The sequence below is a fragment of the Carassius carassius genome, chromosome 8, assembly GCF_963082965.1.
Source record: "Carassius carassius chromosome 8, fCarCar2.1, whole genome shotgun sequence".
Taxonomy (NCBI): domain Eukaryota; kingdom Metazoa; phylum Chordata; class Actinopteri; order Cypriniformes; family Cyprinidae; genus Carassius; species Carassius carassius.
In genome coordinates this window covers 3,769,749-3,841,837 of record NC_081762.1, presented here as the reverse complement: position 1 = coordinate 3,841,837, position 72,089 = coordinate 3,769,749, and positions in this window count along the sequence as shown.

Below are 72,089 nucleotides of genomic sequence, written 5' to 3'. Positions count from 1 at the left end.
AAACCACACTGTATAAAACCTTGGTTCAAACAAATACAGATTTGTGAAAACAGAAACAAAAACACAAAATTAAATGGCCTATATATATATATATATATATATATATATATATATATATATATATATATATATATATATATATATATATATATATATATATATATATATATACTAAAATATGTCTCAAAATATATGTATGTACATATATTCTCTATTCTTATACATTTCTGGAAATATACATTTAAAATAAATCTTCCAAAACATGCAAAAAATGGCTGAAAAATATATTTGCAAAAATGCTTCAAAATATGTTTACCCAAAGAAAGACTGTAAATGTATTTTTCTTGTCCCTGAAATACATTTAGAAATATATTTTGAAACATGAAGGTTGAAACTAAATAGGTTTTCTATTTCAAATATATATTTCATTGAGCTTCACTGTTTACCATATATTTCAAATGTTTTGTGATTTATTTATTTATGGGATTGCATACACAGACAATGTATTACTATATAGAACTATATATATATATATATATATATATATATATATATATATATATGTATATATATATATATATATATATATATATATATATATATATATATATATATATATATATATATTCTACTACTAACAAAAATGACAAAACCAAATAAAATGATATAATATTTTTCTATATTTTTTCCAGCATCAAATAATCTGAGCTGCTCCACACTCATTTTATACCGTGGTTCTGTCCTCTTAATGTATGTCAGACTCATTTGTGTCTGTTTTTATTTCCCCTGAGGAATTTTATGTTCACTGAAACACAACTGAGACTTCCAGAGCTCTGAAAGAGCAACCTAGGAGCAAATAATCATCTCCTGTGGGTGATGACGGTGCACAGACACTGATTAGTCTGTTTCACAGCATTTCCTCATTTCATTGGTCTTGTACGGTTTAAAGCTTTCAGAAGTGCTCAGATCACCTGTAGACGACTCAACAATCATCCTCGCTTCCTTTGGGAGCTCTCGGTTGAGGCTGTGTCCGGTCTTTATTGAAGTCCTGCTGGCGAGACTCAAACGAATCAAACACAGAGCTCGTCTGCTGTGGGACAAGCCACTGCTCGCTCTCAGACGCTCACTAAAGCGCCTGACGTGAGGAACGTCTGAGAGGAGCCAAGTGTGCCATCTGTTGAGATGTGCTGCGTCATCGGGAAAAATAATTAAAGAATCAGGCAGAAACATGTGACTGGAAAAGGCTTTTCTGTTTGCTCGTCGCCTGTCTTCAAACCAGCCTGACGACTGGCACAGACTTACCGGGACAAACTCACCCGAGATCAATAGAGAGGAAAGAACAGGGTCTGGGGAGGACAGGGGCATGTGTCATTCAGCTTCATGACATTATCGGATTTAAATGCATTTTTTATTTGTAGTTTCCTCCGCTTGACCTTAAAGATGCATCTTTATTATGGGAATGGTTTATCAAAATCTTCCGGCAAAATGAAAAATGATGGAGCACATCACAGCAGGAATAAAATGATAGAATGATAGATGGATAGATAGATAGCAATTGCAATTGCAATGATATTTCACAATAATACTGATTTTAGTGAATGATCAAATAAATGTTGAGCAGCAGAGACTTCTTGTAAAGACTAAGGAAAAGCGATCAGAGATGTTTTGGTGGTGTATGGGAAAACATTTCCAGGGCGGCTTTGTGAGAGCTTTGTTTCCTTTGTGACTGATTGACTGATCGAGTTTTACAGAGAGACACTGGATATTATGTAACTGTGTCTTGATGGATAGCACTCATGTTAGTAAGGTTATCTCAAGGTGAGACTAAACCATGAAGGAAACTGAAAATCTGACACAACCAGCAGACTAAAGAAAAACACACACACAACAAAACTGTATTTAGATGATCATGATTTAGCAGTGCAGGCTTAGCTCTGCATGTGTTTTTAGCTGTATGCAGCTTTATTCATCAGCGAAGACATGAAGATCCAACACCTGACACTCCTTTAATTATCCTGAGATCTTTTTCACAGGAGCAGTCAGCTTTGGCAGATATCAGTATCAGATTTGTATGTCTGTTTGACAGAAGCATTTCAAGGACTTACCATCAACATTGCAAACTGACAGTTTTACTGCGATCGTAATGCTGGTCTGTTCTTCAAGTGTTCCAGGCTCATTAATGAGTCTGTGATTGATATATTTATAGCTGGACGTCCTTGAGCATGCTGCCGGGTGGTGTTGAAGAAATGATTAAAAATTCACACGTAACAAAGAAGCAGATCTCCCGAGGCTGTTAATAAATGCAGCACAGACTGAGAAACACTTTCACTGTCCTGGAGCAAGATTTTATAGTATTTATGAAGCATGTTTACATCATTTATGTCTATAGAAGTGAAAGAATGTGTCATTATCCAATACATCATCATGCATGTATCAGAGTATCTTTACAAATACAACACCACACACCGTTTTTATGCATCAGAGACACAGTGGAAAATTAAATTATTTATGCTAAATAATTTTAATATAAAAAGTATTCAAATATATTTAAAAGTATTATTTTAATATGATTTAATCATTTTGCTACAGCATGTAATCAGTTTGATTGGCAGGTACTGTTTGGAGCGCATCACATGTGTCAGACAACTGGAACAAGCACAAACACTGAAGATGACCACATGTGGTTTGTTCTGCAAAAACAACACTGCTGCAAACATCTTAAGGTGTAGTGAGAAGGAAAGTGTGTGAGAGAAACTGGTGCTCTTTCAGCATTTTCCCAACCAATCGATTCAACAGTCCCTGATGAGGGCGATCAGGCACATCGTGCTCATTGCTGCAGAGATGCACACACACACACACACACACACACACACACACACACACACACACACACACACACACACACACACACAGCTCTGATGCATGTTCACAGGCATGGTTTACATTATCGTGTGCAATCCTTTTAAAATGTGCAACCTGCAGAAAATGTATTTCATCTGCAGAAGGTGCAGAATATGTTTGTGGTATCTGATCCTGAACGAAACCCCTTTCAGATGTTTTGGAGATTTGGTTGAAAATGACCTTCGGAGCCAAAAACACTTCTACTAAAGATGGATTATGAGGAGCCATGAAAGTCAATAAGCAGCAGTAAAGAGCAGAAGTGTGTCAACAACTGTACATGCATCAATGACCTTTGACCTGACCTCCCTGACTCAAAGATGAGCAGATGGTTAGGAAGATGGACGGACAGACGGACAGTTAGATAGATAGATAGATAGATAGATAGATAGATAGATAGATAGATAGATAGATAGATAGATAGATAGATAGATAGATAGATAGAGACAGCTGATGTCCTCAAGGGTCTCAGAACATAGTCTCCTTCAATTACAGTCTGGCCGAGTGCTGTACAATGAACGAGTGCATTAGGATCAACTCAGAATGGACTCTCCTCTGTCTGTTCATCCTGTGCTTTCTGCAACTTGAACCTGACGCATTAGAGCAGACTGTCAGCTTTCCACTGACGTTAGCTCAAATAGCTCAAATAACTCCGCTGTCTGAGGCAAGTCCATCGATCCCCGGGCTTCTCGTCCATTATCCACCCTCCAGCCACGCACTGACATCCTCACTTATTTCATGTTGTTGTGTCTTATCTGAATCATTTGTAAAGAGAGTAATAAAATCACATTGTGCGCTAATATGTGGAGCGTTCTGCTATTAAAAATAGTACAATAAAAGATGAGGGAATCTAATCCAGCTCTCCTATGGAGCACTGAGCGTGTGTGAGAGAGAGCAGCATCTCGAGTGAGGTTCAGGGGGACTGTAATAGTGTCATGTGTCATTAGAGGGAGAGTCAGGTTTAATTATGGCAGGAAAGATAAAAGCAGTCAAGCAGCTCTTGGGAGGGTTTCCACCAGTCTGTCTAGAGTTTATCACAGGTTCAAAGTATCTCTGTATCTCTCTCTCTCAAAGAAAATTACACTTTAACATCATTTTCCGGTGCACCACCATAACATCCTTCTGGCTGTATTTACACTACAAGCACTAATGTCTAAAGCCCATAATTTAACACACATCCCATTTTTTGTCCCTGGTTGCATGTTGGACTACTTAAAGATGAGAAATGTAATTTTAGAGAGAGACAGACAGACAGACAGACAGACAGACAGAGACAGAAAGACAGATAGACAGAACCTGTCTGAAAACAGTCCGTTTTTTTTTTAATACACGTACTTCACTACAGAAAACAAGCTCAAAGATTCTATTTGACATATTAGGTTTTTCATGGTAGAATTCAAACACCGTGTGTATGACATGAGGGCGAGAATATGACGACAGAAGTGTGTTTCTCTCTTTAAGATCCTCTCTACTAATGGAATTACTGGACAGACTCTGCAACTCTCAGCTCATAAACAGACAGGAGATCCAGTTTCTTAGCATCTGTCATTCACTCGCTGGGCTTTTAGCAGAACACCATTTTTAATATCCTCTCCACGCACCTTACATGTGTGAGAGACGTTAAGCTGAACCCTGTCAGCCCCACACACACACACACACACACAGCTGCTGCGGCGGCTTAATCAGAACATTTACAGTCAAGTGGCTCAAGCTAATTCACCTTAATAGCATGTCAAGAGCATTTTTACATGAAATATTCCCCAATTCTGCAGGCGTTCCACAGCGTGTTAATACGGCTGTCCTGCCTGCAGAGCGAGATTGAACACGGTCTTTATCAAGGCACAAAGGCTCTTTAGGCTGACGAATAGATACTCGCAGCGCTTCTGCACAATTTCCCTCTGTTAATTGTGTTATTCAAAGGAAAGAAGAGTAATGACCGAATCTCTGCGCTCCTCCGACTCATTTCTCTGCTGGCTTGTTGTGGGATCGGTTTTCTCTAGTCTCTGCTGTGCTTTCTTTCCTTCTCTTTCTCTCTATTAAACGTAAACTGTGTAATTTTTGTGCCACTATATCAGCAAACAGAATTATAAAACTACTGATTGTTTTCAAGGAGCTTCTTCATGTTTACTCCACAGATACAGTACGCCTACATCACACTCATGCTATTGCCGCAACAAAACTAGACTACAATCAAATTAGGTTGCTTGGGTGTTAAATACATTGTATTTTATATATGCATGTAAAATACTTTACTGCTATACACATCGATATTTATTTGTGCTCATAAATTTGATAAAAAATGGCTGGTAACAAGAAGACTTCTACGGAAGTTTGTTTTCACCAAAAAAGGGGTAAAAATAATGTTACATGCAACGTTTTGTGAGTTATTAGTTATGTAGAACTGTCGAGATGAGACAGAAGAAATCATTGTATAGAATAAGATTCCAATTATAAAAACCAATTGCAAAATAAACACAGGCAGTTGTGAGAAAATAAAAACTGTGAGAAAACATTGCAATTACTTTAATTCATTCATTCATTCATGTATTCATACATTCATTCATTCTGGGGGGAGGAGGGTGCAAGATATAAAGATATAAACTCCGAAATGGAAAACAAAAATAAATAAAATAAATCTAAATTGTTAGATGTAAGCTGAGAAATTATTCTAGGGATTTGAGAAAAAACTGACAAACTGCAAGATGTAAACTCTGTGTAGTAAAAGCACGATTATGACTTTATAACTTGCAAATGAGAAACAAACTCACAATTCTGATTTTAAAAAAAAATCAGAATTGTGAGATAAAAAGTTGCAATTACATTTTTGATTTTGTGGATTCTGTGGCGGAAACAAGCTTCCATAGATTTCTGAGCTGGTCAGATTCAAGGACGGATCTGAGATTTCTCAGTAAACAGATCCGGCTCGGAGCAGGTCAGATGTCAAGATCAGATTTCAACAGGTCAATTTCAGCAGGTTAGTTACAGTAAGTGCAGAAAGAGGAAGTGTCATGTTAACAGACAGGAAGAGAGGATGCTACAAAACATCTGAACTCTGCATTAATTTTTGTGTATTCTGTTTTGTGGACACACACACAAACACTGGCTGAAGCTCTATTATAAGTTGTTACTCAGAGAGGCCTGAGCCCATAAATCGCCCTGACTAGTGAAGACATCTCTCTTTCTCGCTCTCTCAGCAGGAGATCCTTTTAAGATTTACTGTGTCCCAGAATGAGAGAGAGGCTCGCCCGAAATAGTGATTCACAGCTGATAGTGCATGTTCACTTTAAAGAGTTAGTTCAACCAAAAATATATAATCTGTCATCATTTACTCACTTTCTCATTGTTCTTTGGTGAAAATGGTTGTTTGTTTCCATGCAAATAGTATGGATGGGATCAGAAAGACTCAAAAATGATGCAACATGCCATGGAAGTATCATAACAGTAATCTATATGACTCACACGCTATTTACAAATATTTTGAAGTCAAATGATGCTTTGTGTGATGAAAATACTGAAATTTCACGATTTACTCACTGATCTTCTTTTCCACTGAGCTATTAACCTCAATCTGTTGAGCTGTGATTGGTTCATTAAATCAGAAGTTTTGAATAGGCTCAGTCTGATTCATGAACTCATTTAGACTGGTTTTTTTTTTCTTCATTTCCATTTCAAGATTTTCATCAGAGCATTATATGACTCATATAGACCAAGTCTTGATACTTTTATGGTGCATATTCTTGTAATTCAAGAACATTTTAGATAACAACAGTTAGATCATTTTCACTGTAAGTCAGAGTATTTTACCATATAGTATTTGTTTGTTCATAGCTGATATGTTTTTGATTTTTTAAATTGCTTGGCAACAGATACAAATGCTCAGAAATCTATGAGCCATTCAGTTCTCAAGAACGTTATTAAAATACAGTGTCTATACGGCAGAGCAAATATCTGAAATGTAATAAAAACCCTAGAGCTGCAGGGCTCATTGTTAGAAGTGAGAAACCATGGTTGTGAACCAAAAAATGATTTCTTTGGTCAATTGAAATGTGTCACTTTAACAATGATGATTGTCTATATCACATACACAAAGACATGTTTAATAGTGCTTACTGGAACTCTATAATCAGACAAACTACAGCAAGATAATCAGACAAACATTGCAGACATTAAAAAAGTCATACAAATCAGACAGTCTTGAACATTATTATAGAACATGATCATAAGTCAGTCTAAACCCCTATTATAAAACCTACAACACTGTATTCAGTCTAGAACTATACATGTAGAAGACCTAGAACACTATAATAAAAAACTAGATTAGACAACATTATCAGATAGACTAAACTACAACATCATAATCAGAAGGACTAAACTATAGTATTAGACAAACTATAACATTATCAGACAGACTAAAATACAACATTGTAATCACACAGGCTAAACTATACTATCAGGAAAGCTATAACATTATCAGACAGACTAGACTGCAACATTATATTCAGAGAGACTAAACTAGTATCAGACAATCTATAACATTATTAGACATTAAACTCTAGGATTAAACAAACTATAACATTATCAGACAGGAAAAAAAACTACAACATTATAATCAGAAAGAATAAAATCCAATACTAGACAGACTACAACATTATTAGACAAACAATAATATAATCATTTAAAAACCCTAAAATCTGACAAACTAAAGTTATGCAAACCAGAACATTGCAATTCTAAATCAGACACAAAAGAAGCCGATAACAACACATCTTAAAACCCTATAATACGGATTCATCAGAATCCTATTATCAGACACTACCAAACCCTATAATCAGACACTGGGACCTCAGGATGTGAAACAGGCATCATCTCTCTCAGACACACCTGCAGCAGAGCAACACAGGTCAAAGAGCCAGAGATGTTTTATATAAAGTGCTTTTATAACCTTTAAAATATCTGATTCTTTGCCAATGCTCTCAGAGCAGCAGAAGCCAGATGAACAGAGAGGACAGTACATGCAATTAAATTAAAGAGAAAAAGAATTATTGATCCACAGAGTTTGCAGTGCGAGACACAGCAGGACAATGTGTCGTTCATTTGTCTCGAAACCACACCGCAACATGCAAGATGAGAGCTTTCCTGAGGGCCAATTTACTCTCATCTGCTCCTGTATGTGTGTGTGTAAGTATGTGGGTTGTGCTGACAGTTAATATCCTTCTTTTAAGAATATGGTTCTGCGGTACCTGGAATCGATTACAGGAGGACGACGACAGGCGACGCTCCTCACAGGAAACTGCTGCATTCCCTGGGGCCTCTTACACTCACTGCCTGAAAAGTGCTGAGCACATGGAGCCGCACTGAAACAGAGCATCTCCTCAACTATCTCTCTACCGTCTCCAGGATGGAGCAGGTCGTGCAAACCGGACCTCAGAGAGATGAAAACGACAACAATGAAAGGATTCAAATTACATCCGCATCCTTTATCTTCCTCCAGCTGACAGCGTTGAGTTTGCAGCATTTGCACTGATTCCTGAAAACTAATTAGGAAAAACATAATGCTTTCATGAGTCATTCATCATGAGCGCTATTGTGCTGGGGAAGCTGCTTTGAAACTGTAATGTGTCAAGCTACAAGCTTCTCGCAGACTGAAGCAGTTAAACAGGTCAAGCTAGCGTTTGAGTAATTAGTTATCAACTCTACAAGCTGCTGACAAAACATTAAAGCTGTTTAAAGGGGAAATATGCATTGAGAAAGAGTTTAATACGTGCTGCTGCAAATATTTTGCTACAAAAAAAATCCTTCACATTAAGCATTTTTGAATGTATAAATCAGACTTTGCAATGCTACATAAGAGAAAAGAGCTTATGAAAGCATTTCTTTACCTGTAAAGCTACAGATACAAACATTAAAGTTAAAAGTTCAGTCTAAACAGAAAAACCAATCACAGCGCCCCATTCCACGCACTCTAGACAGTAAAAACCAATCACAGCGCCCCATTCCATGCACTCTAGACAGTAAAAACCAATCACAGCGCCCCATTCCACGCACTCTAGACAGTAAAAACCAATCACAGCGCCCCATTCCATGCAGTCTAGACAGTAAAAACCAATCACAGCGCCCCATTCCATGCACTCTAGAATGTAAAAACCAATCACAGCGCACCATTCCACACACTCTAGACAGTAAAAACCAATCACAGCGCACCATTCCACACACTCTAGACAATAAAAACCAATCACAGCGCACCATTCCACACACTCTAGACAGTAAAAACCAATCACAGCGCACCATTCCACACACTCTAGACAGTAATGGCGGTGCTCTAAATATACCCGGCATCCTAGTTTTCCTCATCTACTTTGTACTTTGGGATCAACAAACAAGGGCTGCAAGATAAATAACATGTGATTGTCATGCGCATCTCATCAGTAATAGTACCAATAAATCTCCATCACGTGCTTTCAGATGGAAATTATTCAGATACATTTAATACACAGAGCCTTGGATCACTGACAAGCTACGCTATATCACTCTCATTAGATGAAGCACATTCGATTATGAACATAGCTTGTCATTGTTAGTATTTTGTTTATACAGCACTTAGCACTAGTCAACTAAATGAGTGTAACATGTCAAAGATGAATGCACTTTTGGAAGTTGAATGTAAGGAAAATGTCATTTTAGAATTTCTGTAGTCTACTGTGATGTTGTTTATGTTCTTATTCATGATGAAATTTTATTTTATTTCTGTAATTAATTTATAGCATTAACAAGATGACCCATTGAATTCATTTTTGGAAGTGATGACTGATGAATGTATTTTTAGTCCAGTGCCTGTATATAAGATTAGTATTGTCCAAGTTCAGAGGCTGTCATATGTGGATCAACTTACTATGTTGTGTATTTTCATCAGTTTCAATATGAAAAATAACTTCCATATTGATTCAATGGCTTTATTGCACTTTTAGAAAAATTGCATTTTGAGTGTTATATATATATACAGTACAGACCAAAAGTTTGGACACACCTCATTCAAAGAGTTTTCTTTATTTTCATGACTATTAAAATTGTAGATTCACACTGAAGGCATCAAAACTATGAATTAACATGTGGAATTATATATGGAATTATATACATAACAAAAAAGTGTGAAACAACTGAAAATATGTCATATTGTAGGTTCTTCAAAGTAGCCACCTTTTGCTTTGATTACTGCTTTGCACACTCTTGGCATTCTCTTGATGAGCTTCAAGAGGTAGTCACCTGAAATGGTCTTCCAACAGTCTTGAAGGAGTTCCCCGAGAGATGCTTAGCACTTGTTGGCCCTTTTGCCTTCTGTCTGCGGTCCAGCTCACCCCTAAACCATCTGGATTGGGTTCAGGTCCGGTGACTGTGGAGGCCAGGTCATCTGGCGCAGCACCCCATCACTCTCCTTCTTGCTCAAATAGCCTTTGATGCCTTCAGTGTGACATAGTCATGAAAATAAAGAAAACTCTTTGAACGAGAAGTTGTGTCCAAACTTTTGGTCTGTACTGTATATATATATAAATCTTTGAACATCAAAACCTGAATTTTTTATGTTATTATAACCTAAAGATGCAATGTGAAAGTATGAAGTGAAAAGTGTAAGTCGTGACATTTGTCAAGTATGGTAACCTATACTCTGAATTGGTGCTCTGCATGTAACCCATCCAAGTGCACACACACAGCAGTGAGTAGGGAACACACACACACCATGAACACACAACCGGAGCAGTGGGCAGCTATTTGCTCCAGCCCCCGGGGAGCAATTGGGGGTTCAGTGCCTTGCTCAAAGGCACTTCAGTCATGTGTATTCAGGGTAGACAAGAGCACTGTTCATTTACTCCCCCCACCTACAAGGTGGCCAAATGGTTAGAGAATCGGACGTGTAACCCTAAGGTTGCAGGTTCAAGTCTCAGTGCCGGCAGGAGATGTAGGTGGGAGGAGGTGGGGGTTGTGGACAGTGCTCTCTTCTCAATTGCTCCCCGGGTGCTGAAGCAAATAGCTGCCCACTGCTCCGGGTATTATATATATAGTTGTAACCTTTTGTAACACAGTTTTAGTTAGACTCTCCCCTACACAGTTTTATGGTTAAAAAAAAAAAAAAAAAAAAAAGGCAGAAAACAGTTATTCAGGAAAATAAAACCCTTGAGGCACATTAGGCCCACCCAGAATCCAATCCGACAGAAACTCATCAGATTTCCACAGGGTTCAAACCATTCACAAACTCACATACTGTACATCCCACACTCCCTATGTGTTTATTCCATCTTTTTGGTTACTCTGAATATGTTTTCATCTTCAGTTATGATTAGCCCTCTCAGCTACACATTTTATATGCATTCTGAAACATCATGCTTCAACGTTTGACAAGTAACCAACTAAAAGTATTAATGCTACTAACATTATATTTTCCAGAAGTGTGACTGCAGCTGCTTAAAAAGAGTGCAGCTGTTCCAATAATAAACTACTTTTTCCTGTAAGAATATAATGTTGCATCACTGTTTTTATATCACACTGTATTACACAAAGTCTTAGAGTACAGCAAATGTTTTCTCTGCACTCTCTGTCATTGTTTTATGCTACAAATACTGCTCTTAAATCATGGAATTATATATTATATTGCATTGTTATACTATTGAAACTATACTATTAAAACCAAGTTTCTAGCATTTGTAAAACTGCATTTTTCCATCTCAAAAATATATCTTAATTACGGCCTATGCTCTCAATGTCAAATGCAGAAATGTAAATCCATGCATTTATGACCTCAAGGTTAGATTATTGTAATGCTTTATTGGGTGGTTGTTCTGCACGCTTAGTAAACAAACTACAGCTAGTCCAAAATGCAGCAGCAAGAGTTCTTACTAGAACCAGGAAGTATGACCATATTAGCCCGGTCCTGTCAACACTGCACTGGCTCCCTATCAAACATCGTATAGATTTTAAAATATTGCTTATCACTTATGAAGCCCTGAATGTTTTAGCACCTCAGCATTTGAATGAGCTCCTTTTACATTATAAAGCTCTACGTCCGCTACGTTCTCAAAACTCAGGCAATTTGATAATACCTAGAATATCAAAATCAACTGCGGGCGGCAGATCCTTTGCCTATTTGGCGCCTAAACTCTGGAATAACCTACCTAACATTGTTCGGGAGGCAGACACACTCTTGCAGTTTAAATCTAGATTAAAGACCCATCTCTTTAACCTGGCATACACATAACATACTAATATGCTTTTAATATCCAAATCCGTTAAAGGATTTTTAGGCTGCATTAATTAGGTAAACCGGAACCGGAAACACTTCCCATAACACCCTATGTACTTGCTACATCACTAGAAGAATGGCATCTACGCTAATATTTGTCTGTTACTCTCTTATTCCGAGGTCACCGTAGCCACCAGATCCAGTCTGTGTCCAGATCAGAGGGTCACTGCAGTCACCCGGATCCAGTACGTATCCAGACCAGATGGTGGATCAGCACCTAGAAAGGACCTCTAATGCCCTGAAAGACAGCGGAGACCAGGACAACTAGAGCCCCAGATACAGATCCCCTGTAAAGACCTTGTCTCAGTGGACCACCAGGACAAGACCACAGAAAACAGGAGTTTCGGTTCCTTGCCGCTGTCGCCTCTGGCTTGCTTAGTTGGGGACACTTCATCTACAGCGATATCGTTGACTTGATTGCAAATAAATGCACAGACACTATTTAACTGAACAGAGATGACATCACTGAATTCAGTGATGAACTGCCTTTAACTATCATTTTGCATTATTGACACTGTTTTCCTAATGAATGTTGTTCAGTTGCTTTGACGCAATGTATTTTGTTTAAACCGCTATATAAATAAAGGTGACTTGACTTGACTCTTGTTTTTGCTGTATTTTGGATCAAACAAATAAAGACTTGGTGAGCAGAAGGGAATTCTTTTAAATCATTAAAACTTTTACTGTTCAAAAAGGTTTGACTGGTAGTGTACATTTGATAATATATAAATATATGACCTTCAATGCTCTTATTGTACTTCTATTTTTAGCTACTTTATTGTTATAGTTTTTCAATATGGTTGCTTGAATGTTGTTTAACTACTTTAAATTGAGTAGCTTGACGAACTACATTTCTACATTTATAAAATATAAAAATGTGCATTTCTTAATGACCTTTAAACTTTTGAGTGTTTAATTTGTCAATTACTCTATTTTATTAAAATATATTAAAATATCAACTCGAGGGAACAAATGAAAAACGAACGAGTCTTAATAAAAGCTCGTAACTCTTCTACTCTCTCGTCTTCATTGATCACATTGAGGATGGTCTCCTAGATTAATTAGACTCAGATGAACTGATTGGAGGTTTGTTTTCACATGTAGGCCGATAGATATATCTTCATTAAACCTCATTTTCTAAGTCAATTAAAGTGACTCACGAGACACTCACAGATGTCACCAGCGTTTTTAATTCCTATGAATATCCACTTATCTATTAACCAGAGCGAGCTCATCTTGACAAATGCGTCTCTAGTCGCTAAACTGATAAATAAGCAGAAATCAGCTCGAGTAAAAATGATTATCATTGAAATCAGACGATGAAGATCCTCTCAGTCCGCAGGTGGTTTCATTTCTCCCTCTGTGACAAGGGCGACATCAATTACAGGAATCACGGCAAATTTATTCCCTCACCGTGCCTTCACTCGCTGAGTCGCTATTGATTAGAAACAAAATGGAGACATTCAATTATGGGTAATTGGGTTTGATTAACATATGCAGTACACGGTTTGCGCTCCACAGGGACGAGTCGTCTACAATCAGACACTTGTGACCCGAGCGGTGCATTGATCAAACACGGCACTAGTGCAGGATGTGCTCACGGTTCACCTGAAGAATACACTGCGACCAGGTCGAAGAACTCAAGATGGATGTGAACCTGTGATTGAACTGGACACTAATGTAAGGATTTTAAAGCTTCACAGTCTAAGCTTCACATAAAAACAGGGGTTTTCAAACTTCAAGGTTCCCTAAATGTGACCCTGGAGCACAAAACCAGTCTTATATATACTGGGTATATCTGTAGCAATAGCCAAAAAAAAAAAAAAAAAAAAAAATTATATATATATATATATATATATATATATATATATATATATATTATGCCAAAAATCATTAGGATATTAATAAAAGACCATGTTCCATGAATATATGTTGCAAATGTCCTACTGTAAATATATCAAAACTTCATTTTTGATTAGTAATATACATTGCTAAGAAATATATTTGGACAACTTTAAAGATGATTTTCTCAGTATTTAGATTTTTTTGCTCCCTCAGATTCCAGATTTTCAAATAGTTGTATCTTGCCATTGTCTGACCCTAATAAACCATAAATCAATAGAAAGCTTATTTATTCAGCTTTCAGATGATGTATAAATCTCAATTTCAAAAAATGTACACTAAAATTTGTTTTAATAAAAAAAATAGTAAAAATTATATATATATATATATATATATATATATAGTAATTTTGTTTTATGTGTTAGTCACTTTTATAAGTTTTGTAATATAAATGTCTATAAAGTTTTTATTATTTTTTTATTTCAGTTTTACTTATTAAGAGACATTGATAAATATTGACTTGGCAAAAAAAAAGTACAATCCTTTTTTTTCCCTTTTTTTTTACAAAATTAGATCAGTAATGTCATGATAATTTTATACATGAAAGTAATATATAGACTACCATTCAAAACTCTGGAAAAGAAATTAATATTTAATTCCGCAAGGATGCATTCAACTTTACTTTTACATTTATTCACTTAGCTGACACTTTTATCCAAAGTGACTTACAATTGCCACATATGTCAGAGGTCGCACGCCTCTGGAGCAACTAGGGGTTAAGTGTCTTGCTCAGGGACACATTGGTGTCTCACAGTGGATTCGAACCCGGGTCTCTCACACCAAAGACATGTGTCTTATCCACTGCGCTAGCACCACCCCTACTTAAAAATAAAACATTTATAATGTAACAAAAGATTACACAACTGCTTATGTAATTTTGTGTTTGAATATTTTACAAATAAACTTCTGTTTGAACTGTTTCTAAAAATCTTCTGCAATGAGTCCTGAATTAATTATTATTATTTTCTTGGACACAAATACACTGTAAAAGTTTTTTTTTTTTCTTGTTTTCCAGTACACATCTAAACTTTCTTAAATCAAGAGAAGCAACATTACCTAACATATCAAGTTTGGTTTCTGAAAAATGATCTAAGTACTTAATTTATGCTTAAAATAAAAATACTTTTTCAAAATTTGAATGCGCGATATTCCTTCAGATAAATCTTGAAGAAAGAATGTTTATATCAGTGTTATTTTTTTAATAATTTAAATACTTTAATAGTTTCTACAAATTTTTTATATATTTTTTGTTTAATCTCTATATAGCTTTTATTCAAATTTATTTCAGTTTTAGTTTTAGTTAAACCAAGTAAAAAAATAATTATAGAAATATTGGTTTGGTAACTAGCTGATGTTAATTAACCAATTAATGTTTATTATATTTTAAGTAGCTGGTTTTTGATGGTTTTAGTTTAGTTCACTATAATAAAAAAACCAAAAAAAAAAAACCAAGACAAACGCATTAAATAAGAAACTTTTTCATTCGGTATTGTGCTTGAGTCTCCACAAGTTAAATCCTCTGTCTCGTCTCTTTCTGGTCCAGTTTCTCTCTCAGTAAGGCTGCTCCAGTCAGCAGATGATGGCACAGATGCTGAGAGCAGGTGTATGTATATTTCAGCAGCTCAGCGGCTGGACATGAAGCCACTTACACGAGGACGCCGCACTCAGGAGACACTCACACACACACACACACACACACACACACACAGTCAGTAGACTCTGGCATACAGATGCTGGCTGTTGACTCTCATTTGTCAGACGGGTTTCGCCTGGAGCCCATGAAAGGTCAGCATGCATGTTCACATGTGTTCCTATGTATGTCTGCTGGGAGAAAAGTCAGAAGCACTACAGTCATCCTACAGTCACTGTTTTATGGAGGAGGGAATTGAAACTCTATCACTGCACATCCCAATACATTACATTCAACAGACACTTTATCTATAGTACACCCTACACAGTAACACATTTAAACCAAACATAATCTAAATTCAGCTGGATAATGACAACTGAGTTCTTTAAATTGGCTTTATATAGTAGCTGAACTGCATTAGTTTACATCTGATGAACTTTCCAACATTGACAAATTATTGAACTGAACTGAATCAACATTCAACTGAACTCTGAATGATGACACTATTGACACTATATATGTAGAGCGGAGATTTAACTTTGAAACATTGGCACTGTTACAGTATTTTAATGCTTTGAGGCAATCTGCATATACAGTAGTGCAGTATAAATAAACATTATTGTAATTAATTTCTTCAGATATTTTTCAGCATATAACATACTGGTGGGAGAATCACGTGTTGCTCAATAACCCTTTACTGGGAGCCTTTATATATTTAATGCATTACACAATCATTTTAATGCATTAATTATGCCTTTAATGCACATTATAATGCATTGTATGATTTCATTAATAAATGTAACCACATATATAATGCTTTATAATAGGCTAATTCTATATTTATTATTCCACCTTGAGAAAATGTAATGCATTAAAAACATTCAACAAACAAGCATTTCAGATGGAACAAGGAATCTGGACATAATGGGTTTTAATTTTGGTTACAATTATTTATGAAAATATATAATGCATTATAATTGTACATTATTAATAACTTTATAATGCATTATAAACTACAGGTCAAAAGTTCAGATTTATACAAACTCTTTTGCTCACCAAGGCTACATTTGATTAAAAATACAGTAAAAACAGTAAAATTGTGAAATATTGTTACAATTTAAATGAACTGTTTCTATGTGAATATATGTTGAAGTATAATTTATTCCTGTGATCAAAGGTGTATTTTCAGCAGCATTACAGTCTTCAGTGTCACATGATCTTCAGAAACCATTATAATATGCTGATTATCATCAATGTTTGTTGAAACCATGACACATTTTCAGTTTTTAGGATCCTTTGATTAATTAAAACTTTAAAAGAACAGCGTTAATTAAAAAATACAAAACCTTTGTTACATTATAAATGTTATTGCCACTTTTAATCAATTTAATGCATCTTTGCTGAAGTTTCAATAAAAAAAAAAATCTCTTTCAACCCAAACTTTTGAAAAGTAGTGTATCATGGTCTACACAGAAACACTAAGCATAATAATGTTTCTCAACCACCAAATCATATATTTTTTTAATCAAACGAATGTAGCTTTGGTGATATTAAAATAAAGCCCCGATCTACATTTTTCTCCTCCACTGAATATCCTGTGGCGCTTTACAGAAGTGAAATAGGTTGTGAATGATGTTTCATGTTGAATTTAAGTTGAGAAAGAGTCATGTTCTCCAGCGGTGACATCACTGTAAACCGCAGCACAGACAGACTCCAAGGACAGCTTCCTTTCTCAGTCTCTGTCTCTTTAATTCAGCTTTATTCTCTGATCTGAGTGATTAGGCATTGTAATAGGGCTGAGCAGGAGTGCTCCTCTGTGAAATATTAAAGAAGGAATCTGTGCTACGCCTGATGAATCCTGCAGTTGTGCTGTAATGAGCGCTGGAGAGCCACCATCTCTCAGGAAACGCTTAAGATTTGATGAGATTGTGAGAGCCGACTGTAAAACACAGTCAAACTTCTGTAAGCTCTGCCTGCAGCTGCACGCCAGCTGTTGCATTATTCACACTGAAATAACACACGCTTTACATCTACCTGTACACTGTTTGCTTCAGTCAATCCTGCAGCAGTATGAGGAAACCAGCCCAAGTGGCACAGATCGCTCAGCATGGCATATTACTACATTTACTACTTGCACAGAATGTATTACAGTTTTCTCAGTTCATTAACGTGTATTGGCCCTATATAAATAAACTTATTAAACAGTCTACTACACTGCTGTCACATGACCTCACTACCTTGCATATTTAATTCAGCCAATGCTCAGTTTCAGTTACCTCAGAAATAAAAGTTATCTTGCATTTTTAAGCAATTTTTATTGTGCGTTTAAATTTTTTTTATATATATATATATATATATATATATATATATTTGCAGTACAATCAAATAAGTCAAGATTTTTTACTGATGTTCATTAAGATTCATTATATATGTAGTATACAAGTAGTACATTGCATTACAAAATAACCCTTTTTAATGCATTTTTACATTAAATTTTATGTAGAATATCTTAATTTTATTCTGATCAAATAATGAGTTATGATTATTTTAATAGATTAAAAAAAGCAAGATTGTTTCGGTTCACTTGTCACAATTATGTATTAAATGTATTGTTTTATAGCTGACAATTTTATCTTGCATTGCCCCAAATAAATAAATAAATCAAATGTTGTTCAGTTTATCAAAAAAAAAGAAAAGGAGTTATCTGATATTTGTAAATCAAATTTAGCATATATATATATATACAGTATATATATATATATATATATATATATATATATATATATATATACTGAACCGAAACAATATATATATATACTGAACCGAAACAATCTTGCTTTTTTTAAGAAAAGGAGTTATCTGATATTTGTAAATCAAATTTAGCATATATATATATATATATATATATATATATATATATATATATACTGTATATATATATATATATATACTGTATATATATATATATATATATATATATATATATATATATACTGTATATATATATATACTGTATATATATATATATATATATATATATATATATATATATTTTTTTTTTTTTTTTTTATCAGGGCTGATAACAATGTGCAATAAATTATAAAAAATACTGTTCATTTCATGCACAGTATACAATACTGCAAAAATAGTGGTATGTTACTCCAAAGATTCCCAGTGACTCTTCACGTCATCATATGGTTTACAGTCTGCATCTGTTAGAAACACACAGCAGAAGAGCAGTGATGCGGCACGCTTGACAGTCTGATGCTTCATGTTCTCACACAACAGAATATGAAGACGAGAGACAAGTCCACTTGAGTGTTTCATGTTTCGGCTTGGGTCGAAACAATAACTGAGAGACGAACCCTAGAGAGGAAGGATTCATACAGCTGCATGCTGAACACATTCATCAAATACATGCATGCAGACGTGCAGAAACACACACACACACACAAACATTGGCCTGGCCTCTGAGAATCTGTCGTGCACAAGGACAGGTCATCTGAGAGAGAAGACAACAGTTAAGGACCAAGACAGGTTAGGAAACTAGAAAACCACTTTTTTTCAGCAGGCAGATTTTAAAGACCAAACTCACGCCGAGTAAAATCTACACTCTCTCCAGGAACCGCTTCAGGTGATCTTTCTTACAAACAACCGTGTCGAAGCCTCATCTGTGAGCGTGTTCATGTTTATACACTTTAAACCGTGCAAGACCATTCCTCTCAGAAAATCATGTCAAATGTTGCTCTTAGAAAATGTTTAGGAACAAAATAGACTTAAAAGAGACAATTGTTGAGTGAACGACTTAAAACTTATCAAGAACATGTTCAGGTCATATACTATCCCATAATCAAATAAGAATTAGACAAAAAAAAAAAAAAAAAAATATATATATATATATATATATATATTTAGTCCAGGGAAATTAACCATAACAGTAAAAACAATAATGTTTTTCAATTAGCAGAAATAAATAGTATTGTATATAAATATGAAATTTATTTGGAAGAAATTGGATTTTTCCTATTGCTACATAATAACAAATTAATGTATTTATTCATGTATTTATTAATGCATTTATTTATGCATCCTATGCATACTAATTTAAAAGGTTTTTTGTTTTTATGTTAATGATAAATATAAATAACTACATAAATGAATAGGAAACATATTGGATGATTCCGTTTTCCAAATATATAATTACAATACATTATTAATTTATGCATGCATACTAATTTTTAAAAAGCTCTGTTGTTTTCACTGTAATAATTAAAGTGAAAATTATTAATAAAATAATGCTAAAATAATAAATGAAGCCAAATTAAACATTAATCATCTCAATCAAAACAACACAGTTTGTTTAAATTAGCATACATAAGTTAATATACATTTGAAATATACATTATATTTAATTATATATAGAAAACTGAAACAATCCAATATGTTCCAAACAGTTAGTTAGTCAGTCAGTCAGACATTAATACATTTTTAATATAATTGTAGGAGATGGAACATGTTTCATGAGATGTGACACATACACAATTACTGTGAAGAGAATAACTTTAAACTGAGATCTTTGACTTTCGCACATTTCAAATCTGAGCTAAATCCAAAAACATACCGGAGAACTCTTCTGCAACTCATAATATGAGATTCAGGAGAAACATCTGGAGAGTGGAGGAAAGTCTCCATTCATTCTCAGTGCTGTCTCAGCAACACAAGCTCAGCTGACTCTGACAAAGGCACTGCTGCACAATGCATCATGGGAGTGCGCGGTCGCAGCGCAGATGACCCAGAATATTTTCTGCTGACATTCCTTGGAGGCGAGGAAACTTGTGTGCAAGCTAAAACTGGGTTACATAACATCATCCTAATATAGTCATGCAGGTAAGGCTTCCGAATGACTTATAAACAGCACAGACCTGCTCATTTCTCAAAAACACAATCTCTGCAATAAAGAAAAAATTCTCCCTCCAGAAATTGGCCTGTTAGCGCTTATTCAGATGTGGCTGTATGGTGTGAAAATGCCCGTTTCTTTCAAGGAATCACATTTAAGGTGAAGTATGTTTCCTCGGTGTTAAAACACTTGTATCCAGGTTTAATATGAAGGTCTGTTGTCTTCAAGAAAGAAAGAAGTGATTATTTTTGCACTTGTGTGGACATCGCTGTTGCAAAAAAAATAAAACAAAAAATAAATCCTATCCTAAAAAATGTCCTAACATTTAGCAGTCCAATCAAATGAAGTTATTAACACCACAGCGTGCATCTCGAAAAACAATTCTGCTGATTTGCAAAAACTGGCCTAATATTGCCTATTGGTATGGTGCAGAGTTCAAAAATATTATTTTTGCACTTGCATTGTCACTACTGGTGCAAAAAAAAAAATGTATATGACTTTTTCTTTCAAATGAATACAATCAGGTTATATTAAAAATATCTTCATGGAACATGATCTTAACTTCATATCCTAATGATTTTTGACATAAAAGAAAAATCTATATTTTTGACCCATACAATGTATTGTTGGCTATTGCTACCGACATACCTATGTGACTTATGACTGCTTTTATGCTCCAGGTTCACATATATTTTGCATACATACTGCTGCAAAAGTACGTGTAGCATTTTACGAGAACACACAACTGCTTGTGTGCGAGAAATAAAGATTAGATGATGTTAAAGATAGCAGCTAATGTGTGAGTGGTGAGAAACGTGTGCAGATGTGCAGACACGCAGACCACGGGTCCCACAAGTGCATTCAAACAGGCCAGCAGAACTGTTGAAAGAGCAATAAATGTTTCAAGAGCAAGAGCTTTTAAAAACTCACCCAACAGCACTGGAACTTAACTTAATAATTATTTAAAAGCTTGTGTACATGAGTGTGTTGCCACCATTTAGAGTCTGTGTGTGTGTGTGTGTGTTTGAGAAAGAGAGATTGCTATGTAATTGAATAGGACAGATACATGCACAGAAGAACAATTCCCCTCCTCCAATCCCATCAGCCCTGAGCATCATTACACACATGCCGTGTTCGGTAGGGAAAGACGGCTGCTGTAATTTCCATTCAGTGAGACGGGAAAAGGCACTGAAGCTGTGAAACCGCTTAATCAAAGCTTTCATGGATTTTCTAATGCTGTTGCATGCATTGCAATTTGCTTTGGTATTGATTATTTTAGAATAGTGGACAAATTGAATGTTTTACGATTAACACAAACAGCCAGAGAACATGCAGAGCCCTCATTTATAAAATGCATATATGATAACTAATTTTCACTAATTGGAACCAATAAGAATTCATGAAGGCAAAGTCTGACATAAAATGTTCTTTACATGTACTCCAACTGAAGATCATGTGTAAAAATGTTTTGGGGTCTTATCGGTAATTAATCCAACAGTTTATTAAAATGTAAAGATAAATAGACAAATATATATATGGTTTACATTTATATAAGATTATATTAGTTAACAAAAAAAATATATATATACATTAAATGAATAAAATAAAATTGCAAAACACTGCAAAATGAAAAAAACTTTCAATTAAAATGAAAATATAACAAATATAAAAAATGTCTATTATGAAAAATTCTAAAAATAAAAACGAACTCAGCATATTAATAAAAACTATAATGGTATCTCAATGGCACTAAAATAATACCCCAAATATACAATTATATATACAACAGCTGTTAATTAATATTATTTACCATTGTTTTGTTGTTGTTTTTTTGCAATTAGATGTAATACTGTACTTTTTGTGTATGCATGATAATAATAATTGCTATTAAGTTTTATAGCAAATATTTGCAATAAGATATTGTTTTAATATTTTTAATATTTAAAATAGTTTTAATATTTTTGTTTTAAATTACTTTTAATATATTTGGCTATTAATTGAATGAAAGAAAAATCCAATCTAAAATGTACAAAACTAAATTAGTAGGTATTGTCACATATTTACACAATATTTCTACTATTTTCTGCTTTTGTGTTAATTTTGGATAAATTTCTTTTAATTTAGTTATGCGTTTTTGTCATTTTATTAGTTTTTTGTTGTTTGTAAGGTCTACTGTATATAGTTTTTTTTTAATCATATCTCTTTACAAAGAAATAAGTAAAATAACATATCAAATACATATGATATTTGTGAAAAATATATGCATGTATGTTAAAAACGGGGCCATGTGTGAACTGCTGATGTGTGTGGATTATATTGGGGTTGATGTAGTTTTATACGACATGCGTGTGCGCTGCAGACTCAGAATGAGGCCGATCCTCATGTGTCAAGTGCAATTATGGGAAGGTTCCAGCAACGGGAAGCAGTGGGGTGGGAAAAGCTGCTATTGAGCGCTGCTTTGAAGCTGTGAAACTGCAGCATGGTGCTTAATCAAAGGTCTCATGGTGTTTGTTTATGTTCTTGTGCTGGTGAACACATTACAAAGACCATTAATTGCTTGGGCAGCCGCCCAACACTCACCGGTAGGGACACGCAAACATTCAGCACATCACCATCCTCGAGACAGTTAGAGCGCTGCCATGGGCCTGGCCCTAGGGATCAACAGCCTGTCCAGCTCCTCACGTCACGCATGTTAATGCATTTACAACACATCAACATGCGATCTGCTGATCAGCTCCTCAGTGCCATACCTCATCAAGTGGCTTTAAGACCCGCTTTACTTTTGGATTTCTGAATGAAACATTATATTCAGTGATACATGCAAAATGTAGGCTTGGGTTTTATTATCATCTGACTGCATTTTCCTCCTGAATGTCCTCGTTTTCATGGTTATGTCATGACAGGGATTTCAAAATAACATAAAATGTTCAGATGTTTTCCTACTGATGCCCTCTCTACAGTCCTCATACATTATATGCAGAAGTATTTGCATTGCTTTGGTGTTCTCTGAAGATCCCGCCTTCTTGCAAGCCACGATTGCTTGATTATGTGCAATGCCTGCATGCTATTGGTCAAACAACTTTTCAGTAATTTACATTCGGCAAGTATGAAAACAATTTGAAAACAAAGGCAAAAGCCGAATATTTGAATCAATTTAGAAATCCTGGGCAGGACATGAGTGGGAAAAGAACTTTTTTACTAGAGGTGTATTAAAGAAAACAGGGTTTACCTTGAATCCATGTAGATTTTCAGTGCGTATGGAAATGCATATGAATATGAATTTTACAGCTGTTTCCAAGATGATATCTGTACTTACATTTAACATATACAGTGACATACTACTGCTTGAAACAGCTGTTGCATAATGCAGACTGTTTAACAAAAACAGCATGCAGTAAACTGAAGCATGTACTGCAATGCATTGTTTGAACTATTTCCTAGCACGTCTTTAAAATGAAGCTTTACTGCACTAAAATGATTTTTATTATTAAAAAACAGTCATGCACTTTATGTCTTTTCAGTAAACATATAAATGACAGAAGTGTGAAACATTTCTGCTATTTCACCCCACATCATTTCTCTGCTTTTATGACAGCTGCTTTGAAATAGTGGAACGAGCGAGGTTATCGCTTCCCTAAAATGGACCCTTTTCTCCCAACTTCTGGGTGGCAGCGAGCTGGGGAAGATAATTTGTTATTATTAGTGAAAGCAGAATTGTGTTTTTGCGCTGTTTTCATGTCACACCAAACACAGAATTGCCTTTGGGGCTGAAGCTGCAATAAAGATAAATTAGAAATAGATTGCAGAAACTGTTTCCATCCATAACAGTGACTTTGTTTTATTTCATTTCGTTGGAACACTCACTAGGTTACGTTCCCTCCTCCGCACTTTTGGGCTGGAGGTTCTTCCTCTCGGTACATTGTCACGCTTGCTGCGTGAGCCCTGTGGGCTTCATCAAGAGGCGCTCTGCAGAAACGCTGCATTTCGCATTAATCAGCGCAGCCTCTCGCAGGTACTGCTACACCAATTAAGCCCAGGACACGGAAGCTGCTGGAGGGTTTGCCCTCCGGTCGGGGGACTCTAGCATTACTACGTGCAGCGAGAGTGTGCTCTCGGCCAATCAGACGGCGGCTCCAGGCACAGGGGGTTCCTCTACAGTCACCTGACCGTGGTGTAGGACGCAAGAGGACACTGGGAAGGACGGTGCGTTTGCGCTCGTCTGGGGAATGGGATAAAAATACTGAGCTGACAAGCCAATTAATCAGCTTTCAGGGCACTGCGGTGTAGAGCATCCTCCAAAGGGCGCCAGGACACTGTCTCTTTAAGAAGAAACTGCGCTGATGGTGATTGGTTTTGCTTTTTGCAAATTAGGAGGCATAGAAATGCACTTTTAGAGTTTGAACTGCAGCTTATTTCCCTACAATGTGAATTTCAACTCTAGTAAGGGCCTCCAACTAAAATGGGACACCTGAGCATGAGGCCGTGCATTAAAACATAGCTATTTGTTACCAACACACCATTTTTTTGGCAACATACAAGAAATGTATGAAAGCTTATTTTCCACCATGGAATAAAAATCTATTGGCAATTGTGACAGACATTTTTCTCACAATTGCAAGTTTTTTTTTTCTCAGAATAATGAGTTTGTTATGCTATCAATAATAAACTGTAGGACTGTGGGATACTGTAGGATATATACTCACAATTCCAAACTGAGGGTTTTTAACTCACAATTGTGAGATATACACAATTCTGTGTTTTAATGAGTGTAATGAAAATTTACATTTATCAATTTAAAATGTATTGAATAATAGCAATATCCACTTTTTGACTTACAATTCAGCTTTTTTTTTCTATTTCAAGTTTTCCTTTCTCTTTGGAGTGTTGAAAGCTGTTTGTGAATAGATAAGATCCCTAAAGTTGCAAATACTAAAGTCTCAAATCCAAAGAGATATTCTTTATCAAAGTTTAGACTCATCCACGCCCTCCTAAAACACCTGATTTAAACACACCCCCACATGTCTACATCATGATGTGGGAAGATTTGCATAACACCGCCCAAATGTTCATGCAAAGAAAGAAGGCGTAACTTTTATTCTCGCTATTGCTGCTGCAACCATGTTGTGGAAACTCTGTTTCATTGTGAAGGCGAAAATACTTTGTTTGGCCTTCCAAAAGAGGACATGACTAGAAATCAGTTGTATTTACAACACTGTTCCTGAACAGTTCAACCAAAATATTCAGATGTGTGCAGCACATTTTATGGAGGACTGATATCTGATCCTGGGAGAGAAGATTACAATGTCGTCTTTTCTGATTTGCAGTCTGTAAGTATGTTTACATATTTAGAGGATTTGCCGCTGATTCAAAAGCAAGTTTTGCGCAGTGTAGAGTAGCGCTTGTTGTTTGTCATTTCTCAGATCACAAATGCAGACATGGTTTTATGTTTACGCTGCGCGATACAATGCAATGCATAAAAAGACAGTACAAGTCATTATAATCAGTGATTATGTCCCCACTGGATGCAACAAATGCCTTGTTTGTAATATGTTTTATTGGTTTTGTCTTGTCATCCCGGTGTGATCTGACTGGGACACACACCACAGTATGACAAGGGGCATAACATTTCCATCACATGCTTTTGGCATTCAGCTAATCACAATGCACTGGATAGCTGGCCAACGAGAGGACACCTTGCTTTTCAGAACAATGAGAATTTCAGAAAGGCGGGACATAAAGGAGCAACAATAATGTACGGTATGTGGAAAATAATGTTTTTTTTTTTTACCTTAAACCGCATAAACACATTTCATTACACCAAATACACAACAATGTTCTTTTTAGCAACATCATATGACCCCTTTAATACCTCGGAATTGTACAATATAAACTCCTAATTCAGAGAAAAAAAGACTGAATTGTTATTTTATTACCCACAATTGTGAGATATATACGTGCAATTCTGAGTTTTTGGTCATTTTGACTTTTTACAGTAACTCACAATTTAGACTCTGTTCTTGTGAGTTTACATCTCACAATTAATCCTACAATAAATTCGTAATTCTTAGAAAAAAATAATCTCGAGATATACATTTAGCAAATTCTGCACATTTACATTAAAACTACTTTGTCTCAGAATACTGAAATTACATCACTCCTTCAATAACTCACAATTGTGAGATATACACTTGCAACTTTGGAGAGAAAAAAAATCATAATTGTAATATGTAAATTTGCAACAACTAACTCACAATTATGAGCAACAAATGTGCAAATTAGAGTTTACATCTCGCAATATCTCACAACTTTAAATATCACAAAGGCCAAACTGCATGTTTAAAACTTACAATTGTGAGATATAAATTTCCAAAAGAACATTTATATCTTTAAATTCTAAATTTAAATTCTTTTTTACTTAAAATTCTAAATGTGTAGATATGCAATTAATAACTTGCAATTGTGCGATAACAATTCTGAGAAAGAATTCTAAACCGCGAGTGAATAATGGACAATTTCTAGATATAAATTACAATTCTGAATTTACATCTCTCAAATCAGAGAGTTCTGAGTTTACAGATGTGAGATATAAATTTGCAATTCAGAGGAAAATAGTAAGAATAGCAAGATATAAACATGAAATTGCAAAAAATATATTTAAATCCATGGCAGGAAAAAGCTTGCAAAGAAATGTATGTGAATAGCTATGAATATAGATGTGCGGACAGATGTTACTAGTACAGTAGCATTATGAAATATACCGTCCTTCATTTCTGATGACATGAGAGACTGAAGAAGACTTGACAACCTCTCTGGTAAGTGAATATAATGAGCAACTGATGCTTGCTGGTTTTTATGGTGCATATCATCTCTAGAAAGTGAACGACTGAGTGCACTGAAGCGATTCTGACAACGGGACTCCCCTAGAATGAATCCCTCAGCAGTGCACTTACTGCAGAACAGGACGGAGCTGCTCGAGCTGTAAGACACTCAAAGTAATTCAACTACAGTCAAGCTGTCCTTTTGTAAAAGCAGTGAACTACAATACAGACTACTGACAGAGCAAACAGAGCAGGATTTATAACAAAACAACTGCGATAACGAACAGCATTCAGCCAGAACTATACATACTCAGTCCCTGTTCACACTAGTGAATTTGACATGAAAACTATCCTCATATACACTGGCATTGTCATTGCATTTCAGAAGTCTCCATTCATATTACACAACCAGAAACCCATTTCATATGTCAAATCATGCACACTTGGCATGCACATAAAATTGTTAACAGTTATGGTTGACATGGTCATCTATGGTACGCAGAGCGAATGTGAACAGCCATGCAATCCTTATCAGAAGTCCGATTTATATATATATATATATATATATATATAAAAATTATTTGTGTTAATATTAATATAAAAACGAATTGTAGTAAAAATACAATTAATATTAAACATTAGGGTATGGAATATAAATATTACAATAAAATAATTAACATTTCCCTTTTATATGTGGAAGCAGAATAAAAAAAAATATACAATTAATATATATATATATATATATAAATACATGTTGTTGTTTTTTTTTTTTTTGCAAATGTCACTATTAAAAGATTGTGCCACCTTTTGCAGCAACAACTGCAGTCAAGTGCTTGTGATAACTGAGTCTCACACATTGCTGTGGAGGAGTTTTGGCCCACTCTTCTTTGTAGAATTGTTTTAGTTCAGCCACATTGAAGGGTTTTCGAGCATGAATTAACTGCTTAAGGTCATGCTATAGCATCTCATTCAGTTTTAAGTCTGGACTTTGACTTGGCCACTCCGAAATCTTTCTTTTTGTTTTTCTTGAGTCATTCAGAGGTGGACTTGCTGCTGTGTTTGGGACCATTGTCCTGCCATTGTTCAATTCAACATCAATAATGGCAAGTGTTGCTCTTTAAACATGCTTCACTTTGTCAGACAGATTCTATTTAAGTGATTTATTGATTCAACAGGTCTGGGAGTGGCTAGTGAAAGTTAACTTCGCTTTCTAAAATAACGTGTTTAATCACAGTTCTTTCATGATTTAACAGCAATTAATTTTTCACGTAGGGCCATGTAGGTTTGGACAGCTTTCTTCCCTTAATAAATTGAAAACTGCATTTTGTATCTACTTGCATTATTTTTGTATAATATAAAAATTTGCTTGATGATCTGATTCTTTTACATGTGACAAATTTGCAAAAAAAAATACAAAATAAACACGGAAAGTGGGCAAAAACCTTGTCACGGCACTGTATATGTAAGTATACATATAGTAAAACAATTAATATTTTCATTTTTTAAATAAAATACATGAACTAATAAATATATTATAGCAAAATTATATAATACCCTCTGTGTCTATTCAAATATATTTACATGAAACATTTATATAATATAATGAATACATTATTTTAGAGTAAAATATATTATTTCCTAAATAAACAAATAACATCATTATCTCTCTTTACGTCTGAAATTCTAAATGAAAATTTCTACAATATAATTAATATATTAAACAATTAATATTTCCTAAATAAATATTAAACTATTGTTTTGAGAAAAGCTACTGCTGAAGTACTGAAAAATGTGCAAGCAATAGCAACAAAATAGCAAACCTACCAAGTCATAGTTAACCATTTAAATCATAACTACCAGGTCAGCATTTATTCTTGTCCAATTTAAAATGAAAGTTACAAAGTCAAACTAAAGGTTTGTAAGGCATAAGTCAGTGGGCTGGATTCTCATATACTTATTATCTCCTCAAAAGCACTTAAAACCATTTGATGTGTGGATTAAGACACAGCCTTAGACTCCCATCCATCCATCCATCCATCCGTTTCTGTCCCTCCCTCCTTCATATTCTCATCCGAGCAGCTCTTCGCTGTCAGAGAGGGCAGCTGATGTTGGAAATCTTAAGCAATGCTCAAGTACTGGCTCAAATTAATCACCTGTTTCACATTCAGGGGGAATTTTAAGAAGGGAGGGGAAAAGCTGAAAAATCCAACACTGCTGCATGCATTTCCATCGCGGCGTCTCCCGTCAGCGGCGCTCCCGTCAGCGGCGCTCCCCGAACAAGCCCCTGAAATAAATGAAAGCGGTTCCACTCTGCTGACTGTTGGAGCCTCTATTCCCAGGCTTGATTTAGTGCCACTTTTTTCCTAATGGACTGTTTGTGAGACTGGCTTCAGAAGCGGAGCGGACCCGCACAAACCCACCAATCACCAAACACAGCAACAGGAAAGGTTCTGCTGACCTCTGAGACGCTTCACCACATCAGCTAAACACACAACTTTTGTTAGCGCTCACCGCAGGGGAATGTTATTAGCATGAAATGACACGTATGATTACTGCTCTTTTCTTTTAGCTCGCTGCTGCTGGCTCTCTCTCAAACTAACAATTACTATGACTTCTACCAGAGCAGTAGTGCGGTGGAGTGGTTAAATCTCAGGGTCGGGAGCCAGAAGGTTGTTGGTTGGATTCCTACAAGCAGAATATGGTCATGCGTCCTTGAACTTTTACAACAAGTAATTTCTGTCTATTTTTTTCTTTTTAGGAGGAACAATTGTGACAGCTGAAGGTTGTTTTTTCTCATACGATTCTTCAATTCTGAGAATATTTCAGATTTTAAACAAAAATAAAACTTCTTCAAACGTGTTCCATCTGTTAAAACATTAATCACATGTCCTGGAACGAAGATCTGATCATGGCCTTGATCAACCTTCAAAAGGATTCTGGTGTAATGTGTGATGGTGTGGACGCTTGTGATGGTAATGTCATTTCTCACTTTTTTGAAGAAAAAGTCAAAATCCTTGGACATGCACAACAGGGTGTCCAGTGGAGAATTAATGTTGAAAAAAATCAAAAGCAAATAAATCTGACCAAATTTTTACCAGCATGTTAACGGAAAAGAAAATTCATTAAAATTGTTTAAATTGCATGTATTTTTTGTTTGGTTGTTGTTGTTTTTTGTAAAAAAACACATGCATCCATGCTTGAATAGCATTTGGTTTTGAAATTATTCATCCATGCTTGAATTTCATCTTTTAAAATCCATCTTTTAAATATATCCATGTTTAAACTGCCTTTCAAAAAAACACAAATTTTATTTTGAAAAAGGCTGAAAATTGCAGAAAAAAAAACTGTTCTTAAATTGCATTTTTAAAAGGCACAAATTTGTACTCAAGTTTAAAAAAAAAGTGCTAAAATTGCTTTTTTTTTTTGCAATGGTCGATGGTTTTTATTATTCATTTTTTTTTTGGCTTGATTGTGTTTATGTGGTGCATAATGCTTTGTTTAAAAAATATACATGTATTTCACATAATTTACCTGGATTCTACACTGCCCTGTCCCTTCTCCTATAAACACTCTGATGATTTCCTGTTTTTCAGAAGCCCCTCCCTCAAAAATACGAGATGGGCTCAGATTGGTTAGCTGGCCCAGTGTGTCTGTAAGTCCCACCCCTCACCTCAACAGCATGTAAACAATGGCGTTGTCAATATTGCTTATCAATTTTAGTCCAATTGAGACAGAGGATCTTACTGAATAGGATCGCACAGAACCTTAATGGTATGTTTTTTGTTTGTTGTTGTCTCATAATTTTAGATACGCTGTTATTTGTGAATGCTACTGCTTATGTTTGATTTTTAATCTACGGTTTTATCCTGATTAGCGATTTAATACTGCTTGGTGACCACGTGCACGTCCATGTTTAACACTTCTCATACAGTAGCAATGTGAAAAATATCTGTCTATACTCATAACGTGTATTGGAACAGTTCATTGTTGAAGCTGAGCTGACAAGCTGATGATCTGAATGAGAGAAAGAGAGACGCAGAGCGTGTGCAGAGCAGGGGGACGTGACGAGCAGAATTAAGAACCGCTGCTTTTAAAACACTGATTTATGAATCCATTAGAATCATTAGAAGACAGAATCGTGATTCATATGTGAATAGATTTATTCTTGTTCCCCTAGTTTTGACAGCATAGCAACAACTCTTCCTCTTTTTTAAAGCAGCGCAACATGGTCATCAGGGTTTGTGACGTCACTAACCCGGGAAGTAACTTTATAGTCTCAATGAGCCGTTTTTGTAGGCATTAAACTGCCGTCATTTTAAAAGATATTATCTCCATTTGCATTGAACTTTCTGCGTTGTAACCTTGCAGACAGTGCCTAAAATTAACACACGCCAAGCACCAAATGCGAGTAAAAATAGGCATTGGCGAGTTTATGTAAGAGTGTCAGTCACCACACCTTGGCCTCCTTCAAATTTTCTATTCAATAATCCGGTCCTCAAATGAAGCTAATTGAAACGGAGTATGCATCTCAACATTTTTTAGAGACAACAAAAATAATAATAATAAAAAAAAGTAAAGTAAAGGACAAATTGTAAGTAAAGTAAGTAAAGTAAAGGACAAATTAAAAAAGACTGTAAATAGGTTTAGTCATTGTAGTAGTAACAACTGCCAGGTTTTGCAAAAATTGTTTCATGGCCGATAAAAATACATTTAGGCCGGTAAATTTGATCACATTACTGGCCATTGGCAGGTTTGGCAAAAAAGTTTGTTTTAGGCCCTATTTGCAGATATTGTTTATGCTCAAACAGCAACATTACACACTAACTAAAGTTTAAAAAAGTTAAATCACAATCAACCAACCCTTTCTTAATGTATTAAAGGACAAATCCATGCTTAATTAGCATGCTTTTAAAAAGTCATAAAACCTTACTTAAATTGGGAGGGGGGGCGGGTGCATGCAAAAGTTGAATTTTTAAAAGCACAGATGCTTAATTAAATTGCACAAAAAAAGCTGTTCTAAAGTGACATATTAAAAAATAAATAAATAAACTGATCTGCATGCTCGGCATGCTTACACAGTCTTCCAAACGAATAAATGTAAATGTAAAATAAAAAGATGTCAGAAAAGTTCCCCCATTGCAGAACCACCCATTTGTGTTCTAGTGTTTCACTTGGCATATGTGTTATTGCCTCAAAAGTGTCCTTTGGTAATTGCCATTAACACAACAAATACTCTTTTTTGTAAGTCTTTTTGGCTGGAAAGGGGCTGCCAAAAACACAAACGTTAATGTAAATAACAAAATTCATTTAGCATCTAGCTGGAGCATGTACCGTGGTTCTCACTGTGTACTCTGGTAAGCCGCTCCAGTCTGGACGGCTGCCAGTGCTGCTTAATTGCACAGGGGTTGTTTTGAGTAATTAGGCAATCGGAATATCCACTAGTTTTAAATAAGGCAAAGAACTACTCTCAGCCGGCAGCCAGCGCTCTGACAGAGGAGACAGAGTCCTGCGAGAGCCACTTTAAAGGCCTGTCACGAGAACTGTTTGTCTTGAGCGATGTGCATCTCACAGCCTCGTGTTATCAGCTGACACATGATGCTATTCAAACATCTCACTTTCTGCAAGCTTACACAGTTTAGTCTCCTCTGTGGATCAAATATTTCCAGATATGCATTCCTGAGGGACACGATGCCATCTTTCCATACGTCCGTCTATATACTCAAGAGATTCCCTATAATGAACTGCGCCTGCTGATAGTGTCTTTTAAATGAAATCCAGTTGAAACCAGGTGATAAATAGAACAAAGTTAACACTGGCAGTCAAACAATGCTGACTTTCTTAAAAGAAATAAGTCATAGTAAAAAAATGTACATAGAAAGGAGTTGTTTTTGCACAGACAAGTTCTTAATTTAAACATTTCAGCTAAATTTAACGCATACAACTGTTTAGCAAATTCATCACTGAATCTGGCAGTTACTGAAGACGGAGACTATCGTTTTCTCACAATAAAGCTTATAAGACCCAGAATCTTTTTTTTTTTTTTTTTTTTTTACAAAATGCTTATAAAAACCTTGTATCATAAACTTTTTTCCCCAAAGTTAAGCATATAAAACCCACAATCTGCACTATTATTTTCCGATAATAAAGCTTATAAAACCCAGAACTGGAATTATTTTTTTCCACAAAGTTTCTAAAACCCAGAAATGGAATCACATTTTCTACAAAGAGCTCATTAAACCTGGAATTGGAGTCACTTTCTTTCCAAAATAATGCTTTGCAAAAACTAAAATTGGAATAAATTTTCCCCATAAACTTTCTAAGACCTATAATTGGAATGACTTTTTTCGCCAATAAAAAGCTTCTAAAACCCGGAATCGGAATTACTTTTTTCCACAAAGCTTCTAAAAACTGGAATCAGAATTATATTATTCCACGATAAAGTTTCTAAAAACTAAAATCAGAATCACTTTTCCCCATAAACTTTCTAAAACCTGGAATTAGAATCCTTTTTTTTTTCCCACAACAAAACTTCTAATACACAGAACCGGATACCATTTTTACCAGCTTTCAAAACCTGGAATCGGAATCAGTTTTTGTTGTTTGTTTGTTGTTTACAATAAAGCTTCCAAAATCCACAATCTAAAACCTTTGGAAACCTCTGGATACTTTTTCTCCACAATATTAATTATAACAAAAATTAGAAAAAATTAGAAAATTATCATTTTAAATTATAAAAACATTTATTTTCACAATAAATCAGAATCTGGATCACAACTTCCCTTCCCCCATCTCATCTGTGTTAGGATAGCTTAGATTAGCATGTGTGTGTTAAAATACTTAACCGCATGAATAACCTCGGATCACAAGTGAAAACACTGCCCGCCGTACCAACAGTGAAAACCTCTGTGATGTAAATATAAGGAACACGTGACCTGCGCTTAGAGCAAACAGTTGACACGCATGCTAATAGCTAATTATGAACTATGGGGATTTATTTACCTGGAAAAGCTATTAGCCTCCCAGGACCTCCATTGCCATCATCACCAAATTAACTCCCCAGTACCGCTTGAGGGAGGAAGAGCGAGACGGAGAGAGAGAAATCCTGTTGGGAAAAAAAAGAGAAGAAAAAGAAACAAAGAGACCAGTTTGGAACAGCTTAAATTTTAAGATGGACTTTAAGCTGCAGTGTGTCATTGCTGAATGTTTGTTTTATGACCCAACCTAGAAATAAATAATACTTTAACTATCTAATAAAAACAAGAATAAAATTAAATGAATATAATTCAATTAAAAAATAAAATGCCTTAATATTAATTAATAAATACATAAAATGATAATTATTCAATTAATTGTGTGTGTGTCTGTGCATCATTAAAATGCTTTACTATTAATAAAAACTGTAAACTGGTTAGTCCTTTTGTTCAAAAAATGGAAGACAGAATGAGGGAAACCTGTTTGAAAACAATTAAATAATTTATAGAAATTACACATCATTACATAGTGAACTTCTCCATACAATTATTATGCTACGCTGTCACATGACCTCATTACATTGTTTAATTATCATATGGGTAGAGAACAAGTTGAATGCACTGCATTGTGGGATACAGTTTAAAAGAAATACAAAACCTGTGCTAATTGAAAGAAAATATATTTGGTGATGATACAGCATAATAAGAAATTCACAAGCAATTTTTTAAAGGCTGGCAATTTTTGACTGGGGAAACATCTGTTTATGCAAAATACATTTATGTATTAAGCAGATGCTTTTATCCAAAGCAACTTACAGTGCATTCAGGCTATAATTTTGTTTTTGTTTTTTTAACCAGTATGAGTGTTCCCTGAGAATCAAACCCACAACCTTTTGCACTGCTAACACAATGCTCTACCACTGAGCCACAGAAACACCATATATAGGAATAGGAAGTAGGAATAAACTCTTGTTAACATTTATTTCAGCTTTCAGGTACAATTCTCAGGTGAGTTTAGTTTGGGACTACTTGTTTTATCAAAACAATGCAAGACAGAAGGAGGGAAACCTGTTTGAAAACAATTATTGTTATTATTGAAATTGGAAATTTCCACACAGGATGGGCATGACATTAACTTTACATTTAAATGGCACTTCAAGGTGGTCTCCAGCTGAACTAGCTGGTCTAGTTTGTTTTTTCAGAACAATAAAGAGGGAGGAGGTGGAAAAAGAAAGCGAATGATCAAGAGAGAAATTTCAAGAGTGATAAAGAGATACAAAGAGATCAAGCGGGCGCTCAGGGAATGGGCTCTTTGAGGCATGACTGCTCCAGGTAGCTGAAGGTGTCTGTCAACCGGGCTGAAGCAAGTCCAGACAGGGCCATTATCTCTGATCCAGAGCGTTCCCTCCTGACCGAGCCCAGATCCACGGCAAGAGAAAGAGAGGGAGAATTTAACCCACCGTTGTGATTTCATTTCTCTACGTGACTGATTATTTCCCTGACTGAACAGTCCTGTCAAAAGCCCTTTGGCGTGAGCAGACATATTACGAAGATCGATTTCCCCCAGACGCTCGAGGCGCCAGGCCTCAGGTCCACTTAACACCTGCGTGAGAGTGGACGGACTGAGCTTTAACTGTAACCTTGATGTCAAGCTGGAAAAAAAGCTATTTGGAAACAAGAGGCTTTGATTTAGATCCTTTAAGTGTGCTGCCTCTTCTGTTTTTTATATACAACATGCAACAGAAGCAGCTTTTCAAAACACAGAAAGCATGAATTTTACTAAAGAATAACCAAATAAAATATATATATTAATAATTTTGCTTTTTTGAATGTGCTTTTAAAAGCAGCAAAGGTACCAAGTTAACGTTACATAAATATAAATGGAAGTGCACATTTAATATTTACAAATAGCAAAAGTAGAAACAAGATTATAAATGCGGTCTGTTGTAAATCCTCTTATTTAGCAACTAATGCTGCCGTCTTGGGAAGCTGCTACTTAAAGGAATAGTTTAACCAAGAAATTAAAATTTGATGAGAATTTACTCACCCTCGGGTCAACTAAGATGTATAGTAGATGAGTTTGTTTCTTTATCAGATTTGAAGAAATGCATCATTACACCTCCTGCTCTCCAGTGGATCATCTGTAGTGAATGGGTGCCGTCAGAAAGAGAGTCCAAACAGCTGATAAAAACATTACAATAATCCACAAGTAATCCACACCACTTCATTCCATCAATTAATGTCTTCTGGCAAAAATATAAGTCCATAATCCATAACCCACTGATATACTCATTTATAGCTGTTTTGCACGGTTTAATTGATGGACTGGAGAGGTGTGGGTTATTTTGGTGGTTTAATCAGCTGTTTGGTGTCTCATTTTGATGGCACCCATTCACTGCAGATGATCCATTGATGAGCAAGTGATGCAATGCTAATGTAATGTAATACTAAATTTCTGCAAATCTGAAATGAATGAATTCTTATTTCTCCAAATGTGTTCTGATAAAGAAGCAGACTCGTCTACATCTTAGGTGGCCTGAGGGTGAGTAAATTCTGAGAAAATTTCCATTTGAACTAATATCCAACCATGCATATATATATATACATACTGTATATATGTGTGTGTGTGTGTGTGTGTGTGTGTGTGTGTGTGTGTGTATATATATATATATATATATATATATATATATATATATACACACATATATACACAAACATACGTATATATAATATATATATATATATATTTTTTTTAAATACAAACATACATTGACCAATAGTATGTTATAAGTAGCTGAAATAAGCACAAATGTTAGGGCATGTCAAAACATCTCAAGGGCCCCAAAATCACCTCGGACCCCAGAGGGTTAAGAGTTTGTTAGTCTCTCTTTTGCAAATCCCTATAAACACAAGCTTTATACCACTTCACACCAACAATTCATAAAATGGACACAAACTAGATAAAGTCAACATTTACAGTCAACACCTTGTTAAAAACCATTCGTTTCCGGCATGATCCTGTTTGAGTTGAATGCTTTTCATGCATTAAATATATGTACAGTCTTACGGTTCACAACCAGTGAACACTGCAAAGAACACTATATTCCACAATGCAATGCACTCGTTAAGATGGAAAATAAACATTAACTAAGATTTAAAAAAATAAATTAATTTGATTGGCCTGCCAAAACATGAAACACTTTGCCTAAAATTAGATAAAAAAATCAACATAGCTTAACCACACTCAATAAAACATGCATGTTACCAAATGTTAGTTTGACTATCAGAAGCAGTACAGGTTTAGGACCAAAATGAAGCTATTATTATTAATAAAGAGAAAAGCAATTATCCAGAATATGGAAACTTGAATAATTGGAACCAAAGACTCACCAATCATACAGCAACAAAACACACAACCTGAAGAAAAATGTAAGTCCATCAGAAAACATGCTGATTTAATGAGACGAAAAACAAACACCCAGACACCATTAGACACAGATAAATGAACAAAGTCATGACAAGAACCATTTCAAAATAAAAGACACTCTAAATAAAATAAATAAATAAAGGCTCCATAAATAATAAAAGTTAAATGTAATAAAGGTTATAAAGGTTAAATAATTAATTATAAAGGTTAAAGAAAAAATAAAGGTTCCAAAAAGAGGTTTTACAATAGAAGAACCATATTTGGTTCCCCATAGAACATTTCATTATACAGTTTTCAAAATAACCTTTTTTCTAAGAGTGAAGAACATTTCAATGATCTAAAGAACCCTTTTCCACTGTGGAATGGAGACATTCCATGGCTGTTAAAAGTTAATGTTGATGTAACACACTCACTCACCCTTTTACACACTCAAGGTTGGATCCACCTGATTGCATTTGATTTTTCGAATCCGGTTGTGGATGTGACAGATAAAAGGGTGTGGTGCACTTCTGGGCTGCTTTTTGCCTGTATCAGCGCTTAAAACCTCCCGTCCAAAATGCTGCGTGTAAATATTTGATGCTGCTGCAGCTCGTTCTGGGCTCTTCTGAGTTCTCTGTGTGTGGTTTGAGCACTCCGCACTAAAAGCTACAAGTTACAAAAAGACAAATACAAGGAAACGGCTTATGAATTAGAAATCATACCATGTGCTGTAAAAACACATGGCCCATCATCAACTCAAATTGTGTTTTTTTATGTAGCATTCAGAACAGATGCTCATAAACAGCTGCATACTGTATGCAAACAGATATATATCTATCCTATAGATAGACACACAGACAAAAAAAAGAACGGTAGAAAGAAAGAACAATATATAGAATGATAGAACGACAGAACGATAGACAGACACAGACAGACAGAGAGACAGAGAGACAGAGAGATAGATAGATAGATAGATAGATAGATAGATAGATAGATAGATAGATAGATAGATAGATAGATAGATAGATAGATAGATAGATAGATAGATAGATGTATTTATGTTGAGCATCATTTCCACTTGTTTATTCTTCTGTCTCTGTTAGTTTATCTGCTGTAATGTTTTCATTTCCCTCCAGGGTTTAATAAAGTTCAATCGTCTCGTATCTGACATCCTCACAATCATTTACGACTAACATAGAGCATTAAAACATGCAATGCACACGCGAACACCGCCTCACATTCAGGAGAGGTTATCGGCTCCCGCTTCCAGAAATAATGGAGTCTGGAGGAGATCCGAGCCTGTTTTGGAGGAGAGATTCATGAACGTGTTTGCTTTACCGCAGCCAGAGGCCTCAGGGACGCGTCGCTCTGACAGAGACAAAGTGACAGGCGACTGAAGAGGACGCTGGGAACCGAGGGAGGCTTGTGTAGTGTCAGCCGTTCACTCTGTGATCAACAGCCGGCCCTCGGACCCCTCACCCGTCTCGTGCTCGGTCAAGGAAAAGCATGATCCACTTCCGCACTAAAGCCCTGCGGAAACGGCATGCGAAGCCGAGCGGAACGAGAGACATTTACGCTGTTTGGACAGAGCCGGGGGAGATTCGTCCTCCCAGGTGCTTGATACTGTGTGTTTTTCACTCTGAACTGAAGGATTTCTCTCTCGCAGTGACAAAGCTGTTCCAGTCATCGCCCGAGGACCTGGTCTTACATGACACGGCCTCTTTTCTTCCTCTCTCCAGCAGTTTCTCCCCTCTACTGCAGCATGCAATATGCTGTTCCTTCTTACATTGTCCCAGCTCTCATTTTTATTGCCATTCAACTTTCATCTTGAATATTAGCAAAAAGTACGGCCCACATTCAGGCCACTTACAAAAAAAAAACAGATATCAGATTGTCATCTAAAATGGCTAATCACAGAATGTGTACTTTTATGTGCCACTCTATAGAGATTATTACACTACAATAGGATTACAGGATAAATCGTAAATGGAGTCTGCAATCACAAATTCAATGTATCCAAAAAGTCAGATTCATGTTTATGTAAGCTTTAAAAATGGATGGATACAGTTTCAACATTTTTTACATTAAGAGATTGCTTTTATGTTTCTTCGATATTCAGTTCAGTTTATTGTACTTCCTATATTCAAATTCAATTCAAATTGAGGATTTTTACATTTTTAGGCGTTCTTAATTCAGTTTAGAATGATACATACCTCACTAACCAGGGTAAACACTTTGCTACTTACTGCTTTTTAAGCAGTGGGCATTGAGGTAACAGGTATGCTAATGCAGGGACTGAGTGGGCGGGGTGTCAGCGGGAAGGATCCGCCTCCAGCAGGTGGTTGGGAAGCAGTGGTGCTCATTGGCTTTTCCTTAGGGCATAGACACACTCTCACACACACACTCACAGTGTGCAACTATGCAGACTTCTCCTGTAGGCCCAGGGCTTCCTCGCAGGGGTGACAAGCGCTGACTGAGAACTCTGTAATTGGAATGACCCTGAACTCACACACACACACACACACACACTCCTCGATTCCTGCTTTAGATAGATTGTCAAACTCCCAAACTCCCGCTGCTCATTTGCCGATGTGCATGACCGTGTCCAAGAGGCAGCCGCACTTGAGACGCAACCAAATTGATGGAGCTTCAGTAAATGCGTGTGTGTGTGTGTGGGCTCTTACACGAGGAGGGGACGTAAAGTGATTTGTGATATGACACGCTCTGCTCGAGTAAGAGGGAATGGGGTATGTTTCTCGGGTCTTTGGGAATCATTCCGCACCTGTTACAGAAGCCCGGCATGCGCTAGTTCAGCACTTTTTATATAAGAGTGAAATCTAATGAAATCTGACAGGTTAGACCACCACATACTCAATTTTTTGCAAGTCAGTCAGAGTCAAATCTCAAGCCTTCGCCCACGTGTTTTGATGGAAAAGTCCCATTGGAAAAGTCTTGACTCAGACCTTGATAAAAATTGTTGAATAAACCATGTCTTCTTAAGATTTATTAGCCTTGCTAAAAAGAATATGAACATAGCTAGAAAAATATCTAAGAATCAAGAAGCCAAACGATATTTACTACAGGGTTTCCCAAACTGGAGTTTGTATGTTGATGAAAAACTAATTGATTATTGATTGATTGATTGATTAAATCATTAAAAGGTCAAATTGTAAAAAAAAAAACAAGATTCTACATTTTATTTGTTAACCTGCATGCCATGTGACCATTAAACACCATCAGAGAAACGTAAACATGCAAATGTGTTGTTAATTCATTGAAATATACACTTCAGGAATGTATTTTTGCTTAAAGGGTTCAGTTGACAAAAAAGGTTTAGGAATCCAAGTAAATTTGATTTTATAAGATATTTCTGACTATAATTTCTGAGTCATATTTAAAGCCATTGTAAAGCACTGATAAAACTGCACAGCATACCTGTGGTCATAAATAAAATGTACATCATTTTCTTAATGTAACAAACAATACAGGTTAGAAAAAAAGCTAAAAACAGACCATTATTATTATTATTATTATTATTTTAAGAATGAATCTGAGCAGTTTGATATTTGACCAACAGAGAATGGCCTAAAATCTTGTAGGCTACTAAATATTACCTAAAATAATTGTCAAAATACAGCCTCACTTCTTGTTTGCAATTGTTTTTTTCTTTGAAAAAGTAATGAAATTCAGAATAAAGGCCTGTTCACACCAAAACCGATAACTAGCTGTATTAGCATCCATGAAGAGACGATGGACGTTTGTCAGGTTATACAGAATCTTGAATTTAATGCCGATTGCCTTTTTTGTGTTCCAAAAAAATTCCAAAAGTTTGGAACAACATGAAGATGAGTGAATTTCATTTTTGGGGTGAACTATTGCTTTAAAAATGTCTTTATGCCATGTCCTAACTAGGAGTCCCAATGTGACGCCATTTAATAACAACTGTTTTTGACAATTTTTTGTATGTCGTCTTTGAAAGTGAAAATGGTACACAAAACTAAATGATAACCACCAATAGGACAACATCCCAAATCAACATGGACGAGTTTTAACACTTGTCGCTCGTTTTCTCCCACAAAAAGACCTTTCGTTTGCCACACATCTGAGGTACAGATGCTGATTTTAGCAAGACATCTGTCATTAGTTGTTCTTTGAGGCAGGATACGGTTTCCCCCCTGGTTTCAGTGTATTTTTAGACATTGTCAGGATCCTGCTGGTGAGGTTCTGGTTACAGACCACCTATTCCATCTGCCTCTCACCTTGCTGTCAGATTCGACAACGCTTCCCTCCCAATCACGTCTCTCTTCCGAAGCTTCATCTTTATTCTGAGGAAAAGCATCTGTTGATGGATTTTTGGTTAGCAGCGCTTGTAAACGCAGCGTTTTTTCCCCCTTCACTGAGTTGCATTTAATTAGGAATTCCACTTCTGCTTGTGTTTTCGAGGAGCTCTTCAAACGCCACGCACTGGGCCGTCGAACAGATATAATTTTACATTTAAATTGAATCTTCTGTTTGAGTAATTGGGCCAATCCCACATCATTATTTCCCTTGAAACTGCCGCGCACAGAAGCACCGACTCAGTTTATCTGGAGATTTGGATACGTGTTATTATTTTATCATGCGGAGCATCATAATTCTCTCTCTTTGTCTGAGATGGCATCCGTCCATCTGTGCATCCGCAGGGCCGCTGGTCTTACTGGAGGTGATGGAGCTGTCAGAGCTCCTGTACTCACTCGTCACCAGTCATGTCTCTGCTGTAGAGCTGAAGAAAGGAGGAAAAGCAAGGGATGGAAATGAATTCTCTCCACCCTGCTGGTGAAATGTCAGGGAGTGCAGCCGGTTAGTGGCGACAATGAGGGCCCTTATCACCTGCTAATTGAAATCCAATGAGGTGTGAAAGAAGCCTTTAAAAAATTCACAATCAACAGGACCATCACGCACAGACACAACCAGAGAGAGTAATTTCATTTTGACGTCTCTCCCTCTTGTTAAAGATCCATCACTAACAATTATGGCGTGAGATTGGGTTTCATGGTGCGTATGGGTCTGCAGCAGCATCCAGTCAACCCTGAGCCACTGTTACACGGACTGAATTCACGCTAAGAGCCGAGACCCTCACACTTGCTACTCAAACGAACATGCTACACATGCGTGCTTTGGTTTTGAATGGTGCCATGTGATAAAAGAGAAGACCTGGGTTTGAATCCGGCCTGTTAATGAAAATAAATATTGTTAGTTTAATAGCTTTGATGCATCGGTTTTCAAGAAGATATTGTAAACCAAATCCAAAGCAAACGTTTAAAATTTCTCGAAAATTTTAAATGTATGCTTTCCAGTGTTTTTGAGAGGACTGGCGATGTACATTGTTTGGGGTCAGTATGTTTTATAAAAATAATGGTACTTTTATTAAGTAAGGATGCATTCAAGTCATCACTTTTGAAGCCTGAAACATAAAATGGCACAGTTTCCACAATTTCCATGAAGCAGCACAGCTGTTTTCAAAATTGATAATAATCAGAAATGTTTCTTAAGCAGCAAATCAGCATATTAAAATGATTTCTATAGATCATGTGACACTGAAGACTAGAGGAATGATGTTGAAAATTCAGAGAATTAAATTACATTTGAACATATGTTCAAATAGAAAACAGTTAATATTGTGTAGTAACTGTAATTATATTTCACTATTTTACTGTTTTTACTGTATTTTTTATCAAATTAATGCAGCCATGGTAAGCATAAGATACTTTTTAAAGCAATCTTACCAACCACAACCTCTTTAATAGTAGCCTATAGTGCGCATTAAAATAACTTGTATTCTCAGAATACAAGAATTAATAAATTACACAGAAAACATGTAACACTATTTGAATGCTCCTATTTTAACAAATGCAACTGTGAAATGTGCTAAATGAATCTCTTATTTATCTAATTTATTATGGTTCTAAAGCTTCAGTTGGTTACAATGCTGAACTAAAAGAAATCAAATTAAAAAGAAATACTTGTAAGATATAATTTGTTATATCTTAATTTGTATTTGTAAGATATAAGATACTTTTCAGATTGTGGCCAATAAAATATAAAGATTTTGTTGCATCATCTAATTATGCATCTACACTCTTAAAAATTGATGTTTGGATGAAGAACATTTACCATCCATGGAATGTTTCTATTGCACAAAAGGTTCTTTATAGTAGGGGTGTAACGGTACGTGTATTCGTACCGGACCGTTTCGGTACAGGGCTTTCGGTACGGTGCACGTGTGTACCGAATGACCAAATGCAATATTTTGTATGTGGAACATAGGTACATTTCGTGTTTCCAAACGAACATATTAAGTGGCGGAAGTCTCCCTGTTCAGTGCAAATCCCGCCCTGCAGCTGATTCTAAGGCCGGTGACACACTGGCTGCGTGGCGTGAGCGTGGCGTTTCTGCTGCGTGTCAGTTGAGTGACGGCTGCTTCGCGTTTTCTGTGTCTTTACACACCAGAATCGTGCCTGACGCGGCGCTGGCGCGCTGCTGCTACTGTAGGTGACATAGAGGGAGACCGCCGAGGCGCCGACAGAACAGGATCTTGTCTTCACGACAACAATATCTATACTTCATGTTGAGCATAAATATAAAGCCTACTGATAAAGGACACCGTCAACAGTATTGACGGTGTTTGACAGGTGCAATATGCCAGTGTGTCACCGGCCTAAGGTTTTCAAAAGGCATCACCCGAGTGTGCCTCGCTACAATTAGCAAAAAAACGATTGTAATTCAAACGCAGCTCCCGTTGGCATTTAAACAGACCTTTGCTCTTAATTCTGATCGGTCCAACGCAATAACGAAATCTGAGCAGGTCTAAAAACTGAAACTGTTGATGCTGCATTTTACACTTTGGAAAAGTTATATCTTTTTTAAATATGAGCAGGCCTACAAGCTGGGATTGGTAATGCTGCACTGTAATCACAGTTATTTATTTATATTTTTCATTATATTTTATTATATTATATGATATTGGTTTGAGACTGAGAGTATTTTATTTAGTGGAGAACTTTGCAGCAGTATTTTTTTTTCTTATTCTTTTTTTTATTTTATATATATTTTATTAAAAAGTATTTAAAAAAAAAGTGTAAACAAATTGTTAAAAAAGTTTATAGTAATAAACAACCTGCAGTTTAATGTTTGCATTTCTTTCCCTTACTGTACCGAAAATGAACCGAACCATGACTTTAAAACCGAGGTACATACCGAACCGTGATTTTTGCATACTGTTACACCCCTACTTTATAGTGGAAAAAAAGTTAAATGTTGGTTTCTCATGATAGATAAAAGGCAGAATTGCAGTGCTGCCAGTTTCACTGATTATTTATAGCAATACAACTACAGCTAATTATCAAGACAAATGGTTGAAAGATGACTGCAGTAGAGTGTGTGTAGTGTTTGTAAAGACGTGACGTCTGTTTACCGCACTTGAACATATGCACACAGCATGCATGTTGCATGTCGTTCTTACACGTCTCTGTACCTATTTAAGGGTTATACATCAGGTGGATTGCGCTCTGTGCGCGTTGAACAGGTGTCTTGACTGTCACAACTGATGTAGGAGAATATGTTGTGCGATCCGCCAGCGTGAAAGCTCTTGATCTCGTCTTCGGCTCGAGTCTGCATGTCGTTCCTGTTGCCTGCTCGTCCCATGCGCTTACTGACATGTTTGTTGACATGAAATATTCAGCAGTGGCGTCGAGCCGACGGTGACGCGTGCATGATCTCCAGAGACTCCGATATCTGATATGACGCCTCGCAGCGCGTGCGCGCGTCTGTGTGTGTGTGTGTGTGTGGAACATTGATTGGGATGCTGGCTGTTAAGAGCAGGTTTCAGATTTTCAATAAGACCAGGCGCGGGCGGATGAACGGGCTTTTACACTCAACGCTTTGATTCTGAGTTTCACCAGGAGCCTGTGGCTGAAGACAGTGACTCAACAATTCATGGATATTTCTTTCATTCCAGAGAAAGAGCCAGCAGGGGTTTATACCACAAATAAACTAGTCAAAAACCAATGATTTCTGAATGATCACGTGACCACTGAACACTGGAACAATAATGCTGAAAATTCAGCTTTGATCACAGGAATAAATTACATTGTTCAATAAATTAAAATAAAAAACGTTGAAATTGTAATAATATTTCACAATTGTACTGTATTTTAGATCAAATAAATGCAGACTTGGTGAGCAGAAGAGACGTTTTCAAAGAATCTTTCTGATCCCATACTGTGCACATTAAAATAAAAGCTATAAAACATCAATTATATCAAATGTGAAAAATGAAAAGTTACCACTGGGATGTGTTGAGATGCCTTGGCCTTTATGTCTTAATCAAAAAGCCTCTTCAAAGTGTCGGTGTTGGAAAACTGAAAGTAAAATAAAAGTAAAACTGACTGTGAATACTATTTAATGCAAAAAAGTCTCAATGTCTCAACCTGCCAAGTCTGCAATCAAGATTCAGAAATCTCAATGTTGGGTCAGTTTGAAAAAAATATATAAACTTTAATTCGGAAAGAATGCATTACATTGCAAAAAAATAACGAGTACACCTTTATAATGTCTCAAGAGAATTCAATTAAAAATAAACTCAAAATTCTCCATATCTTTTTAATAGATAAATAAATCACAGTTTCCACAAACATATTTTGCAAAACGACTGTTTTTAACATTGATAATAAACAAAAATGTTTATTGAGCAGCAAATCAGCATATTATAATGATTTCTGAAGGATTATATGGCACTGAAGACTGGAGGAATGATGCTGAAAATACAGCTGCACATCACAGAAATAAATCATATTTAAAGATATCGTAAAATTTTAAAAAGCTATATGGAACTGTAAAAATATTTCACAACATTACTGTTTTTACTGTATTTTTGATCAAATAAATGCAGCCTTGGTGAGCAGAAGCATGTTTCACACTGTCCTTTCAAGTCAATGATCTCAATACAAACTCAAGCATTTCTCATTAAATTCTCCCAAGGTCAAATGAACTGAGCTGCTCTCCACTGTATGAAGCATAACCTCTGAGCAATAAGCCTTTCCTGTGTGTGTGTGTGTGTCGGATCTCTGTAGAGCAGGATGAGTCCATAGGATTGATCTGATTGTGGTGTAGCCGGTGGTTTGTGAGGATGAAGCCAATAAAGTGCTCTCTTCCGTCTGTAGGATCGGCCTTATATCAGATCAGCTCAACTTTAATCCACACGACTCCATGTAATGCGTCGGCCCCGCGGCTCCTGCCCTCAGGTTCATCAGCAAGTCCAGACTCGAGCGCTCGCTGCTGGGGTGATTGCACTCTTACATGGACCCCAGCAATCAATCATCTCCTGCAGAAACCGTAACTGCAATCTGTAAAATAAATATTTGAAGCATTTGGACAATTTCAAAATGTATTAAAATATTCAAAAAATATGATTAAAATATTAATTTATATAAAATAAACTATAACATATAAAGCAGTAATTATTAACAATTATTCTTAAATTAAATAAAACAATTTGTCCCCTTGGAATTATAAGGTTCTATCTGACATTTTTGTCGAAATTGAGTTATTCACATATTGTTGTTAGGTTACTTATTAAACCACTTCAGCTGTTAATTAGATTTTTTGAGAATTAGGCATATGCAAAATTGGACCCACCGGTGGGTCCCCAGAGTTGATGTGGTTAACATTATGTTATAGATTTTTTACATTTTGTGTACATTTTGGGACTTTTTGTATTAAAAAAAAAAAAAAAAAAAGGTTCTATACAGTCGAATGGAATGCAAAAACTTTTAAGCTCAATATCTCAAAACTACTCAGAATGCTGAAAGAACCTTATAATTCCAAGGGGACATATTAATAATTATTAAATTAATATAATACATGCACATCTTCAGCAGAATTTGTTGAAACCAATATATTAGTGCAGAAAAATTTAAATATCAACAAAATTGCCTTTAAAGTTGTCCAAATTAAGTTCTTAATGCATATTACTAATCAAAAATTAAGTTTTGATATATTTACTATAGGAAATTTACTAAATATCTTCATGGAACATCTTTACTTAATATCCTAATGATTTTTGGCATGAAAAAAAAAATCAATAATTTGGACCTATACAATTTATTCTTGTCTGTTCCTATAAATATGAAGACTGGTTAAGTGACTTAAGACTGGTTTTCTGCTCCAGGGTCATACATACACACACACACACACACACACACACATTTATATATATATATATAAATGCCTGCTACTGTAGGTAACATAGAGGGAGACCGCCGACAGACCAGGCTCTTGTCTTCATGACAACAATATCTATACTTCATGTTGAGCATAAATATAAAGCCTACTGATAAAGGACACCGTCAACAGTATTGACTGCAAAATAGACTATGTTTGACAGGTGCAATATTTGAAAATCGAGAATTATTAATTTATTTTTTAAATTACATTTATATCTGAATTTATTTCAACCTATAGACTTTCAAACATCAAAGTGTCATGAATTATAAATATGAAATATTTTCCTATTCTATTTTGCCTGGAAATGCTTCCAACATGCGTGCGTGTCGCGTGAAATATAGGCGTCGGTTCTATTTCTAGCATGCACGCGTTTTCCGCAGGGCTCGAGCCGCGCCTGAGATGCATGTCTCACGCAGGCAGTCTGCAAGCTCTAACCTGTTAACATGGGAGCCTAATTAAAAACAGACACGCTACGCAGCTGAGATGCTTGCGCCACGCATCCAGTGTGTCGCCGGCCTTAGAATCAGCTGCAGGGCGGGATTTGCGCTGAACGCGGAGACTTCCGCCACTTAATATGTTCGTTTGGAAACACGAAAATGTACTTATGTTCCGCACACAAAATATTGCATTCCGTCATTCGGTACACAAGTGCACCGTACCGAAAGCTAGGGATGGGTACCGAAACCCGGTATTAAACTGGCCCCGGGGCTAAATTATGAAAGACCGTAGTATCAGTAAGATCTGATGCTATCGGTTTTGCTTTCGGTACTAGAGGAAAAAAAAATTAATGTACTATGTATTTTTGCTTAATAATGTTATCATGCACATTTTATCTCACCAAACATTTCTAATGTGCGATCATATTAAGACGTTTGTCTGTGAGATCTGCGAGATCTCTCATGTGCGCCGCGGAGGCTGTCTGTCAGTCACACACACACACACACACACACCACAACGAGCGCGGCGCATGCACAGACATAACAGTACGAAAACTCCCACTTAATAATAAAGAGTGACGATGGCGAAGAGATTTGCTTAATAATGTTATCGTGCACATCTTATCTTACCAAACATTTCTAATTTGCGATATTATTAAGACGTTTGTGAGATCTCTCATGTGCGCCGCGGAGGCTGTCTGTCAGTCACACACACACACACTCAAACACAACAAGAATGAGCCCGGCGCACACACATGCATAAGGGGCCGTTCACATATTGCATCTTTTGCGCGCTCAATTTCGTTATTTCAAATGTAGGCGCGCGTTATGCGCACTCATAATGGAAGCGACGCGGTCGCTCCGCGCACGCGGTGCGACGAGCTCGTTTTTTCCAGGCACGTCCGCACCGCATCGAGTTAAAAACATCTACATTTTTCAGAATGCCGCAAGCGCACCGCAGGTCATGTAGCTTCCTCACCTTTTCCGTAACAACGTTGAAAGCTCAGCCAAGATGAAGGAACAGCTGATAGCTGTATGTGGATTTTTTAATTAATTTAGTAGCAGAGCTACTGCAAGCAGTTTTTAATGCTGCAAATCCATTTATCCATTGCTGAAATTTCCGCTTCTTCATGGAGAGAGTAGGTCGTGGTTGCTTAGCAACGGCAGACTCAGGAGCGCAAGTTCCCGAAGGCTTCGGGGGGAAAAAATCAGAAAGCGGCGTGCCTAGCGTTTTCCATGCGTTTTAGACGCGATATGAGAACGGCCCCTTACAGTACGAAAACTCCCGCTTAATACAAAGAGTGATGATGGCGGAGACAGTAAAACGTTCCAAAGTGTGGTTATACTTCACTAGAGTTGATGCAGACAATGCTGGTTGTCATAAGTGCAACAAAATTTTTCATGTAAGGGTGGAAACACAAGCAATCTGTCAAAGCATCTTTCAAAAGTGCATTATGTGCAGACAGAGAAATGCAAAGTTTTCGACTGCCTAACACAACACAAAGTAACAAAACACAAAGTACCGATAAGAATACCATTAAAGTACCGGACCGTTAAGCAGTATCGGTACGATACCCATGCCTACCGAAAGCCCTGTGCCGAAACGGTCAGGTACGAATACACGTACCGTTACACCCCTAATATATATATATATATATATATATATATATATTAAACCATATGATGGGGAAATGAAACAGACTGAGTTTTGGTGTTTACTGCTGCTGCTGGAGTCTCCATCTGTTTCTCTGCTGTATCTGTGAACTGAAGGGCCACACAGGAGGACTATCACAGATATCTGCCTGCAGCCGCATTCATACACAAGCTCAAAACCACACCATACAGCTCAAACCAGCCTAGAGGAGCTAGCAGGTGTTACTAGCCTGGACAAGATGCATCATGCTTTGATGATGGTGAAAGACTGGGTAACCAGGTAAACCATATCAAACCAGATAAGACCAGCAAACCATATCAACTAAACTGAGAAAGACGTATTTTTATATCAGGAATAATTTAGGTCACCACTGTATGTACAGTATTTTTTATTTTATAACGAAGCAATATTAATAATAAAAATGTATGTATATTCTGTAACCTGTAACTTGAATCTGTTAAATATTTTAAGAATGTTAACTGTCAACAGACACCTAAAGAAGATAAATCTGTATTAATTATTTACACAATTAACCTTTATGTTCTTATAATGGTTCAAATGAGGTTTCAGGGACCGAAAACCATATATACCACATATATATAAATTAGGGAATGATTATAATACTTTAAAACTAACAATGCAATTCAGTAAATTCTGCTCCTGCCAATGCACTATTCAACTCGTGAATCAACAGGAGTCCGTTCACACAGTCTCAATTTTCAGTATCTACACAAATGCTGTTTAATGCGATGGTTTTGCAGGCCAGAGCTGGAGCGAGAGAGCGAGCGAGGTCTCGATGTATCTGCTGTCAGTTTGACACAACTCATCAAAACGCTCTGGCCTTCAGGGTTTGTGGGTAAAATCTGTCACACACTCACAGTCGCACGGAAAACTGAATTTAAACTACGGCCTGTCGGCTGGAATCACATTTCCAATCCGCTCAAATGAATTGTCATTCTCAGCATTACAGCGCAAAGCTTCGCCTGTGGTGAGACTCATAAATCTCGGCCGTTCCTCTGTCTCCAGTCGAGGAAGAAACGCTGCATTGCCAGTCGCTTGCGTTTTAAATATCTGTCTCGATCGATCCGCCAGTTTAGACTTGAGCTTTTTCTGACTAAGACAGTCTGTGGTGTGGAACGGACCGACTAATGCAACCTTTATTTCACATGTTATGTTTCAGGAGAAAGCAATCTTGAATTAATTATGACATGCTTGGTTTGTTATTGCCTCCAAAACACAATCACATCAGTTATGGCTTCCTGAGCACTGAGATGTTTGATGTGGTTTCCTCAAGTTTGATTCGATTATGCCACAAGCTTCATTCAGCTCTTTAACATCTCCTACAGGCCTAAAACACATAAACACAGAAGAGAAGATTTGACTTTGGGTGATTACACATAATTCAGTTTACAAAATAAATATACACTAGTCAACATTTGAAGTTTCATCAAAGTTGTCCTAAAACCAAAATAAGTTCTTGTCTAAGGACAATATTGATTGATCCAAACTTTTTTGATCCACTTCAGATGTTGACTTCTATAAGATATTGTTATTTTGCTGCAAATATTACATAGCCTTATATACATTTATATTTTTGGAAAAGTCCAGTTAATCCAAGTGTAGTAAAAAATAAAATAATGCAATTTTAAAAAAAATATAAAATTAAAATAATGCATTATAAAATAAGATTTCCATTATTTAGCAAAGCAAATTGAAATTTGGTTAAAATAAAATAAAATATTTGTGATTTACAATTACTGTGTGGCAAATATAGCCAAATAAAAATGTAATTTTAAATTTTAATTGAAATTTGGTTAAAATAAAATAAAATATATATGATTTACAATTACTGTGTGGCAAATATAGCTAAATAAAAATGTAATTTTAATTTAATTTAATTTAATTTAATTTAATTTAATTTAATTTAATTTAATTTAATTTAATTTAATTTAATTTAATTTAATTGTGTATTTAATTAAATTGTGTATGTATATTTATTTAATTTAAATAAATTACTTTTTGGATAGTCCAGTTTTCCGATGTAGCAAATCAAAATGGGGTTAAAATAGTAAAATATACATATATATATATATATATATATAATAAAGTAAAGAAAATGAATGAATGAATTAGTGCATGATGGTGCCTTAAAAGAGCAGTTAAACTAAAATACATAAGCAAACCAATATGCTAATATAATGCTTATAAAGATAAAACCCCCACTTGTAGTGAAGATGAGATGCTGAAAAGGTCCTGCTAAAGAAGTATGTTACTAAAATGTCTTTTCATGCACTGATCTTGAAAAGTAAAGTCTCCTGGTGAGGAAAATCTCATTAATTTACAGTCACGAAAAAACGTTTCTAACCCATTTGTATTTCCAAAAGTCTCAATGTGCTCTACATTTACTATTAAAGAGATCTTATTTGTGAATTTTCTTTCATAAAGCCCCCTGTAACGTATGATTGTTAGAGGAAGGCACCTCCTCACAGGAGAAGCAGCTCCTGCTCTTTCTTCTGCCGCTGCGTTTGAACCTGCACATGTGTCTCTTGAGCCGGACCTCATCTGCTGCGCTCGCTGATAAAGCCAGCCTTTGATTCTGGCCTCACAGGTGAAGGAGGAACACCTGTTTGATCCCAGGGCCGCTGGTTTGAGATCCTCTCCTCCTCTCCTCCAGATGATGGGTGCGCTCGTCCCAGCCAGGACCTTATCAAAGCCATGGAGCTTTTATTCTTGAAAGGTTTGAGAAAGAAAGCCAGCGCTGCTCTATGTGACAGCACCTTAAAAAAAAGATTCATTTTTGAGATAATACAACAAAGATAAGTTTTATCATGATAAAATCACAGTTATGGTACATACAGTAATCATTAATAAAAATAATAAGAAGAAGAATTATTATTATTATAGAAAAAAAACTATTTTTGGATATTTCTGTGGTCCAGTGAAGTAAAGTAAGGAAGAAAGGAAGGATGGATGGATGGATGAAATTATGCATGGATGGACTGATGGATGGAAGGAAGTATGCATAGATGGATGAAAGGAAGGATGGATGGATGGATGGATGGATGGATGGATGGAAGGAAGGATGGATGGGTGGATGGTTGGTTGGATGGATGGAAGGATGGATGGATGGATGGATGGAAGGAATGAAAGATGGATGGATGGATGGATGGATGTAAGGAAGGGAGGAAGGAAGGAAGGAATGGTGGGTGGATGGAAGTAAGGAAGTAAGGAAGGAAGAAAGGATGGATGGATGGATGGATGGATGGAAGGATGGATGGAAAGAAGGAAGGAAGGAAGGAAGGATGGATGGATGGATGGAAAGAAGGAAGGAAGGAAGGAAGGAAGGATGGATGGGTGGATGGAAGGATGGATGGAAAGAAAGAAGGAAGGAAGGAAGGAAGGAAGGAAAGATGGATGGATGGATGGATGGGTGGCTGGATGGAAGGATGGATGGATGGAAAGAAGGAAGGAAGGAAGGAAGGAAGGAAGGAAGGAAGGATGGATGGATGGATGGATGGATGGATGGATGGATGGAAGGAAGGAAGGAAGGATGGATGGATGGATGGATGGAAGGATGGATGGATGGATGGATGGAAAGAAGGAAGGAAGGATGGATGGATGGCTGGATGGAAGGATGGATGGATGGATGGATGGATGGATGGATTGATGGATGGATGGATGGAAGGATGGAAGGATGGAAGGATGGATGGATGGATGGATAGCTTTGTGATAACAATATATTAGATTCTAAACTGGTATGCAAGATGCACATCAAGGTTTTAAAACAAGTAAGTGGTGTTGTGAACCACGGGTTCATCATTCCTATCAGGAGGACAGTCAACACGGCCCTCAGACGCTCGCTGACAACCTGATGCGTAGTGTGCATTAAATCAGCGCGTGCAGCTTCAGGAGAGGAGCGTACGGTGCATGCAGAAGCCCGAGCGGCCTGACAGTGACGGATCAAGCAGCATATTCAAACAGACCGGTGACGCTGACAGACGGTGGAGGAGGACCGCGCGCCTCTGTCAGACGCTCCCAGCGGTGACCCGTCCGTCTGCTGCTGGAATGCAGATGCTGGAGGAAACACGGCGTGACAGAGAGGCCATCAAAGCCTGACCGCTTCAGCATTTAGATGGATCTGAGACCGAAAAACACAGCAGCACTGGTGATCTCATGCATGCGATCTCTACCTGCATATAAAGTGTACATTAATGCACATTTGGGTAGACACTGAAACATGCAATATTAGTGTATTGGCAGCAGCTAAAATGTAAGCATTTCATGCCTTTAGAAATTTACAAATATTTACAAACGATCTTTTATTTTTGTTTATTTTATGTTATTTTTGCTATATATTAGTTAAGAAGCACTGCATGCATAAGTAATAGGCCTACTTGTAATACTTGTCATAGATCATATATCGTGCAATTTGTTTTAACAAGTTTTAACTTGTTTATATTTTACATTTATAACATGTTTAGAAGTTAAGTGCAATAAGACAAAATACACATAGGCCTATTCATTTATTACATTTACATTTATTCATTTAGCAGACGCTTTTATTCAAAGCGACTTTGCAAATTTTATTTGTATGTATTTTTAAGACACACAGACATTTATGAATTTTTTTTTCATAAAATTCACAGGTTGATTTTATATTAAATGAAATAAACATATATGAGGACACCAAACATTTATATTATACAATATTTGCTTAAGTAACTGAGTGAAACATATGTTAATGTCATCATAATATCAGAATATAATATTTAGCAATAAAAAAAGTTTCTCAATCATTTCAACTTGGTCATCGGTTTTCAGTAATGCAAGAGCACATGCCAAGTATATGTTCAATAGGGGTACGTACACTTTGAATGCATCAGTAAGCATTCGCATACCACCAAAAAAAGTATGTTTCTGGCCTAGATATACCATTTTAAATTCTTCACCAAAGCTTCTTGCTGGATATATAATCATTGGTAATAAATAATAGCTGTCACATGGTTTAACACATAGTGCAACATATTTCTGCATACATGCACCTGTGATATGAAACATAGCTCTGCAACTGTTCTTGTTTAAATTAGCTGAACGTGGGGTGAGGAGGGTCACCGTCATAGCAGTGTGAACATTTAGCCCGAGGCCAGTCAGCCGTCGCCCCTCGAGACCTCCAACACAGCGCCGTTCCTCATTTCCCAGAATGCATATTCCCATTACCTGCCCCCGGTTTGCAGGGGACGCGTGAGGACACCTGAATGTTGGATGGGATTCCAGCCTCCTCGATTAGCACCGAAAGCATCAGCTTCACTCTGCGTGTAGGAGTCGATTAGCATCCACACTTTTGGACCGAGAGAGAAACACAAACAAAAAGTTACTGTACACATAAGATACACTACAATGTCTGTGGGTGGAGTTTCACACTTCTAGTGCAACAAATGCACATTGTTAATTGGATTTTTTATGATATTTTACACTATTGCTACTGTTCAAGTGAGCTCTGAACAATATTCTTTACTATTCAAGACAAAAGATCAAATATATACTGGAGTTTCTGTACTTTTGCTGTCTGTCTTTGCAAGTCATGCAAGTCGAATCTTCTGTTGGCTTGGTTTTCCTGAGAGACAGACGGAGAGAAAGCGAGGCATGGAGTCACTGCTGGGATGCATATGATTACACCAATCCAATAAAAGAGCTCATTGCTGTTCTGTGTGCGGCACATTAAAGTGCTCGATGCTAATGAACCTGAGTCTGGATATAGAAACCAGCAGCAGATACTTTCACACTACATCCGAAAAACCATTCATGGTAACAAATAAGACGCTGTTTGTGTCCATATCACCTTTGCAACACAGTGCACCCTGAGAATATCTTATAACCGGCACATTTCACAAAAAAGAGCTTAAAAACTGTGATATTGAAGGTGCTTAACTTTCAAAAAATATTTTTGGCCACCCCAGGAGGTCAAACTAAATATTATATGAGATTTTACATTTCCTATTCATTTTATATGAGAGTTGCTGTTTGTGAACCCTGTTACTAAAACATGACATATATATATAAACCCTACTTAATAAAATCCTATAAAACAAAATAATATTTTTGTGAAATAAAAATAATAATAAGAATCTGTACTTTTTATTTGAGGAAATTATAAAAAAAAAAAGATTTCATAAAGTCTAAAATTAATAAATTAGAATTTATAAAATCAGAAAATGAATTGGTACATGGTTGACACTGTATGCTGTCAACACTAAAAATTTATCAGACATTATTTCAAATTTGGTGACACAATAGGAAACAATTTTTAAAAGCTAGAACTGGTACATGGTTGAATAATTGAGCAGTGCAATCAACACACACACACAAAAAACATTATTTAAAATGTGTTACATATAATGTTAGCATTTAATTACTGTTTTCACTTCAAATAACACTAAAGTCTTTGTGTCTTCTTTCCTTAATGGGACGCCAATCTGCACCCTATTCATGGAAAGGTGACATTCACAGACAACATAGAAGTATCCCGACAGTAATTTTCTGCGTACCTTTTGTGCTTGAGGTTTGGTGCTTTGACAGTTTCTGAGACGTGGAGGCAGATGAAGGTCACTGTGATGATGAAGGGCGGAGCTCCACGCTGCCGGCGCATTAGTGATGAGTTCGTCCAATTACAGTCAACTTCCCCGAGGGCCACTGCGCCGAGATACAAGATCATCACCTTGATCGTCAAGCACTGTAAAATCTATTCCATTCAGCCTCCTTCTTTATGTATCATATGTCGAAGTCTCATTTAATGACCTTTCTCTTCATTATCAGACGCCGCTGCCATATGCTCATTATCAGAATTACTCCTGTGGTTTAGATATTTTTACGATCAGCTGTAGTCTTTTACGGTCAGGATAAAACTGTGTTCGCTTCAGTAATGTGACATTTGCGATGAGGTAGGAAAATCGGGACTGTGAGCAGACGTAGACTGGGATTTTAAAGTGATGCAGTGAGTGACATTTATATCCTTTCTCCAGCAGCCTCTAAAGCAGACGACACGGTGAATATCTGGCCGGTACATGACAGCGAGGGGTCAGTCTTATTAGAGGGCCCCGGTTTGAAACATGGCGCTGGAGAAGGTCGTGTTCTCAGACGGCCGATCACACACTGTCACTTAACACCGGCCGTGTCGTGTCACAGCCTGTTTGTGTAACGCTCTCACCTCTCAATGAGATATGAACAATGACAGCCGTTTGACGAGTGTCACCCGGGCAGAGCTTCACAAAGACACACACAGAGAAAGAGAGAAAGAAACTGAGCGATAGAAAGTCACCCTGCTGAAAATACAGGCTGGTTTTTGATGCCAGTCTAGCTATCTATCTATACACACACACACACACACACACACACACACTTCGAAATGTCATGTTCAGAAAGCAAAATGGGTTGTGAATACATTTGTGTGCTGACTGTAAAGCACTAAAAGTGATCATACAAATATCTTAACCACATGAGTAATGAGCATATGTAAACAGCATCTAATATTGAACATAAAGGTTATTAAATGATACTTTGTAACATATGAAACATAAAGAGCACAGACCAGCATAGCAGATGGAGTGTGCACTGCACATTTTTATAAATGTGGTAGGCTGTATGGGTATTTACTGAGAAAATGATGCAGTAAACTGTACACAGTGGCTGGATATCATCTTGAAATCTAATGTTACCTGAAGTCAGAGGTCAAACGCTGCCATTTCTGGTTATGATTCTGTACTCAGCCTCCCATACTGATGCTCTCTGTCATCCGTGCACTCAGCAAAGCATGCTTTCTTTGCTCATATTTATTCGTTCTTTGATCGCTGTGTTCGATCAATATCCATTTAGGCTGTATAGCATCAATTTGTATAATGCACATTGCTTCTTTTTTGTAATTCTCCTCAAAATGAATCCTGTGAGGATGTTTCTGAGCACAACCTGCAGAACAGGAAGGAGACTGTGAATGAAACGGAGGATGTGAGAAGAATGCATCATCTCCCAAATATAAAACTTCATTTAGAACCAGGAATACTTCTCAAGGGTTGTGTTGGGTTACGCTAGTCATACATGAATGATGTTGCACCACCCGTCAAGCAGATTTTTTGGTGCTTTGAAAGCAGTGCATGTCAACAAGTTGTGCTGTCAGCGAACTCAAGATGCGATTGCTGTTGTGTATTGTTAAAAAAAATCGTTCCATAAGCACTCGACTTACAAACGAGCTGGCACGGCTTCTTCAAGACCTACAGCTTTGATGAAGCGTCAGGAAGCTTCTAACGCAGTGATTGACGTGCTTTCCGGTGCAGCGCTGACTGGCAGTGTCCTGGAGGAACCGGAGAGCATGCTCAAAGTTCTGCTGTGGCGCTGACCTGACACTGCAGTACGGCTCTGCCATGAGTGACAGATGAAGAGATGATGGAGAGAGATCTACGATGGATCAAAGACAACACCTGATGAAAGAGACACTGACAGCAGGAGACAACAGGAAACAGAAGGAGGGTGTGAGAGAGAAGACACAGGATGAACGAACCAGCATGTGAGAGTGAATACTAAGACTACTCATTTTGTAAACAGATACTAAGTCACCTTTATTTATATAGCGCTTTAAACAAAATACATTGCGTCAAAGCAACTGAACAACATTGATTAGGAAAACAGTGTGTCAATAATGCTAAATTACAGTTAAAAGCAGTTCATCATTGAATTCAGTGATGTCATCTCTGTTCAGTTTAAATAGTGTCTGTGCATTTATTTGCAATCAAGTCAATGATATCGCTGTAGATGAAGTGACCCCAACTAAGCAAGCCAGAGGCGACAGCGGCAAGGAACCGAAACTCCATCGGTGACAGAATGGAGAAAAAAACCTTGGGAGAAACCAGGCTCAGTTGGGGGGCCAGTTCTCCTCTGACCAGACGAAACCAGTAGTTCAATTCCAGGCTGCAGCAAAGTCAGATTGTGCAGAAGAATCATCTGTTTCCTGTGGTCTTGTCCTGGTGCTCCTCTGAGACAAGGTCTTTACAGGGGATCTGTATCTGGGGCTCTAGTTGTCCTGGTCTCCGCTGTCTTTCAGGGATGTAGAGGTCCTTTCTAGGTGCTGATCCACCATCTGGTCTGGATACGTACTGGATCCGGGTGACTGCAGTGACCCTCTGATCTGGACACAGACTGGATCTGGTGGCTACGGTGACCTCGGAATAAGAGAGAAACAGACTAATATTAGCGTAGATGCCATTCTTCTAATGATGTAGCAAGTACATCGGGTGTTATGGGAAGTGTTCCCGGTTCCGGTTTACCTAATTAATGCAGCCTAAAAATCCTTACTAACCCTAACTAACTATCTATCTGCACACTTTATGCTTTAACTGAAATCTTGTCTATCTATGCATCCGTCAATATCTTTATCTTTCATTATTTCTATCTACAAACATATGGTTTACTTGAAACTAACACTAACCAATCAAACCAGATTGCTTATCGTTTGAAAAAACCAACCGGCTAACACTAAATACCCAACCAATCCAGAATGCTTATACTCTTTGGGAACTAGACATACTGTGCCAACTGTTAATAAGTAAACTAACCAACTAACTAACTAACTAACTAACAGTAAATACTCTTATTGTTTCAAAAACTTGAAATCAGGAGATCGTTTTCAAAAGATCTGTGAGATTAAGATACTGTGCAAGCTGTTACTAACTAAACTACAAAACTAACAAACGGTTTACCTGAAACTAACACTAAACCACCAACCAACCTAGAATGCCTATTATTTAGAAAAGACTTTGCCAGCTGTTAGCTAACTATAAACAGATGGTTTACTTACTACAACTAACACTAACTAACCTCTAACTATATGTCTGTTTGTCTATATGTCTATCTATCTGCAAACAGATGGTTTATATAAAAAAAATAATCCTATCTATCTATCTATCTATCTATCTATCTATCTATCTATCTATCCGTCCATCCGTCCGTTGGTCTGTCTTTTCCCAGCTCAACCCATCTGCTGACCTGGACACAGTTATTCCTTCATTGATCTGGTTTGTGCTGATGGCCAGGTGTTGTTCTTGTTCTGTTAGAACTGCAGTGTCATGATAACTGTCCTCTGGTGTTCTCTGCGCCTCTCTGTTAGATGAATTAATGCACTCGAGTCACCTGGTGAAGCCTTTCTTACTCAGACGGCCATAATTCGAGAGACTTGGGTTTAATACCTTTCCATCCGCCCCAGGCTGTGGCACCAGACAATAATGCCATCCACTCCAACTAAAAGTCACTCCAGAGGCCAAAGGCCTCATTTACAGAAATTAAGCAAATTAGAGGTGTTAGTTAATGTTCTTCCTCTTAGAGCAGCGGCGAGGCTGGAGCACATTAAAGCGGAGCAGTGTGAATGGACTCGGCTCTGCCGGGGGGGCTGGTGGGCAGCCGGTGCGGACAGTTTTGAAGTAAGAGATGCAGAGAGCGACGTGAATGAGATTTGTAATGAGCACAATGCTTCCTCAGCATGCCATGTTTGCCCAGAGCCATGAAGCTAATCATGTCTGGAGCTTTCACCAGTGTGATGTGTTCAGAGAACATGCAACACACAATAAAACCCCAGCGCCGCTCTCATTTACGACCCACTCATATTCAGAAGAACAGCCTTCTTTCCTCTAAATATTTAACTTGTACTTCGTCTCACTTGTCCTATTTAAGGTCTCAGTCTTTGTTTTGCATTTTTCTTCCATGCACGTCAGCAATTCATCTATTGTATTAAAGAAACAAACATTAAGTTGCTCTTTCATACCTCAGGAGACTTACAGTTTTTCTCAGTCACTTTGGTACATTTCTCAGATCAGAAATGAAATTCTCAAAACTACTTGTACAACCTCCACATCATCTAGTCAGTTATACACATCATAAAACCAGTTCCTCATTCTTTTGAACAAGTTGCGATTGCTTTTATACATTCATGCAATTGATTATGCACATTTATCTGCAGTTTCCTACATTATTAGTTGCTAATGTCATGTCGCTCAAAAAGTATTATATAGTTTTCTGTTCAATAGTCTTACCCCTCAAAACATCTAGTCTTTAGCTCATCGTATAAGTCATTAAATGCAAAATGGTTAATCTAGTTGTCATAAACTGCCAAGCACACTTTTTATTTTTACAAGTTATTATTAGACTTTTTGTCAATCTGGCATGAATTGTGCAAGTGAATCTTTACAAATGTAGACAATGTAGATGATAAACCAATAATAAACCAGTTTTCTGAAATAGCTCAAAGGTTCATCTCATGAATCTTCAGTTGGAAAGCTTATACTGTATAGACAGAGGACAACACAAGAGTTACAAATTCTGACAATGGACTTATTTTCATCTTTGTGCCCATATTTCTTTTTTTCTTTTCTATATCACAATGACATTGTAAAGGTTTTTTTTTGGGGTCAGACCACTAGTAAAAGTGTAACTGGGAATTCTATCCAGTCTTTTTCAATCAATATCCCACATACAGTAATGTGTAAATCTGTACTTTTGAAATGGATATATGGCATACATAAGCATATTGCATACTGTTCAATACAGTAACTGTCATCCAAAATGTTGCCATGGTTTACATCAGAACATCCCTCCAGAGTACACTGCTATATTGACAGCATGACTAAGTGATTTGACTGTCTTATCCGTAAACTATGACACAAGGACTTGTCATTCGATGGCACTGACATGTTCATTGACACAGAAATTTATTTTTGAGAGATGAACTAAGGATTTTGAGCAGGAGACTTTGCAGGTAATCCATGGTGTTTTGCTCTTTGTACGAGTTGTTTTGAGAAATGCACTTACTGTTTTGCAAATCTCAAGAGTGATTCGAGAAATGTACCAAAGCAACTGAGAAAAACTGTAACTACCACAACCCTGGTGGACAATACCATTTTTAAAGCATTTGTCTTACTGCAGTATTTTGTTTTCTAAATAAATGTTTTCTGTTGGATGTTAAAGCAACATGATTTATAATGTACACTTAAGATATAGGTTATAATCCAACCTGTAGGTGCTGAAGTACATCTACTCATGCAACTCCATGACCCTGGAGTTGCTAGCGCAACAGTTTCTTCAGGGACTCAAACTCTGAACATGCATGCAAAGTATATTCATAATGCAATCAATGCACTGAGCAAGCATTCATGTTTCATGTGTCTGCTGATTCCAAACTGCATTGGCTACTGAGAGCATTAAACAATCAACACAACATTTTGTGTGTTTGTGTGTGTGTGTGTGTATTTTTTAAGGGAAGTTTAGAGTATAAATAATACAAATGCATATGCATATGTATATAAACAATAAATAATATGTATATAAAACAACAAAAATGATATATTTATTGTATAAGACAATGACAACAACAACAACAAAAACGAATTAAGACATAACAATAATGAAAATGACAAGAAACCAACAAAATTATTAAAACTTGAGAAAATATATATAAAAAACTATTTTTAAATATTTATAAAAATATTACAGACTCTTAAAATACTAAAATAACTACTAAAATTACACTGTTGCCCACATTAAAATTATAAGAACATTATAAATAATAATAAATAATAATATTTTGATATTTGTGGCCTTAGGAACTGTACAAGGCGTGTTTGTTGGTAACTGGTCACGTGGACAGAAGTCAGTCTGTCTAATGAAGCGCAGAATATTCATCAGCTGAAACACTCAAATGATCATCCCAGACATTTCCCCTTAAAGAAAAATGGCTTCTCTACTTCAATAAATGGATTTTTTTTTTCATTTTGCTTTTGCTATGGCTAATCTATGTCTAATACATCTAATTGTAAAAGCCACTGAACCTTAAAAAGGTTTCTCCTGTATGGAAGTGTTCTGCGGCAGAGGATGAGGAGACTACCAATAAGCAGAGTCTTAATAGTACATCTGTGTGTATTCTGATGGACGAGCACTACAGCACACAACACACTGTAATAGCTTTACATCAAATTGTGTTGGCTGGGCTCTAAATGGACTTTACTTGAATTTACTGTCTAGTAATTCAGTGTGCAGATATTGACCCGCGGCTTGTCATGTAGCACAGGTAGAGAGTGAGGGATGAACACACGCGCTTAGGTTCATCTAAAAGCATCAGGTATCAAGGAAGAAAGTCCAATAAAGGATGTTGCTGTATGGTAATTTGGACGGTTGCTAGAGATTTCCTTAAGTCTCTTGATGTCTCTAGATATGGCATATTGATATTCATATAAACAAAACTAATAGCAATGTAATTACTGTTTTTGGTCATCTTTTTTCTTTTCTTTTTTTTACCCGTCAGACAATAAAATAAAAGTTTTAAAAACTGTAATACAGCCACAGTTACTGTTTCAAGTAGGTGATTTTCACCTAACTGACGATAAAAAAAGGCAAAAATGGCAAGTTTGATTGTTTTTTGTTGTTGTTTTTTGCCTGAAAGACAATAAATTTTAAGTATAGACAACACTAATAGTGAGGCAGTTAGTGATTTAAGAAATCAACATCATGATTTTTGCCTTGCAGTCAATAAAACAGACAAAAAATACAAGTTGAATTTTTTTTTTTTTTTTTTTTGCTTGTCAGGCAATAAAACATATGAAACTGTAGTAATGAGGCAGTTACTGTTTTAATAAAATAAAATAAATAAAACAGGCAACATTTGCGAGTTTGATTGCTTTTTTCACCTGGCAGAAAATAAAACAGGCAAAACCACAAGTAAAAAAAAAAATGTCTGGCAAAAAAAAAAACAGACAAAAATTGCATAGAAGACAATCAAATAAAAGTAAAAATAACAGTAATATTGAAATAGTTACAGTTTTTTTGCCCAGCAGATGACAAAACATTTATTCATTTATTTAGTTATTTATTTATTGTATTTTGTTTGTCAGGTAAATGGCAAAATATAACTAACACCAGTAATAATGAGGCAAGTAACTGACTTAAGCAATACTTTTTTTTTTTTTTAAGCCTGGCCGAAGATAAAACAAGTTTAATTGCTTTTGAAAAGTAATTCCTTCAAATACTGATTTCTACAGCTGCAAAATACATTATTTACTTTCACAAACCTGTATTACACACGTGTTGACGGATATAGATTCCCCTAAAAAAAGAGCAGGGATAATTCATAATAATTTTCCTTTGCAGCTGATTAATTCTTGGCAAACATTTCAGAGCGAAGCCCGTTCCGGGGTCCTGCGTGTCACGAGCGCTCGACTCGCCTTTCATATTTCACGAGCGCAGGAAAGGCGCGCGACAGTTTTCCCCATTGTGATGGTGATTTCCCCTTTTCTCTTTAATCCCGACAAACCAGATTATGAATGCTGCGCTCCTCTCCGCTAGGAAAGGGGAATTTAAATACGATTCACCATGCAATTTCTCCCTCGTCTCCCAGAAGGAGCAGCAGGTTTTTTCACGAATTAATTAGCCGAATTTGTATGAAAATAGGTTTGGCGTGACATCTGGTCTGGTTGTAAGTGCTAAGTGCTAATGAGGCCTATTCAGAAGATTTGCATCTGTTGACTGCGTCTGGTTCCTGTGACCCAGTGTCCTCTCTCTAAGAGACACGAGATCTCCTGACAAGGACTTGAGTTGAGCTGAGGAGAATAAATCATTAAAATCATTAAGCAGAAGTATGCAGATATTTCACATAACAATCAACAGACATCGAAATCAGATCATACTGAGCATTGAGTTGAAGCCTGACTGTTGATTAAACTTCCTGCTCTTAATCTTGAAGAAATAATTCAACAAAATGAACATTTTGTAATCATTTACTCAGCCTTGTGTCATTCCGTCTCGGTATTATTTTCTTTCTTCAATGAAACACAAAATGAGATGTCAGCCTGAATGTCTGAACAGCTTTTTCTATATTAGTGGATGGTGATTTATACAGCTAAACTAAAAAAAGAACATATATATATATATATATATATATATATATACGCGGCATAACTATATGTATTTATAATGTATTTTTTTGTGATTTATCATTTATAAATTATAATATTATTACTCACCCTCCTTGTTTAGTTGACAGTTTATGGAAGCCTTTGACTTCCATAGTATGGAAAAAGTACTATGGAAGTCAATGGCTACCGTCAACTGTTTGGCTACCAGCAGTCTTCAAAACATCTTCTTTTGTGCCCAACAGAAACTCATACAGGTTTGGAATAATTTGAGGTTTAGTAAATCATGGCAGACTTTCATTTTTGGGTGAATTATCCCTTTAATTTAATCGAAACACATATGTACACTGTACACATAAATCAGTAAGGTAGATCTGGAATCTGTTGCATTGTACTGTTGTATTGCATTAAAAAAGGGATTTTCATGACGGTTGCTGTGAACCTCAGGAAACCCCAGAGATGTGATGACGCCTCAAAGAACCTCAACCAACCCTTATTTCAGTGGATTAACCAGTTTAACACATCTGACTGCAGCTTAACCAGCTAAAAACACTGACTTTACGACCTCACCCATGCACTTTCATTCAGGTGGTATGAGCACACCTATTACATCACTGTAAAGCTCATTTTTACTGCGATTAGCTAAAGTTCACAGATACATGGTGGATTTCTACAAAACATTATGTTTCTGTAAACTGTGTTTGTTGAACAAAAGCTGAAGAATTGAGCTGAGAAATGGCAGCACATACAGAGACATAAATAGATGTGTGCATGTCCTTATTCAAGGTGAGCGGCACAGAGTGGAATCTGTACAGTTAACTCAGCGTTTTCACCCACAGAATCATTTATCAAGGAGAATAGACGCTTCGCAGCGCTCCGTATGTAAACGCTCGTCAGCATGACCCACGCACCAGTACTCTGGGAGATTTACAGATCTGGATTAAGACGTTATTATTGTGTTCACGCATGCTGTTCGGATACAGTTGTTTGTGCAATGAAAATCTGACAACCAACAAACTTCACTACTTACACACAAAAACACACAGCACTTAGCTGGTAGCCCACCCGAGGATGTTTTTATACTATTGTTGGATTTTTACTGACGGTCTTCGCGAGAAGGGAACACTTAACTAATGTGATCTCCTCCAACAGCTTCGTTACATTACTACATTAGTCGAGTGGACGAATCGCGGGGTTAAAGCCAGTCATCCCAGCAAATGTGCCTGACAGGGCCTGCTGAATTCTGTCTAGAAGCCTATCGACCACCGACAAGCATCCTGGCAAAAACACACACACAAAAGGAAAACATTCAGATTAGCTGTTTTGAATAAGGCCTGTAAACAACTACATAGCAATCACACGGAAGACCCTAGCAACACCCACACCTTACAGAAGACCCTAGCAACGCCCAAACCTTACAGAAGACCCTAGCAACACCCAAACCTTACAGAAGACCCTAGCAACGCCCAAACCTTACAGAAGACCCTGGCAACACCCAAACCTTACAGAAGACCCTGGCAACACCCAAACCTTACAGAAGACCCTGGCAACACCCAAGCCTTACAGAAGACCCTGGCAACACCCAAACCTTACAGAAGACCCTGGCAACACCCAAGCCTTACAGAAGACCCTGGCAACGCCCAAACCATACAGAAGACCCTGGCAACACCCAAGCCTTACAGAAGACCCTGGCAACACCCAAACCTTACAGAAGACCCTGGCAACGCCCAAACCATACAGAAGACCCTGGCAACACCCAAGCCTTACAGAAGACCCTGGCAACGCCCAAACCTTACAGAAGACCCTGGCAACGCCCAAACCATACAGAAGACCCTGGCAACACCCAAGCCTTACAGAAGACCCTGGCAACACCCAAACCTTACAGAAGACCCTGGCAACGCCCAAGCCTTACAGAAGACCCTGGCAACGCCCAAACCTTACAGAAGACCCTGGCAACGCCCAAACCTTACAGAAGACCCTGGCAATACCCAAACCTTACAGAAGACTCTGGCAACGCCCAAGCCTTACAGAAGACCCTTGCAACACCCTAACCATACAGAAGACCCTGGCAACACCCAAACCTTACAGAAGACCCTGGCAATGCCCAAACCTTACAGAAGACCCTGGCAACGCCCAAACCATACAGAAGACCCTGGCAACACCCAAACCTTACAGAAGACCCTTGCAACACCCTAACCTTACAGAAGACCCTGGCAACGCCCAAAACCTTACAGAAGACCCTGGCAACACCCAAACCTTACGGAAGACCCTAGCAACGCCCTAACAATCACCCAGAAAACACTAGCAGGTTCTTAGCAGCATGTTTCTAGGTTTCTTTTATTTAACTCTCTCGTAGGGATGCTGATCTCTCTCTCTTCACTACAATAGAACTGATTTACACTCTCCCAGCTGCTGAGATCATGAAAGCTTTGAGCTGTAATCTACGTGAAACACACACACACACACACATGCACAGTGTGAGGCGCCCATGTCAGATAATAAACCCGTGCCCTGCGGCCTTACTGAATTCAGCCTCATCTCTCTGTCTCTCTCACAATAGCTGTATATAGCTCTATATCTGTGTGTAAGAGACACCATAACCATAATCATGGAAAAATATTGCATACAGATCGACTTATAATAGCTCAAAATGATCAGCTGAAATGCATACACACAGAGACATTGATCTTAGTTTCCTCAAGATATGAAATGTGTAGTCTTGTCTTTTTTCTTTTTTTTTTACTCACCCTCGCATTGCTCCAAACCCATACACTGTAAACTATTTGGATAAAGTAAAGAATGTTCAATCAGTCAATAATCATCCAATAACTCATATGGCGGTTGTGCAGTGTTACTTTAGTATCATTGAAATAAAATTTTATTTTTTTAATTAAAGGAATAGTTCACCCCAGAATGAAAATTTGCTGAAAATGTAGTGACCTTCAGGTCATGCAAGATGTAGGTGAGTTTGTTTCTTCATTGGAACAGGTTTGGAGGAATTTACTATTACATCACTTGTTTATCAATGGATCCTCTGCAGTGAATGGGTGCCATCAGAATGAGAGTCCAAACAGCTGATTAAAATGTCACAATAATCCACAATAATGCACAGATCAAGTGCAGTTTGCAGGCCAAAACAGCCCTAAACACATGTGTGTGGATTTTGATGTGAGAGGAAAACAGGACTTTTTCACTGGAGGAATTATAATAGATTATGAGTTTATTGACGGTTTAAACTTCTTGTTGGATTTGCTTCTTACAAACATGCAGCTTTTGGCTTCTCAAGATGTTAACTGATGGACTGGAGTGGTGTGGATTACTTGTGAATTACTGTAATGTTTTTATCAGATGTTTGAACTATCATTCTGACGGCACCCATTCACTGCAGAGCATCAATTTGCATTATATTAGTACTTCAAGTTAAACTAAATGAAAATGAAAAAATGTTGCCTTGGCAACTAGATCAAATACAATAAAAAATGTTATGTTTTATTTCAGTTAGTGTTTATTTTATTTCAAAATGTTAGGGTTTTGGTTATAGTTTTATAACCCCGGCCTTTTTGACATCACGTTTTTTTGGAATAACATGCACCAATGAATCATTCATAAAAAGATCACTGTGCATTCAGAAAGTAAACAGAATCATATTTTTTGTTGCTAAATCATGGTCATGATTGCATTAGACTGTGTTTTCTAGCAGGTGTGTGTTCTGCTTGTTGTTGTAGTACGGTGAGTCGAGCTGCATGTTTATCCTCCCTCGAGGACCCTCGCTGTTCTCAGTCTGTGGCCTAGATACAGATGGGCAGTGTGGGTTCTTACTCCACCGCCTCTGTCCTCACACTCGCTCTCCGCTGGTTTAAGTCGTTAGCACGTTATTCACCCTCCACCTGACAGCAGCAACAGAGTCTGTCTGCTCACAGTCACACGCCGCTGTTCACAGCCAGTGGCCTCCACAGGTCGCCTCCATTCACGCCACATGTGCTAAAAGCAACAGGGCTGCATGTTCGCACATTACCCTGCTGACTGACAAACGAAAAGGAGAGAGAAGACAGCGATCGAAGGACCACATGTGAGGAGAAGAAACAAGGGAATGGAGGAGGGGAAACAGAGGGACAGAAAACAAACAGAGGTACAGGACTAAGTATTTTTTTCATTTAAGTAAGTTATTTTATCAGAAAAACAATTTGAGTGAAAAGATGCCTCTTCTGCTCACCAGGGCTTCATTTATTTGATCAAGAATACAGTAAAAACTGTAATAATGTGAAATATTGTTTTCTATGTGAATATATTTTAAACTGTGATTTATTCCTGTGATGTGCAGCTGTATTTTCAGCATCATTACTCCAGTCTTTAGTGTCACATGATCTTCAGAAATCATGGAAATATGCTGATTTGCTGCTCAAGAAACATTTCTGATTATTATCAATGTTGAAAACAGTCATGCTGCACAATATTTTTCGTGTAAAACGTTTTCCAGGATTTTTTGATGAATAGATGCTCCACAGCAAAGTGAAGTATATAACAGCAGACAGGAGCAGCATTCGGCTGGCATCTGTCCACAGCTGTTTCATAGTACCAGTCCATCTCTGGAAAGAATAAAGAGAAAGAAAATGAAAAATGAAAACCAGGAGAACAGAGCTCAGTGTGCACCCACACACAGCTGGATAAACAGATCAACAAAACACTGATGCAACACGTTCTGACTCTTTCCACACAGCCCTTCTCATCTGGTTATTAAGGTCATGCTTGATTTTTATAATTATTTTTTGGTCGTCGGAGGAGTGAAACCTCAAGTTTCAGGCGTAAAACTAATTAGCCGTGGCCTCTAACGAGCACCGTGGCGATACGAATGGGAGAGAGTGCGATCACACCACTGGATTGGATGGTTTAACATGCATGCTTCGGTTGCTGGCGATGGGGGAGTATCCAGACGGATCCAGGTGTTGGAAGCTTTCGCTGGCGGTCCATCGGGATTGGACGATCTGGGGTCATGTGACCTCCAGCCTGAACAACTTGTGTTTGTGTTAAAAATGTGCTGTAACAGGCATCAGAGGGCTTAGTCATGCTGTGCTGCTTCTGACGTGGCTCTTACTTTATCCCTGATGCACGGCATGCATACTAACATACACACACACACACACAGGCTGCCAGACGCTCCATCTGAACCTTCACTCACTTCTGCAGTGAGAACAGATCCACACTGATGAACTACATTTACACTGCGAGGCCTGATGAATAAATGGGATATGTTGACATCTGTGTAGATTTAATAAAGACACAACCGACTATATTTACTCCACCGAGACACATTAAGTTATTTTCCTATTACTACATTTATTTACTTTTTTGCAGGTTTGGTCCTCCATATGTTAGTAAAAACAAATGTATTTATTTTAATTATTTTACTTAATTCACATATATGATATTAATAAGTAAATGTAAACAAATATATAATTAGATATACAGTTTATTATTAATTTTGTTTTAAATATAAAATATTGATAATAAATGAAGCCTTATGCTTACTGTGACACTCATCATGAACAATTCATTTCTGCACACAAAATGTTTGCCTTCATAATATTTTATGTAATGTAATATCCTGTTTCGCCTTTGAAACTATTTAATTTTTTAGCTGACATCACAAATCCATCTGTTCAATCCCTCACCTTCAGTTTTTAAAATCCATTGGATTCCTGATGCATTGAGCCAAGTATACTCTACATATTTCACATGCCACGTTACAGAAGTAAAACAAGTGTTAGCTGTGCTAACCCTTTAATTAGGCCAATCTAAAACGAGCAGGAACTAAACGAGCAGGGAATATTATTAATAAAGATGACTGACCCCTACATAACCAGAGCCGTCTAATGCTCGAGGCCGACTGTATCAATATGCAGAATCCATAAGCCAAACAAGTCAAAATATGAAGAGATTAATGCAGTGCAATGCCACAATCCATCATGCGAAAGGCCACATCTGTGTCTGTGTTTGAAAACTCGATCTGGCTGCTTCGTCCTGCCCTTTAAAACTGATAATTGTGTTCTCTGCGAGCTGTTTGCATGCACCCTTGGTTTGATATGCATCAAAGCCAATTACATGCATAGGTGACTCCTATTAGCTAGAGTAGATCAATGTCACTAAGAGGGATTCGATAATTAAATCAATTTAACAATCAACTCACTAAACGAATGCGGGTGACGATGAAATTAATCTGGCACAATCAGGCAACTGTTGATGTCCTTTCTGTGCGGCGAGGATATTCTGGAGGAATGATCATGGCTTGGCCGGAGTCCAGCTCTAGAGGCGAAACCGAGGTTAAGAGCTTTTGGATGGGTTTGAAGAGTCATGAATTATGCTCCTCTTCAGCAGCGCTGCAGTTAAACGTCTTCTTCTTTTTTTATTTTAGCTTGGTTTTGGGGAAAGGTATAGTTTACCCAAAAATGATACTTGAGGCCATCCAAGATGTAGTTGAGTTTGTTTCTCATAAGATTTGTAGAAATATAGCATTAAATCACTTGTTCACCAATGGATGCTATGCAGTGAATGGGTGCCGTCAGAATGAGAGTCCAAACAGCTGATAAAAACATCACAAGTAGTCCACACCACTCCAGTATATTTATTAATGTCTTTTGTGTGACGTGATAAAGCTGCGTGTTTGTAAGAAACAAATCCAGTGATGAAATGCGACAAAGATGGGAAAAAATAAGTGCATTTTACACTTTTAAGAGGGTCATTTAGGATTAAAGAATTTCCTCTTTTCAGGTCATGACTTGGAAATAAAGTATGCTTTTACATTCAATTCAAACTTTTAGATGCTTCCAACAAATCTGAGAGAACACAAAACTGTTCTCTGCTGCTTGCAAAAATGTTTAGTCAGAATATGACATAATGATCATCAATGGAGAAATGCAAGACAGCAACCAAACATTTCACTGTTATAAACACAATTGAAAAAGCAATTAATAGGCCAAATGTAAAGATACCA